The following is a 61,970-nucleotide window of genomic DNA, read 5'->3' as shown; positions in this document are numbered from 1 at the left end:
GTTCAGCAGCAACCTTGGAATATCTTCTTGCTGGTCTGGGTGAACGTAACAGACAGACTGGTAACACCTCTTCTCTCCTCTACAGACAGAAGTGCCACGAGAAATAGAAGAGTCTCATGTCACTTTTGAGCATATCCTCCCTAACACCATGATCAGAACAGCGTAGCTCAGCACTCTAACACAGGTTGTGCTTCCTTCTCCCAGGGAAGACACTGGGGAAAAAATAAAGAGAAACATTGGCAATAACATTGAGAAATAAGCATAAAAAACATAACAGCTTTTTTCTACTAAGGATTTCGGTTCCGGGGAATACATTTTGACTGGCTTTAACATAAAAGAGAAGATAACAAAAATGCTATTGCTTGTTTGACTAATTGTGCAGAAGACTGGTGCCTCATACAGAGAGGCTCTGTTCAGTCTCCATCTAAAACCCAAACCTACCTTCAGCAAAAAGTATTCTCACCGAACAGGAAATAATTAACAACTTGTCACTATTAACACCTAACAGGGTTGAAGAACATAGTTCTCACCTCTCAAAATTCATTTTAGTTCCTGATGACTCAGAATTCCTGAGGAATCATGAGAAATAAAAATGTACCACAAAGTTAATTCTGATGAAAATGGTAGCACATGAGTGTGACAAATAAGCTATTTATCAACGGTCATAAACTACAAAGCCACTGACATAAAGGCAGAGAAATGTATGCCACAGCATTGCATTCATTATTCAGGCTGATTATAAACACCTCCAATCGTTACGTAAATGTCATTATCCCAATTTTAAAGACTGAACTAGATTAATTGACTTGCACAAGGGTTAACAAATCAGTAGCACAGCTGAGATAAGCAATCAGGAATGTTGGCAGGTAGCCCCACACACTCAATCCACTTGACAATACATACTGTTTTTGATAATGTCAGGATAGAATTGAGAGCTATTGGCAGCCAGCAAAGAAAACTTAGGTAATAGGAAGTGGAGAGATTTTGGAGAAATCTAACACATGAAGAGTAGCACCACAATAGGCACCCAGGAGTTACCTCCCATCTCGCAGCAGGATATAGAGAAGAGACACACCTACGAAGAATGGATTGGGATACAGCTTGGGGTGTTTTGGGAGGTGTTCCTATCTCTCCCTGCATGACTAATGGAGTCTGTTTTTCTGCCTTCAAAACAGATAAAAGTAATTACTTCCCGCTTTATCAATCTTTTCAAGACTATAATCTCACTGATACAGGAAATGCTTCTTTGCATGCACCTTAAGAAGCATGCAGTCCGTATTTTATGTATTTCCACTTGCTACTCTAATACAAATAAGAATAAACGAGGTCTACTTGTTACACCATTTTACTGTCCACAGGAAACCCAGTGAGTCTTTCTAGGAAAGACCTTTATTCACATGAGACCCTGATTGTTTTTAGAAAAGCAGCTTGATTAATTGGAAAATTATTTAGAAGCTTCTAGTTGCTTCAGTTTCACCTGGGGAAGACAGAATAAGGTGTTTGATAGGCAAGCACACTGCTGCAGCACTGAATTTCAAGCCAAGTTACTAGCTTAGATATGCAGTCCAGAGGAATTAATTCTGCTTTCTGCATGATCCCTCTAAAGTCAAACACCCCTTAAACCTTTACTAGGCTAAACTTTCACATTGACAAAGCCAACATTGTCTACCAATTCCAAGTGGAGAGGCTAAAGGGAACTCTAGGGAAAAACTTCTCTTAGTTACCTATTAAATAGCTTCACGCTGACTGTTTGTGGAGGTCTGGGCAATTGCAGTTGCTACCTGCCCCAAGCCACCAGGGCTTCCAACACTTATGACAGGGATATAGGAGAGATCTCAGAATCCAGCCTTATGGAATTCTAGCTCACTCTATTTCAGGGAAACTGGCTTATTTGTATTACCTAGGCTATCATCAGAACACACCCCATCACCATAACAGCTAAAAGAGAGGGAAATTGCAACTTCAGCTACTAGTTAGCACTTGATAGCAGGGGAGCTGGTTGTTCTGGGTCCTTTACTTGCCAGAAGCCACCCAAGTCAAATGAGTAAGATAAACACCTTATTGTAATAATGGAGGAAGTTGGGTCACAAGCTTTCATAACTGCCCAAACTTTCAAAACAGTCTGATGAGCTGCAAAGGAGCAGAGTAAGATGGTTCTTTTACATTCAATTCCTCTTTGTTGTCATGTGTCATCAGTCACATTGACATCTGGAGACCGTTATGCAGCTATGGAATGATCTGAAATAGCAAGAGGCACAAGTTCAACAAGTGACATGAAAACTACAATGGCCAAATACTGTTCTTGTCACTAGCAAGGGTTAGCAAGTAAAAGAATTGTCACTGCAGGCTTTTCTTGCCAAAGTGCAGTACAGGTATGAAATACTATGTTCTTATTCCAAAGAGAATGTAGGTGGAAGAATCTAATAGCAGAAGAAAGAATTCTAACCAGTGACTTGGTATTACCATGAAACTTCTTTTTTTTTATTTCTATAAAACTAAAATCTTGATGGGAGAACTTCAAAAGTGCCTGGATCCTGATTTGATGATGAGGGTTATATGGAACCAGTTTGCTTTTCTTCAGAGGTGAGCCAACATAAGGCCAGTGCCAACACAACATGTGCTTGAAGAGACAGAATTAATGCTTGGAACAATCTATGGAAAGGGAAAAGTTAAGTATAATTCTGAAGACAGAAACATACAAAAACAGTTGGTGTGATCAGCACAACACAAATGCAGAGAAAACCAGTTTGGAATCCAAAAGCTTCAGTGTAAGATAGGATTATTTCTGAATAAAAGCCTTACATCACACCCTTCTAACTGTCAAAAACAGGAGTGAAAATAGACTAGTCTTTGCCAACTACTGGTTCATTTGCATTAGAATTCTCCATACCCCAGCATTATTAACATTCTTTTTATGTATTCAACTCCCTTGTATTTTGCAGATGCTCAGATCACAGATGCATTTGAAAACCTTCCCATTCAGAACCTTTGTTCTAGTTCTCAGAAAGCCACAAAAGGTGATGAAGATACCCTTTTCCTTTGCACAAAAGGAAATATACCTACCAAATATCCCATATTAAAAGAACAGCCTGCTCTATAGTTAAATGATCCTTTTCTTCATAGAAAAGAGCAAGGTAATTTTTCAGATAAAAGAATGACACACTCAAGAGATCTGCAACTGCATATACAATAACTTGGGTAAAATTACTGGTCCTACTTACCTCAGGCAGAAGACTTAGAGTGACTCTAGATGCCAGCAAAACCTATCCTTTCCCTAAGACATTTGCACTAGAAAAAGTAGCAGAAAGAGTTGGTCTGTTCTTGTAGGACTAACTTGTTCTCATGACTACTAACTAGCTACCCTTAGGCACCAGTTTACCTTCCCTCTTCATTCACAGACGATTTTCCTAATTCAGTGGTCAGGCAGCTATTTAAACAAAATTATAATATCAAAATATCATCCAAAATAACATCCATGCATATTGCCATACCCCACCAGACCTATGTGTCTGCCTCATTCCCCCAGGAAACTCTCTCTTCCTTAAAGACTGTGTTTCTTTTTAAACCTAACAGACACATTTTAGTTTCCTGTGTTTGCCGATTTCTTCCTCTACTGCTGGAGAGTAAACTTCCCAGCACTTCCAGTTCCAGCATTGTTCCCCACTAACCTTCAAAGATTTCCAGTAAGCATGGCTGATGCTGAATCATGCTTTCACTTCCTGTTTTGTCTCTAAGTATTCGCCTGTTGTGAGATAGCAGGTTAGTTACTCAGAAAACATTCCAGTAAACCTGGTCAGCAACATACGTATTTATAAGTCTATTATTGAACAACTCCTAATCATAGGAAAAAAGGACTTGGTGATACCTCAGGAGGTCATACATTCCTCTCCCCCAAGGCAGGACCAATTTTATTCATGTCATGTCTAGCAGACATCTACCAAAACTGTTCTTAAGGTTTGCTAGTGTTAGAAACCCATACAGCAACCTAAGGCTATATATTTTAGTGTTACTCATAACTATTATATTAATAAGCTTTTTCTAGTGCAAAACTTGATACATTCTGAGCTGCCATTACCTTTTGCTCTATTCACCAGAGGCGTGGAAAAAATATATATATTCTGTTAATTCCAGCAGCCTTTTACACAGAAACTTATGTTTCTGCTCAGTCATCTTTTCTTTAGATTGAAACACCTCTATTGTTTAAACAGTCCTTACATAGCATGATATCTACATCTCTGATATTCTCATTGCTGTCTTCTGGACATTTTACAATTTACTGATGTTTTCTTGCAGAACAGCACTTGAAATTGCAACTATTACACTGTCTGATGAACTACCACTGCATCAGAAAAGAAAGTTACTTTACAAGACTTGCAGGGATAATTCCATTTGTACAACATAGCATGATGTTAGCCTGTTCTGCAGTGGCATGACATTGTTGACTCATTTACCTGAGGATTTGTTTTAATTCAGTGATGTTTGTCTGAAGCACTGCTGCTTGTTTTTGTCTTCCCCCATTTGCATTTTTGCATTTTATTATTTCTCCTGAGACAGTAAATTTTCCAACCAATTGTTATCTGTTTTTTCTGGACTACTCTAATTGTCCTCATCCTTACAGATTTCAGTGTCCCCATATTTATGGTCCCATTCAATTTCCCATTATTTACTCAAAGCAGAGTAAATTATAAAGGTTTTCCTCACATCTTTTGCAAGTTTAATACTAAAGCAAATGTTTTTTTTTTAAAAAAAATGATTTTCTAAAAGACTTAAGATGTGAAAGTATTTGAAATACATGAGAAATTCCAAAGTCAATAGTTCCCCTTTTTGAACACTTGGAGCAACAGCTTCTAGCCAGTTTGACTTGTCACATAGAACTTTCTTGGGTACAAAAATTGTCAGTTAAAGTGACCACAGCAGAATATGTTCACATGGGCAGAGTAAATGCAATGCTATCAGCCTGTTAATACGGCTGCAACTGCTTCCCCTTACACAGAGCTTGTGTGTGTGAGTGAATGCAGAACACAAACACTATAATCATATATGTAACCCTGCACACGTTTGCTTGGTATCAATTCTAATTCTTTACTCGTTTTGGAGTTTCTCTGTGGCTTCTAGTATTGGAATTCCTACAGTCTGCAGTCACCTCTCAGGGCTTATTAAATATTTCAGAGGCTCAAGCAACGCTGTAGACTGTTCTTTGTGATGTGGGACTCTGCCACTTCAGGACAGAAGCAGCGGGTGTCTGTCTGCCCCCAGGGCAGGGATACCCAAACAAGGCTGTGACACAGGTAGCGGCAGAAGGTGCAATTGCTGCTGCTTCTATCGCACCACTACATCCTGCTCCAAAACCTGCGCAGGGGTGGGCAGGGAGCACTAAATCCCAGAAACCGGGCACCAGCTGCTCTACCAATGGCAGCAGTGCCCTCTAGCGTTTATGAGATGGTGCAAAGTTCTTAATTGACCTTTTTAATTAAGCTCCAAGGTTCACGGGTTCAAGTACAAAAGGTGAACTTTTCAACTCAGCTCAGTAATGCTACTTACACAACCGCTCTGACAGCAGACTGGCCATCAGCTAGATGGAACTTACTTTTGTGGCTTTCCCAGACAGTTCCCTGCAAGGAATTTTTAGGTCAGCCCAGTTTAGAACATGCAAAAGATTGTTATTCCTTTACACGTTGTCTGTAAAGATTGAGAGTACAGAAGAAATAGTATCTCCTCATCATACTTCATGTCTACAAATTAATTCAGGAAAACGGCATGTTTTGCCACGGCACCTAAGAGATACGGAAGGATGCAGTAACAGTTTGTATTGTAGTAGGTTTTACAACAGAGTATTGTCTGCAACGGTATTCCCTAACAATAGCAGCTGTATATCCCCAAACCGCTATAAAATACGAGAATCTCTGGAAACGTGGAGTGGGGCATATTTCCTGGCATAAATCAGGTATCGGAAAACTTATGCTGGCCTGAGTGTTTGCTTATCATCTTTCATCAAAGTGGTATCTTACCACACACTTGAACTACTCCACATACCATGAAGTCACTAGCAACCAATAAACTCCTAGTAGGTTTTGTATAATTGCTGGCACTCCTATTTTGGAGCAAAAAATCTGTCCCACAGTTTACGACTTTTTTCATACGGGTTTGTTATATATTTTGTTTCTCAGAATATAATCATATGACCCACTGAAGTAATGTAATTTAAAAAAAACTATGATCTTTAATGACATGAAGACCCTTAACAGCATAAGGGTCTTAAATGTAAGTCTGTTTACCTTTCTGTGTGTTAGTAGTCGGTCACGTCTGCAATGTTTTTGTGGGATCCTCTTGGAAACTGTCAGCCTCTCTAATCCTTAGAATTGGTGGGAAGATCCTGTTGTGGAAAAAGAGGGTCTGCCTCTTTCCAAGGAGGGATAGGTCTACATAAATCAGATGCTAGCAGGAAAAATAAGAGGGGAAAAAAGCTAACAAGGACAGGGGGTCAAAGTTAGAATTATAAGAAAGAGCAATGCAGGAGGTTCAGGCAATATTAATGAGTCTATGAAAGACTTATGAAGTTAAGAGCTGGTCTCCAGAGAAGCTTTGCCCTACTGGATGAGTAGACCAGAGAATGGAAGAAGCCTCAAGTTTCAGAGACTTTTACCCTGTTGAGCTTTCTTCTCTCAGATTGACAGGTCTGAAGGATAGGTTTTGAGGAGAACACATCATACTCCCTTTGGAACAACACTCTCATAATCTGTAAAGTGGAGAAGGAGGAAAAAAGTTAGGCTTTGCCCAGGGACGAACCACAGTAACAGGTACAAAAAAATCCCAGATATCTTATGCTGCATGCTGTTCAGTGCTGTATTAGATGCATTTCCAAGGTGCTCACCACAACTGGCCTCCAGTGTATAAAACACTTCCTACTCCTGAGCTTACTACGTTGTGAAGATGTATCTCTACATATCATGAAAAGACACAAGTGTTCTCACAGGGTTAAGGTAAAAGGAAGACCAGGTTGAGGTATTTAGAATCATCCACAGCTGGTATGCCTCAACTATGGCAGTGCAGCCAGCTGTAACAGGGGAATGGCAGTTGCCTTTCTTTTGGTACCTCATTTGCCCTTGGGATACACCTTGACATTGAAAAAGATCCTAACTCTTGCAAATCATCATGGATCACTCTGGGACAAGTTCCCAGGCTAAACTGGGCATCAACACCAGGCGGCAGTAGAAGCTGCAGCCTGGTACTTTCAAGCCAGCAAACACACAAGATTTAATGCCAAGTCAAATTCTGTTCCATTGTACAGCACCCCAGATACAGCAGACAATGTGGTTTTCATGCCCATCATGGGAAGATATCTTGCAAAAGATCATATGGAGGCAAATACATCAGTTTATTAATTCACAAGGTCATGCCTCATTATATTCTGTGTGTGCACAGAAGTGTGTCAGTACATGAGTCTCTATAGAAATACCTTATCTCACCAAGCAACGTGCAGAATTGAAAGCCTCATGTTACTCATATCCAAACTGCTATTTTCTCCACATTTTAAAACACATTCTCCTAATACAGATAGTTACATGATATTAAATCACAAGAGCATAATCTCTTTTGTAGATAAGAGTTTAAGCTTTATTTTAATACATGTCCATAAAATTGAGAAATACTCTCTACTAACCTTCACCTATGGCAAGACAGCATGTATAAATACTCCCTACTTTGGCAATTATATTAGCAGTGTGAAGCTGCAGAGGGATCAAGATTAAATTGTACGGGGTTTTGCGTACAAAGTAATAGGAATCAAAATTCATAGCTAAAAAGCTTTTGGTGAACTTTAGGGTCTTGTCCTCTTACTTCTCTTAGATTTGTTTCCTTTCATAAAATACATCAGCAAAGTGATGCACATTCTGTCAAACGTCACACTGAAACCAAAATTTCAGATTTCAACGTAAGTGACCAGAGATCAAGCTACTTGGATATAATTAACATGATAGTTAATTATACAGGTATGACTACAAGGTCACAAGTCAGACACCAAACGTCACATAAGCCTAGGAAAAGCAGTATTTGATGTTCACATATGTCGTCATCTTCAATTCCCAGCAGCTGAAGAGTCTATACCTGACCACTCATGCAAGCAAAGCTCCTAAATAATGCATGGCACCACTATGAATTAGTTCTTAATGCACATGCTTTCCATCAGGATCACGAGTCTTTTGATTTCAGCCAGCAATAGTGCAGGTAGCCATTCTGAAAAGGGTAGGACTAATAATGAAAGTTGCTGGCTTTCTGACATGGAAAAGGTGGGGAAGTCGGAGGACAGATCCAAGTAATTTTCAGATGTCTACCCAGTTATATAACTTTTCAAAGAGCCCAGACAATTATTTTATGGTCTGGTCTTCCTCCACAGAGCCGAATTTCCATATTGCAAAGCATTAAAGCCTCTCAAACAATACCAAGAAAAACAGGGCTCTCATCCGAGTAAGAGGAATAAGGCTCATAAATCCCCTTGATATAATTGCAGAGCATGTCCAGTGAAGAACTCAGCCAAACACAACTCATAAGATTATCTATCTCCACTAGAATACATTGTAAAATTATGAATATTTGTGCTTTATCTGGCTTACACCCAAATGCATTACAGTTGACGTTTCCTCCAACAATATGAGAATGTCATGCTAATCCCACCCCAATCCTGTTGCCATCATCTTTTGCTGCTCACTAGAGTGATCCTATATGGCAGAAGATGATGTCAACTGCCAAGATTCATCAGCCTGAGCAAGCGGATGTGAGACAGGAAGAGCAAAGGCAAAGGAATACTCCTCTCACTAAACACAGAACTGCAGGTCAGGGAGCCAGTCTGTGTTCCAACTCAGCCATTACATGACAAGGATAAAACACAAGTATCTCTGTGCTGCAGACTCCCTGTATACAAAATGGAGGAAACTCCTTCCTCACAGGAGTGTGATGAAATCCACTGGAGACTTTTGCCTTTTTAGCTGGAAAGACATAATTCAGGCATTACATTACTAAGTTGACAAAGTATTTCAAAAGGGCACATTTAGGTTTAGCACGGAATTTCTTTCTTAATTTCTTTAAAAAAAAAAAAGTTGAAAATGGTTCAGATAGAGAGGCTTCTCTACAAACATGCTACTGCAATATAGCTGCAAAAGAAAGCTAAACTGTCTGCTTTTGCTAGCATTACTGCTTGCCATTCAAAATGTAAACAAAACAGCAAAGCATTAGAAATACTATATATTAATATAAGTTAAACTATTCAGAACCAACATGAGAACAGAAAGGTTTTGAAGTTCTTAGCAGTTGTGCTGCTAACCTTAACTGCACATTTTCCATCCAGTGTGCACCACAAATTTTAATTGATGATGCTGGTTGAAGTGCAAGGCCCTGACAGAATAATTTGGAATCTAAGGGAAAGGAGGATCCAGCTGCCACATCGTAAAACAGGCCCAAGAGTTTTAATTTATGTTTTTAGTAGAGAATGAGAAGTAAGCCCTGTTAATTTAAGCTCTACAACTTGATGAGGAACTTCAACTTTTACGAGGATCAGACATGAGGTCAGAAGACTGCCTGGCTCCCATCTAGTATTTCTGGTTACGTTACTCTTTGCACATAGAGCTGTGACAAGCTTCAAAGAACAAGAATGATCCTTTTGCTTATGAAAGTTTAACCCTCAATTCTGATAAGCTGTTCCTTGAAGTCTATCTGTAATTGCTCCATTTCCTGTCGCTATGTCTGATGCTATTGCTTGATTAAAACAAGCCATGGGAGGAGGAACACATAACTGCTCAACAGAATAATTTTTAAATTCTAGCATCGCTTTTTAGAACTGCCACTGACACCAGCCTGGCCAATGCGTCTCACTCAGTGTCCTCCACACTGAATGTTTTTTAGCTTTCCTTTTTAGCCCTCCTCTTTGGCCTTCCTTTATAATTAAGTAATACCTCATACCATGGGCAATTCTTTTCACATTACTTGACAGCATGAACTTGGAACAAACTCTAACAAGCTTTTCAGAATGCAGTGGGTTAAACACACATCTGATGCAAGAAGCAGATAAAATACAGAATTGTTCAATTAAGTGATGCAGTCATCCTTGGAAAAGCTCCCAGATCTCTCATTAGTGCAAACTGGTGTCCATCACTCCCAGAGCTGTCATTCCTGGAATAGTTATTGTTCATTCAAGACCTCAGATCCCCACTAGGCAAAGAACAGCAGCTGTTTAACAGTTAAACAGCTCCTATGCTCTACAAGAAATCTTGGAGGAGCCTGGAGGGGCCAGAAGGAAGGTAGAACTGGTGCTCTTAAGTAGGGCTCAATGTCTCACCTTTGAACTTTGTCTTCCGAAGCCCTTCTGAAGAAGATATGGCGAGGTGAAAGATGCCACTTGAAGGTTTTTATTCCCAGGCTTTCTCCACTCGATAATGCAAGTGAATGCATTCATGATTTATGGTCTCAAACTATAAATCATACTTGAAACAAAATAAACTAAGCAGACAAACCATATCCTGCCCTTCCTGTTGCAGTTGGAGAGATAGGGGTGATCTGTCTCGACCTAGGTGATGGAAATGAAATATATAAATACATTCACAAGATCCACACTTTCACAGAGAAGGGTCCACAGCCAAGAGTTTACTGGTAAACACAGGCATAGAACTATTAATGCCACAAGAGTAGAGATGTTTATATTAATATATAAGACTTTTCTTGTTTGTGACTGGTAAAATTTTTGATTGGTCTGGGGGTTAGAATGTCTTAGAAACATTTCTGGTAGTTTTCGGTACATATATGCACCTACAGGCTAAGGGAAGTGTAACAAACATGCATGTTTCTCTGTATTACCGATGAAGTACAGCCCATGTCACAGGTGGTACAGATGCTGATCTTCTCTAAGGGGGACTCCTGCAGTTGGTTCTGAAAATATAAAGAGGTCCCTAGTTATCCGGTTTCTGATGTACTGAAGGACAATTGCAACAACTTTAACTAAAACTCCAATTCAACAGCCTGGCTTCAAGGTAAGTAACCTCTTAGATAGATGCTCAGTAATATTTCTAATTTCACATCATGGGTTTGTAAAACTTGTGTAGGTCTGCAGACCATCTTACAGCAAAGCATGCATGCTGGTTCACAGCAAAAACCACCCCACAAACCCAAAAAACCAAGAAAGCATATTCCAAACACACTTTTTTTTGATGTAAGGAGGCAGCTGAAATAACCTTCCATGAAGTGAACTGTAAACTATACCTAGACCACTTCATCCGCTATTTAATGTCCTCTGGGTACTAACATGGTTTTCTCAGCACCTTCAATGTACAAGAGAACACACAAAAAAAAAAAGCCCCAAACCAAACTTGCAGTTAAAAAGCTTGAGTAATTTTAAATGTCAGATGTTGTCTACCACTCACTCTAAATCTTGTCTTGTTCCTCCCATTGGGTTAAGCACCAGCTTCAGGGAGCCAAAGATCAAACATGATTATTCCCATTGGACCTTATTTCAAGTTTTTTTTTTAAATAGCACATAAAGTAAATCACTAAAAGAAGATAAAGAACTATGGTGAAAAAAAAAAATCAATAAAAGTTTAGATAAATATATGCAGTTACATATTATTACAGTATGACTCACTCTATCAAGCACCAACCAGTGTAGAAAACGATCTGCTGCTGCCTACTTGCTCTTCACTCCATATGAATCCTTATTTTGCAGAGACAAAACCTAAGTATTAGAATTCTATAGATCTCAAAATATGTTTGCTTTTGTAAACAAGGACTTGGAATTTATGTGACAGTTCTATCAGACACAAGAATAGTACATATAATAGCAATACTCATTTCCATAGCAGAAAGGTACTTCACTACACTGCTAGATAGAAGTGGACAGAATCTGATCTTAGCATGAATACCTTGTTAAAATATCTTCATTAGAAACTCCATTTCCCAAATCCTACTTAAAGCAGAGGAGGAAAGCTGAAAAGAGCAAACACTTGGGATTAGAGCTGTGATGAGGTATGTCAAAATGTTGAAAGGGAGTTCAGAAATATTGAGGGGGGGGCAGGGGGGAAGTGCAGGGAATTACTGAGGCTTTTCATGCTCTCCATCTGTTATTCTCTAAATAAGAATTGGATTTAAAAGTTGTCTAAAAGACGCTGCTCTGGTTAATACTGTCTGGCTTCAACCTCTCCACCTCCACCATCTCAAGTTTTTAGATAAAAAAATTAGCAAAGAAAATACCTATAAAAGGTATAAAAAGTTAGGAAAAACTTGTTTTGTTTGTAAGCCTTTACAGGAAAAATCACAACATCTGCAATGGTCTCTGAAGATATATGAAGGGGGGTTTAACATGTACTAGGAACACATATTGCAGCCAAATTCTGCACGGGTTTCTTTGTCATGTCCTTTCTTTACAATGACCAACCAGCTGCATTATGTTTTATACCACCAGATGGAGCTGCACTGTTTGGACTTCTGTATACAATTTTCGTGAGAACTCAGCATTTTACCATCTTGACTATATCTGCTACATCAAATAAACTTCTCATTTTCCACTTCCAGCTCAACAGATGATTACCTCTCAGGGTCAAACACATCTCACTGCACTAATCTAGAGCAAATGGCTTATGAATAATTAAAGAAGGAAAAAAATATTCCCTTTGTTCTATTTTATGACAAAATTGACTTGGTTTAAGCCTGGAATTACTTGAATGAGTGTTTTGCAGGGCCTGTGTTTCTAAAGGGTGAGTTTTTTAGCAGCCAACCCTCTAAGCAATGAGAAGCTCGTCCAGCTTTTATTCACATATCTATGGCTTCTGTTTTCTCCATGTAAGTGACATACTGGGTAATTTTACAAATACAGTCTGTGTTACTATCCCACACACACTTTCAAAATACTCCTTGGAGACTTTTTAGTATTGACATTTCAAGAAAAAGCCGGAGTACACGTTTTCAGAATTGTTCAACTTCGCCTTCCTTTAACGAACATACTTTGAATGGGCCCAGATTATCGGAGGGGAAGTGCTCTGGAACACCAGCTCCTGGTCTGGGATCCCACAATTTGTAAATATTTGACAAGAGTTTAGGGAATTGCCACGGGAGGTGTGAGCTCAAGCTTTCCTGCTTCCACTCAATTGATTTAACCCGTGAAGTGCTGCATGAGGAAACTTCACCCTGGTCTGCGTTTCAACACTTAAACACGCACGGGTTACAAACTAGCAGGCAAAGCACAGATCCAAATGTGAGGCCCTGTGGTCAGAAGGCCAGAAATCTGCCACTCACGTACAGCTCTGAAGGGAAACGGGAACTGCAGATTGTCTGCACAGCAGTTCCTGGAGAGGTGGTTTAACACAAGCAGTAAAACCTGGAACAACATCCAGCCGCGGCAGAATCAAGGCCTTCGTTTTCCCAGTCCAAATGACTGATAGAGCAGGCCCATGTATTTTGATTTACCAGCAGATCAGGTTTCACAAGGACGGTAAGAAAAGAAAAAGTTTAAGAAAAGACCAGGAGGAGACAGAGCAGGAATTTTTTTAACTCATCAGGTACACTGGACCAAAGTAATAATATTTACATCAGCAAATAACACTGCCAGAAAAAAAGCACATCTGACAGGATACAAGCAGCTGCCATTCAGGATACAAGATGCTTACTCCCATCACTGAGCATACAGGGAATTTTCATGTGACAGGGCCATTCAGAGCAGGTGTGACAAAGGAATAGGCTAAAGGTCCCTGCTCTGGAACAATGGAACTAAAATCTATCATTTATTCTTTCCAAACCTTCTCCAGCTCTTCTTCCTCCCTTTCTCGTACAACCCTAAACCAGAAAACACCCTCAACTTCCCACATACTTCAGAATTATTACACATTGGAATGTAATATAGATAGAAAGTGACCAATTCAACTCAGATCTATTGAGTAGCCTGACGTTTAAAGCAGAAGCAGACTTTCTACAGATTATATGAAAGAAAAACAGAGCACCACTATACAAAAGTAGCCAACTGCGGTGAGAACTTGTCCATTAGTCGGTTCTTTTATTCTTTCCCCTCAAATCTGAATTCATGGTTACACCTACACTAAAAATATTTTTAATCATAATACCACACAGGATCCTGATCTGTTTTAGACCAAGTTACACAGAACATCGCAAGGATGACAGGTTTTATTATTCTTTATTTACTCTGCCACTTCCCAGAAGCCAGATCATTCTATTTTTAGTTCTTGTAGGGCATGATTCAATCAGTCATTTTAAGTACGTCACAGCTGATTTAAAACATACACTCCAAAGCACTTAATGGTCAAAACTTAGAATGCCCAACTCGGATCTTTTCTTCTACTAGCTGTAGAGCCTCAGATCTTTTAAAATACATTTACTTCACTAAGAAGTTAAAGGCCACAAGGGGCACAGAAAACATTATAATTAGAAGTCTTGACTGTAGGTACCGAGATTGAGAAATCTGTTCTCTTTTCCTTCACTTAACTTGTTCCCCCAGCTCCATGAGAGGATTCCAATCCCGTGGAAGTCCATTCTATTACCACGGCACATTATCCAAGCCAGCACCAGACAACTGTAACTCCTTTTCTCACCTCCACACCCACTCATCCAAATACCTCAGATCCATCGGTCTTGTCCACCTTCGTCATCTAACATGCTTCATAAACACGTAAAGTTTTACTCCATCCTCTTTTGCAAAGACACCACTCCTCATCCCTTCATATATTTAATACATACTCAGGAGCCCATGAGTAAGAAACTGCAAGCGCTGCCACTAAGACCAAGCAGAAACAAACCGTTCTCACATGTTATTATTCTCAGTTTATGAAACCTTGCTCTAGAAATTTGCCAGCAGCTAGATGAAGCTGCTCTTTTGGAACGACGTCCCACAATTATCTTTAAGTCAGAATCTTCTCAAGGCCTACAGGAGGAGCTACTATGTTACTATGATTGCTATAGGTAAGATTACATAAGCCATTTTGATTTGGGTACTGATCAAAGCCCACCCTAAAATTAAAGGCATTCAAAACTCAAAGACTTGGCCCAAAGTTAAAGATGCAAGAGTTCAGCGCTTCCCACTTTGCATATCCATTTTTCTTCAGTTACAGCTCTCTGAATAACTAAACATGCACAGACAGATATTTAAATAATATAGTTTAAAGCTTCATATTTAGCAGAAGCACTGTCTGTAATATAAAGTATTTGCAACTGTTTCCATTTCAGATAAATAGCACTACACATTAGCATCCTGACACAAGAAGTTACTATCTTGGCAGGTATTTTATTGCCAGAAAAGGCATTCTCAGCACAGGCAGGAAGCACCAATTCAACATATGGAGAGAGATTAAGGAAGGTAACACAGATCATCTCTGCATTGATTTTATAGACTAGACAAAGTCACATACGAAACATCTGTTGGAATAAAAATATACCACGTGAGTGGAAAAAACAGCTATACCATTTGGAATTGGAAAAGACTAAATTTGAATTCCCAACTTTAAGCATTTCCAGCCATGAGTTACTTACCAGTATTCTGCAGTCCAAAAACCCAAAACTCACAGTTAATGGCTGCTAGTTAAGTAATGCCACCATCATATTTTCCATACTCAGAGCTCTTAAAAACTTCTCCATTGAGGCTAAGAATTTCCATGTTTGGTATGAAACCAAGCCATGACACTGGAATTTCTCTTAGTCGATGTGAAATGAGAGAAAATCCACTTTTGTTTAGGTCAGAACAAGAGAAGTGACTTTATCCACTAAAAATACAAAACAAAACCCTCAAGTGGACCAATACCAAGTTGTTAAGCCAATTGCCTTTCAACACCTCTTGTTTCAGGAATTTGCTTCTGTGGGTATAAAATCCTTTTTTTTTGTCCCCCTAGATATAATTCTGCCTTGTGGAGACTTTGTTCTTACTGAGCTAAACTAAAATGACAACTACTTACCCTTCTCAATACCTACAGTAAGGACAGCTAACAATGACAACAGAGCTTATTTGGCCAGATCCTCAAATGGCAACAACACAAGATGTTCCACTCAATTCTTTTCCTATTAAAGGACACAAAAGTTTTAAAAGAGGTTACTAAACATTTTGCTCTGATTTCCTACTTCAGGTGTTACATTCTTTTATATTACACAAAGCATTTTTGTGATGTATACCACATGAATCATACTAGCTACTTTCATTTGGAGTTTGAGCTAGGAGAGCTACCAGCAGTTTTTCCATTAAGCTCTTGAGTAGCTCTAGCAATCAAACCACAAAATGTACATCCTAAAATAGTTATGAACGGAGGAAGCAAAAGCCCTGCAGCCACTAAGCTCCACAAACTTGCTATTCAGTGTTAGCATATATTGCACATTTACACATTTGTTTTCAGATACTGCTGACCACACTTTCCAATAATAAAAATCATGAGGGTTTTAGTTCGTCTTGCAATTGTTTTCAGCTTCAAAACAAAACCTGCATCCCTTCACGTGAATACACACTTTTTAAACACACTGCATACTCTGACCAATTAACCATTAAAAATCAAAGCCATTTTAAAATATCGAACCATGTTTTGGGGCAGCATCCACTTCTCTCATATGTTTATTTCACAACTCAAATCCTGCCAGAAGCCATTTTGTAGGTTGAACAATAAGCTGCAAAACAGATCAGTCAAAACTCATGTCAAACTGCTTTATTACATCTTAAATAACATTACATTTTAATATAGTATCTATCTTGCATCCAGCTTTCTTGAAGTACACTGACTTTAAAATTAAATACAAAAGGTGAAGAGGGATACAGGGCGTGGAGAAAGCTCTACAGAGTAGTTTCATGAAAGAGTAAGAGGGAATTCATCTTTTATGCCAAATCCAGGCCTAACGCACAATTACAGCACATTTTTGTACAGAATGTTGCAGAAAACAAAATGGAGAAAAGCTACTACTGCTGCTAGGAAGGAGCATTTCTGGATACAGTGAGAAGATAGGAAAGTTTAACAGAACAATCTGCTGTCCAAACACTGCTGCTTTTAACATTTTATTTGAAAAGAAAGCCAGGAAAACCTGCTCATTACAAAAATGACTCTGATCAGATGCAAAGGACTCATCCTACAAGAGGAACTGGCTGTGAGGAACTGATTTATAAAGAAGATGGTCTAGGTTCCCTCCTCCCACACCCCAGAATCTTTGACAGCAATTGTTTGAACAGGCTGTTTCTTTAAAAAAAAAAAAGTGACTTATCACGCTACTCCAAAACGTGCATAGCTTTGTACTTGAGTTCTTCATAGATTTATGCACAGAGTAGCAACAATAAATGAATACAGCGACAATGGTTACAGTTCTTAAACAGGTTATTTCTTCAAAGAAAAAACATCTAAGGACTTAGTCCAATATGCACTTTTTAGCATTTCTACAGCATGCGATTCTAAGAGTAAACCCACCCAATATGGCAAACAATCAAAAAAGGTTTTTTTTTTTTTGTTTAACTTAGAAAGTTCAAGATCATTATTTTCAAAACATTGATTTGTACATCATTTCATACACAAAGAATTGACTCAATACCCAAGTGTAGGATAGGTCTCTTTTGAAAACAGAGATTCCTGGTTGTTGAGACTCATAGGATAGTGTTAGGATATATAAACTGCCCTTTCAAGTGGACAAAACCAAAACAGATTAAAAAAATCAGTGTGGTGAAAAGGGGGAGGGGGGGCAGGAGGGACCAAGGATTGCATTTGTTATCCAAAAAAGGTGAAAGGATTCTTTAAACAAGCATTCATTACCTTTTACAGCATGTGCTTGGTTACCTTACTGCTTAACATTATCCTATATATGCCAAGTTTTGTGCAACAATTATCAGTGATACTAGAAAATAAAATAAAAAAAATTAGGGACTAAATTTACAGCGTTAACAACCCCCAGATGCTCTGGGCTAGGACTCCCTTGTTTTGCTCAATTAAATACATAAAGAAATGTATTTAAAAAGGAAACTTGAAAAAAATCCTGCTACAAACATGACTTTAAAATTTGCAAGTGTGTGAGATAAAGTCCTTAACTTCAACTTGGAAACTACAGTGAAAGCTAACTGTTTCACAATTATGCTCAAGTTTATTTTCTGGTCATGCTTTTATGATAGTGTTTCATTTTTAAATTCTCAAGAAAAAAAAAATGGTCCCAAAAGGAATGCACAATTTCATTTTGCTTACAACACAGAAATTCTTCTTGGAAAGGTAATTGTGCTCTTCATTTCAGCAACAGGAGACGGAAAAGATCTTGCCCTTTGAAGTTGGGGAGGATGGGGGTCCAAGTTAGTATGGTTGGATTGGATATGCTATCATTTTTAATTTTCAACCGTTGGAAACTTCTTCCAGTCATGGAGTCCGCCGCTCTTCTGACACACAGAAAGATTTATTAAGAGTTGCACTTTGATAAACTGTCATCAAGTTTCAAGCTTTGCTCTCGCTACCCACTGACGCATTTAGCCATTATCTCACCATTTTCAAGAACGCCATTTATTTACCAACCCAGATGCAAAAGACTACACAGTCTTCCCTACCAGAAAATAAAATATGCCAAAAATAGTTCGTCACAAAAATGTCATTGCATACATTAAACAAATAGTCGTCTTAAAAAACCAAAACTGATCTTTTTCTCAGTGACCTTCTAATGTGAACTATAAGCTTGCAGCATCAGTAAAACAGCACTGTTAGGACCTGGAAAAAAACATTCTGAATACCAAACAATGACAGCCTTAATTAAGTGGATACCTACCTACTTCAGTTCCAGATCTTGAGGAAGCTGTCCCATGATCCTGTTGCCACTGCCATACCATCATCAGTCACACCTAAGCAACTGACACGGTTATCATGACCAGCAAGGACACCTATAAATAAGAACATGCAAAAAACATATTACATTACTATGACGAGTTCATACTTCAGTTCGCATAACACTGAGGCAAACATTCGGATTAGTTAACTTATACACTCAAAAACCCTGAACAAACATGGTTGGAATTTTTAAATGCTTTTCGTTTTATAGGCACAAACTTAGACATAACTGGGTGGGTGCACAAGGTGGTAATTCAGTAAATGCATTACTCCAAAATTTTCCTTGTATACTCTCCACGTTATGACCTTTACTAGTTACTCCTGAGTTGTGAAATCAAAGCCCCAAAAATTCTGCTGACAATGTCATAGCAATAAATATAGTATAACCATGCTCTTAGTATTTCCTCTCCATAGTGATAAAGATCAGTTAGATTTTACAAAATTTTTTTATGTGTAAAATCAGAAGTTAAGCTGAATTTAGTTATGAACACTAAAGCATTTTTCATCTAATTTTATCTTACTACATTTACACGCACTTATAAGACAAACTCCTACATACAATCTATTTGTCAATATGGAGACCTGCTACAATTCATTCTAGTACCATAAGAAAAAAAAAGAACTGAGACACTAAAAAGAAGCTAACATTTTCCTCTATCCCCTTTAATTTAACAGTTTCAAGGGGGTAAAAAGAAAACCTGATTATGTTCAAGCTCTTTCCAGTCCACAGCATTGAGCTAAGATATTATTGATAGACTTAAAATTAATTTTTCTACATCAATATAACTGCTCATATTAATCTTTTCATTAATATTTTGGGCTTTTCCGCTCCATTTACTATTCTTCAATACAGAACATGAATTAGTCAGTTTTAGTTCTCAGACAAACTAATATGTTTAAAGTAGTATTTGTAACTGTTACATGAGTGTAAAAATTACTACTTCATACACAAGGATTCTTGATGTTTGAAGAAGTAACATTTCAGATATACTTTTATAAAAGCAGTAATGCTGTGTAACACCATTAATCTCCAGATCCTGTTAAATCCATACAGGTGCCTAAGCCTTAGCACAGAACTATGCACTTCTGCAGCAGAAGCCAAATTGCAAGTGTTGAAGTAGATGTACAATCTTCAGAAATTCAGTGTGATACAGAAGCCAGCTGCCAGAGCTAACAGAAGTACCTAGGAGTTACCTAGAATTTACTGTGGAAATAGCAATAATATACCAAAATTCAGTCTACCATCAACATTTCTAAGTGCTGCAATGTGGTAAAACAAAGAGAGCGCCAAGAAGTCTTATACAATTTGAACTGAATACATAACCACAAAGGTGTTTAATACAGAATCAGTTATGACAGAAGTGTCAACTCTGCTCAGCAATCTTAAGTCTTTGAGCATTTCAATAAGCAGAATACTTGACAAAGTAATTGTTTAAATCAGTTCTAAAACTTGTCAATAAAAAAAAAGTTACACTTCATGAGTACATGGACCATAAACCCAGATCAGTATAAAGAACTGTTTCTTATTTCTACAGGTAACAAAGATCACAACCTCCTTCTGTTCTTTTTTTTAATGATAGTCTTTCAAAGGAAAAACACAGGAAAACACACATAATTGTTTTTGCAGCACTTAAATACAGCCAACTGTAAACTAACCTAGACACTAATCAAGAGAAATTTCTCAGTTCATCTTCCTACAGGCTTATATACATATTTATGGTCTCAATAATCAAATACAAGAATCTTGAGTTGTAAATCTCAACATACAGACAAGCCTGATTCATAAAATACATTTCAGTACTGAAATAATTGCATTTGGCACCATTAACTCACAAATAGAACCAAATACTATTTTACAATATACGAACCAAGTGTCCACAGTTTCAACTTCTCAGCATTGATAAAAACTGTCATGAATTTTGTAAGAAACAAAGAATAAAATATGAGTGGTAAAAGAAAGTTGCTAGAAACAGAAATTAACAAATCCAATAGAAACTATTTTGGTATAGTCCAGGATTATATGTTTGTGTGTATTTTTTTTCTACCTGCAGTATATCCTCCCCTCACAGCAGTGAGCCAAGTTGCACCAAATAGTGTACTTGCAACTAATCCTTTCAACTGCGTATGGTAGAATATTCTGCTTGGCTGGTGTTTTTTGTTTTTTTTAAAAACCCACCTAGGATGATTTTAAAAGCCTAGACCACTTCATTTGGTAACAGAGTAGATCCTTGTTCTCCTCCCCTGTTCTAATGAGAATAACAAAACATTTGCAGCCTCATTTATTAGAAAAAAGGAGAAAAGGTATAAAAGTTTTCATTTTAAAGAACTGGAATTAAATTATCTTAATCTTTGGAAGATAAATTACATATTAATTTCCTCAAACGATAATCCCCACAGTGTTCCTTGTTTTGCTGGTTGTCTCTACAGCTACTGCTACAAATATCAGGAAAAAAATATTTTATATAATTAGCAACATTTACGATGAATTGCTTTGAACAGTTCACAGAAACAATGCCATAAAGTCTACAAAAGATAGCTCTCCACCCCTAAAACCTTGTTTTTAATGGCAATCTTCGTGTTCTCAAGTATCCACTGTTCACTTCTATCCCTTAGCAGTATTCCAATGTATTTGCTAACCTCCTTAAGCTACTTTCATCATTGGTCATTCTAAAACAGGTTATCACAGAGTTTTAAAGTTGAGACAGGGAATGCTAACCAGTCTGGGCATGTGACTCAACTGACACATTCAGTATGTCACACTGTGTTTATAATTTTTAAAACCAAGAACGTTTACCTGCTCTATCAGCTTTCAGTGTGTCCCACACATTGCAGTTGAAGTCATCATAACCAGCTAGGAGGAGACGTCCACTCTTGGAAAATGCTACAGAGGTGATGCCACAGATGATATTATCGTGTGAATAAACCATAAGTTCCTGATCAGCCCGAAGATCAAAAAGCCTGCACGTAGCATCATCTGAGCCTGTGGCAAATGCATTGCCATTTGGGAAGAACTTTAAGGTGGGGAAGGGAAGAAAAAAAACACATTAATTTCAGACTTGATTCCTCTGTCTCATTGAATATATCATTTTGTACAGACCAAGTGGAAAAAGAAAGCAGCAAAGAAGAGTATACACCTCTCTGCTATTGGGATATAGGCAAAAACAGTGAAGTAATTAAGACCATGCAAAGAAACACTATTTTAACAGCCACTGTTTCCATTTACCACAATGGATCTGAAGTTGTACAAATCTCAGGTACTTTCCCCAGCTACAAAAACTATTAATTAAAGAAAATATCCATAATACTACATCATACAGTACATGCTTAAGAGCTAAGACCAGAGAAATATAAAAATGTACATTTAAATCCCTCTGTTGAAGTTGATACATACACAGATGGCATTGATGTCCGACTCATGGCCAGTGAAGGTTTGCCGACACATTCCTTCTCTAACATCCCACAGTTTGGCAGAGGCATCACAGGCACCAGAAACAAAACACCGGGCATCAGGAGCAAGAGACAAACTCATGACATCTCCAGTGTGCCCAGTAAATGTAGTTGTCTGCTGACCAGTTTCTATGTCCCAGAGAGCGCTTGAAAGAACAGTTAAAAAGGCAAAAAATCAAGATATTTGTGCTCCATTAGAAGATCTAGACAGCAATTCTTGTCTAAACCTGTTCATTTATATCACTGCTAAAAAGTAAAACTCCATGAGGTATTAACAAAAAATATACTGAGTGTAGAAGAAAATAAACATTCTTTGTTGAAATCTTTGGCTATGTTACAGGATAATTGTGCACAGATTTTAAAAGCCATCTCAATTTTTAAATATTGGGGGTTTTAAGTTGAAAAACAGTGCAAGAAACTAAGGACTAACACTCATGTCTGTTTATACACAAAGCTCTTGTGACATGTCAATGACTATTGTCTAGTACTACAAGCTTGATTTAAAGCAGCAGTGCTAAAGCTACAGCAAAAGCTGAGTCAGCATTTCTCATTTTTATAAACTCACTGAGGATGTGTAACTTTGTAAATTATGTCTGTCATCTTAAAGCTGCATCACTTTCCCAAGACAGCAAAATCACTGCTACAGTGATAATCAGAGTATAAGAGGATGAAAGAACACTATCACCTCCTCAACAACAGGTCTAAACTTTTAAAGAACATTAAAGATTTTTAATTTCTGTAATTTCTCAGTAAAACAGACCCATCAGTAGCAGATGACAAATAACAGATGACTGTACTTTGATACTGTGCTTCAAAGCTTGGCTGAACTGAAGTGATGTCAAGGACAACCTGTTACCCAGACAACTGTAGAGTTACTACAATAAGTCCTGAAGCAGCTGTATTCTCTTATAAAGAGCATAATTTTTAACAAATCCTGTTTGTTTTTGTTTTGGGTTTTTTTTGTTTTAAAAAACCACCAACACATATTTAGAAACATTTTTGTATAAAACCAAACATACAAATTCAATAGCTACACAGAATCAGTGGACTAATAGATGGGCAATCAAAGAGATTGATGCTGTGTAGGAGAGGTATTCATTAGTCAACCTTTGCTATAAGAACTGCTGCTTGGGACAGCTGTAATGCTTTTAAGAATTAGATATAATAGAAAAATCTATGAAAAAAGATTGAGGTCTTTTTCATTCAGAAGCTGGTATTTAGTAAGACATACACCTACATTCTCCTCAAAAAAAACATCTATTGTCACTGTAGAATATTTTCTAAGAGCTCTTCTGAACAACATCATAAACTAAATTCTGTATTACAAAAGTCCAAATATGATTTTTAAAGTACTAAATACTGAATACTAAACAAGTTTGAGAAAAGTCATTAGTCTAATATACTTATTTCTGAAAGCCAAATAGTTATATTAAAAATATTTCACATACTGTCTTAACATAGAGAATTAAGTCAGGGTCTTCAGAACATGGGCATAAAAAAAACCCAGCCAAAGCTAACAAACTTGAAAGACTAAGTTTTCCATTACTAGTAAAAATGTGACATATGAACAATAATTAATCTCATTTAGTGACTATCAGGTTTACAACGAATAAAGTTTCCTTCAGTAATGGAGTATAGCTGTGAAAAGTCATTACTAACAATCATGTCTAAATTTTACTGCTTACCAAGTGGTGTCGCCAGAGCTGGTAACGATTTGATTATCGTCCAAGAAACGACAGCACGACAAGTATCCTGAAAACAAAATAAAAAGTTGATGAATAAGACCAGAGATTACTCTTTTACATTGCATACTGGCTTGCTTCTATGTTGCTTCCTCCTCTCCTGAAGGTACAGCAAGAACTACCATATAAGCCTAAAATACAACGCAGACAATTTTTCTATAGGAACCTCCAATGTTTTGGACAAAATGTAGTTTGGCTCTTTACAGACCATGCCCAGTTCAACCACAGTGAAACGCTGGTATCACAGCAGGCCGACCTAAACAAAGATGTCTAACACAGAAGGAAATCAACTTCATCAGCTTAACCAAAGAGGGTAGACACTGTTTTGGAAATACTTTGCCAATTTTTCTTTTGGTAGAGAATGGGGAGAGGAGGAGGAAGAGAAAGAGGGAGTACTGAGGTAAAAGTGTGGAATCCGTTGGCCAAGCTGGAGAGAAGTATAGGTAACCCTGCACTGTACACACTGAACTTTCTAAGTGAATCTGTATGTCACTGCACCCAGGAGCAACAAATGCTTATGGCTTCAACTGTATCATACAACTATTGAGAAAAAATAAACTACGTTCTTGATCAGTACAAAGAAAAGAACTTACGCATTGGATGTTTCCTAACAGTGGCAAAGAATTTCATCTAAATGCTCTGAAGCATCTTTGTACGGAAGTACCACAAGCCAAGCTATCAACGTAACCACACCAATTACAAAAATTAGTCTATCCTGCCAGCAACTTCTATTTCACAAAGCACAAACATCTTCTGAAAATCCAAACTATAGCAAAATACGAAAACCTGTAGACATCAGCTTCCAGCTATAGGCTTTGTTCAATCCCGCAACAGAAAAGCAGCTCATTGAAACTGTTCCTTCACAAAGATTCTACATGAACTGGTCAGGTCTCAGATGTACTCCTTTGATGTCCCTTGCATTACAGCAAAATTCTGCCTCTCCTGTTATGTAAAAACCAATGTTTTCCCAATGACAGTTTATAACCATAAAGACCATTAAGCAGCTAGAACACTATAGAAATAATGCTCTGTTTATTGCTAAAATATTTTTCTGTATTTCAATACACACACATGGCCACGTACTGAAAACCTGTGTCCTGAAGGGTGGGCAGGAGGTGGGGGAAGAAGAGAAGTCTACCTTGTTAGAAATCACTTTACTGGTCACAACACAACCACTATCCGAAGGTCAAATCACACTGCATTCTCACACCCTTAACTACACCCAGAAGGAACACAATTCCTCTAAACTACTGTCGTGGTTTAGCCCCAGCCGGCAACTAAGCACCACGCAGCCGCTCGCTCACTCCCCCTCCCGCAGTGGGACGGGGAAGAGAATTGGGAACAAAACTCGTGGGTTGAGATAAACACGGTTTAATAGGACAGAAAGAAAGAAGGAAACAATGATGATAATACCAACACAGGAATGTACAAGAACAAGTGATGCCCAATACAGCAATTGCTCACCACCCCGTGATCGACAGCCCGTCCCCGAGCAGCGATTTCCGCCCCCCGGCCAACTCCAGTTTATGTTCTGGGCATGACGTCGTATGGTAGGGAATATCTCTTTGGCCAGTCTGGGTCACTGTCCCGGCTGTGTCCCCTCCCAGCTCCCTGTGCACCCCCAGCCTGCTCGCTGGCAGGCCAGCACAAGAAGCTGGACTGTCCTTGACTGCTCAGCAACAACCCAAAACATCAGCACATTATCAACAGTTTCTCATCCCAAATCCAAAACACAGTCTCGCACTAGCTTCTGTGAAGAAAACCAGCTCTATCCTGGCTGAAACCAGGACAACTACATAAATCATGCTTTGTAAGACAAACAGCTGAAAGAAAATTAAATAGCATTATGAGTACTTTAATTCTTATTTAACATTTTCTGTATAAAAACTTACTGATATATAACTATTTATTTCAGAGTAATCTTATTTTCCGTCAATGAACAGTCTTTATAACATTTTCTTTACTCTGTATAGTTAGAGGCTTGATCAGGGAGAAAACCAGCAATACACAGAGCCCACCTGATATTTTCTCTAAAGAACTGTTCGAGGTTTTCTCTGGAGCCAAGCTGACAGCCTCTAGAGTAATCCACCTTTGTTTTGCTATGTTTTGAATTACAGTCTTTGCGGAAACAAAGAGACCATAAAGACAACATGCAGCTTCAGAGCTGCAGCTTTAGGAGAAATGCCTAATTACAGTCCATGCCCTTTCTCAGATTGTTGGAGATATTACCGATGCCACAAGAATGCGTAAGACTACCGATGTGGGTGACAGGCTCAGTAGTATGCTAGTACTTTACAAGATACCAGAGTGCCTACTAAGTATCTAGTGTTTTAATTTTCAATGGAGTTCAAGAAACCACACATCCAGCTTTCCTCTGAAAAATTTAAAATCCCATTCACAAAAAAATAAAAATACAGTCTGCCCATTATCAGACAAGATACAAAAGCAGTCACATTTTCTAGGTTACTACTGCTTAGAAAGGCGCTCATATCCTTTAACTGTACATTCTTTAGGAAGCGAGAGTACGTTCAGCCACTGAATCTGCTTTTAAAGGTAGTTTGTGACACTGGGTCTCTTGGTTTCTTCAGAAAGAACAATTTTCAACTCACCCCCAACACTTAAAATACTAGCTTTTAAGCACCATGAGGGACCTTCTTGCTTCTCTCAACTCTTAACACCTCTGTTTCTACAATCCTTCTTACCCAATGAGACAAATTTTGCTTCATCTGTCACTAAGAGAACTTTGCAGCTACAGTTTACATCCTAATTCACCAGGCAAAGCCTACAAGTCTAACCATCTCCTCTCGTCAATCAGAAGACAGTCCACCTTAGAAACAGAAACTGAAGGCAAAAATAAGCTACTGCATTTCAGGGAGAAAGGAGAGATGGAGAAACAGAAGGAGGAAGCAATAAGAACTCAAAACTCTGCAACTAAAGAATAGATCCATCAGAAGGCAGCTGTCTTATAAAAAGTTAAAACACATTCTCGTTACGCTACTTTTGTTCAAAGAGTACTATCCTTTAAAAAAGTTTTTAAAAAGGAGGGAGAAAAAGCCATTTAAAAACAGGTAACTTAGATCATTCAGAACAGGCACTCACCTGTGTGACCAGCTAGTTCACGGCTGACACGTACATTCCCTTCACGAGTTTTCAAGTTATAAATGGAACAGATGTTATCAAGACCACCACAAGCCACATAATTTCCAGAAGGAGCATATGCACAAGTCATGACCCAAGATGAACGCAGGGGAATAGCATGCACCTGAAACCAATACATTAGTGTATTTCATCTGCAAAACAACTGATTCAATAATTTACCATCTGCATTTTTTCACCCGTTATCTCAAGACATGCATCACCTTTTTGTCAAAAGGACAAGAAGAAAATAGCAAAAAGTCTTTGTTTGTTTGAGTATGAAACTACTTTGAGGGTAACTTGCATATATAGCTCATCAGACCAAGTAATGGCATAATTAAGACCTCAGATTTGCCTGAGTCTAGTTTAATCAGCAAGTTTGGTAAAAACTAAAATATGTGCTCTGATTACTATTGGTTTATTACAGGTTCAGGAAAATACTGACTTCCAAGTACAGACAGCAAAACTGCCAATTCCAGGCTTAGATGCTATGCTATGAATGAACAAGTAAGGAAATCGCTACTTTCACTGCCATTTAAATCCTTCTTTGGAAACCCACTGCAAGCAATTGAACTTCATATTTAAATAACTACTCCATGTTTCCTTGTCATTCTGTGCTCAAGGAACTTTATTTAAAAAAATTATTGAAGCTAAACCAGTTCTGTCTTGTTAACTCGTTGCATTCATCCTTCAAATTTGTTCATGCCATCTTTTAAGAAAGGGATCATATCCTTATATATATTGTGACATTTCATGCGATATTATCAATCTTCCTGTATTTCTTAGGTAAACAGTAAAGATTACTGTCTCTTCCTCTTCTGCTACAGCAATGAATGAACCTGCAGCAATCAGCAGTTAAAAAAACTCAATACCCTGCACTAAAAGCACAACAAGCTCATTTTTGTAAGTCTTCTACCAAACATCTTTTTCTTTTTTTTTTTTTACTTCTTTTGGGGCAGGGTGGTGGTGTTTGGATTTTTTTCTTGTTGGTGGTGTTTTGTGGGTTGGTTTTTTTAACCCAATTGCTATTTCAGTGAATCAATACTGCTAAGAGGCACGGGGGGAGTGAATCCATTAGTTTCACAACTGCGATTCACCAATAACCCCAGCTTTAGGAGCTGCTGCTGCTGTTGTTTGTTTCTGCTTCTCCCTCCTCTGTAGCATGCCCTTTGCCCAAGTGCATTGGCAAAATTGTTTTTAAGGCAATGATGAACTAAGACAGGAAACTTCTCCCAAGTAACTAGAGATAGGATGAGAGGAAATGGCCTCAAGTTGCGCCCGGGGAGGTTTAGATTGGATATTAGGAAAAATTTCTTCACTGAGAGAGAGAGGTCAGGCATTGGAACAGGCTGCCCCAGGGAGGTGGTGGAGTCACCATCACTGAAAGTGTTCAAAAAAACGTGTAGATGTGGCACTTCAGGACATGGTTTAGTGGGCATGGTGGTGTTGGGTTGATGGTTGGACTTGATGATCTTAAAGGTCTTTTCCAACCTTAATGATTCTGTGATTCTGTGTATTTGAAATCAAGTCAGTTCCATGCTCCTGTGCACAACAGACTTAAGCAGCTCTGTCAACCTAACTCAAAGGGGCAACATGTGACTTGTTGCTAGCCCTGATAACAGTAACCATAACCAGTAAATACTAATCACTGTCATATGAAGGTGAAAGTAATCCTGAACTGCATCATGTGATTGCAGCCAGAAAGTGATGACCCATTATATATGTCAGGTCTTTAAATACTTAACTGCCGACAACAAATTACCATGGGAATGCTTAAATCTCTGACCACTCTGGTGCAACATGCTGATTACTTCTTGCTCTTTGCTGACCAATTTCTCTGCAGCACCAAAACAAATGAAAACATTCTCTAGAATTAAGTATTTCATTGTTTTCCATTTGTGGTGCACATTTCCATATACAATGCACATAAGGCACTGCTATATTCTTTAAATGCACATTTTATTGTTTTGGAGAATTCAAAATTTGACCTTGGGACTATGACAGTAATGCAGCCAAAATGATGATAGGTAACATTTCCTTCCTTTGTATTTACAATTGAATTACACAGCAACATATCAGTTAGTCTTACCTTGTTTGTAGTATAGCTGTCCCAAATAATAAGTTTGCCATCCTGGGAGGCACTAACTAGAAGCCTAGAGAAGAAACAGGAGGTAAACATAATCATTGCAAGAAGACAAGAAGGAACATCTTTGTGATGGCATTTTTCTCCACTATCAAAGCCAAGGTTCTTGAAACCATTTAAATACAGTGCAGCATTACCCAATTCAGTTATTAGCACCATAAAAATAATTTTGCAAGTACTCAATTTCAATGCTAAATATTATGGAAATGTGTGATGGAACACCTGTATGTTAACACATTCTGACTTCAGAAAAAAAAAAACCTGCAGCCAACATCTCAATTTTGAAAAAGGAAGGAGAAAAATTGCATGGAATCAGTGCATCTCTGTTCCACACACAGGCTTCATTGAGTTTGGGAATCTATACTATCAACATGTTTTCCTTTTCCCTATTTTTGAAACACAAATTTAAATTCTAAGACAACCAAAAATGCTGAATGAATGTCAGCACTGAAATACAATGGAAATGAAAATGAAACACAGCAGAGAAATTACTAATGGAAGGGGTAGCATTATGAAGATTTTTTAAATTCTAAATCAGCACCACCTCAACCCCCCACCCAACAATCATGTTTGAAACATGATGCACCTAATTCATTGTTCAGAGCTCTCTTACCCGTTTTTAATATGTTTAAAGATAGATCAAGTATACTGACATGAAAAATCTGTATAGTCTCCACATTTTCTAAGACATTTTGGATAAAATACTCCAATATGGTATTCAAATTTGTTCTGTGCATCTTCTGACAATTTCCAAGCTAAACAATACAGTGCAATCATTGAAGTACTCCAGTCTCTTTGCATCTTTGCTTTTTTTTTTTTCTCTAGGTTAGAGAGCTGTCTTGAAACACTTTTGCCAAACAAGAACTTGAATCCCCATTTTTTAAATAAGCTGTATGCCCAAGAGATGCCTGAAGCAATGAATTCTACATACCTGTGAGATATTAGCTTCTTTCACAGGCATAGAAAAGCAAGGTGCAAAACACTAAAGGTTAACTCAAAGTAACAATTGTGGTTTTTTATTTTGAAGTACTAAGCAATTCAGGAACTAAAAGTGTAACACATCATGAATTATCTTTCATCTTCATGATGCATACTATCTTCTTTGTTAAGCACTTGGCCATTTCGCTTTAGCGTATTTACTGTATGCATATGCACAGGAATTCATGCAGTTCTTTCATAAGGCAAAGCTTGTTCACACAAATTTGGCAAGAAGGTAACTTTAACATCAAGCTTCCTTTGAAAATCTCTAGAAAGAGGCTAGCTGTAACTTACAAACTCCTTAGTCGTAACTTAAAAATTCCTAAGTGGAATTATTTTTTAATCTGTTCCTGTAAGGAAGCAGCAACATACTCTTAACTGAAGTTTTAAAATTTGCTGCTATTAGTGTGCCTTAAAATTCTTGTAAAGAAAAGAGAATGAAAGTAGCTACCACTAGTATAATTTTGTTTCTCTCTAACCGAACATCAGGAGCTAACAGGAAGCATTTAGGGAAAAAAGACAACTGATAATGAAATCTACTCTATCTCCACAGTTCCTCAGCATTCGTGTGGTACCACAACTATGTTTTTCAGGCATGTAGACAAAGACTGGTATTTTGGCACCAAATTTAGATTTGAATAACAACAACATGGACATTAGGAGGAAAAAAGTGATATTAAGTGTTTCTGAATTCTCTTGGTTGTCCAAGTTCGCCTGGAATTAGTGGTTCCTAGTGCTAGGAACAAGAAGAAAAAAAAAAAGAGTCCCATGCACTCAGCTTTCCAAAGAACAGTGAAGCCACATGATCCAGTTTTGTATCACTAGCACCCACCTGGAATCAGTCCCCCAGTGCATTGCATAAATTTTAGCCAGGTGTCCTCGGAGTGTTCTTCTAGTGCGCATTTGAATTCTTCCCACTGGGTCAATATTGGCTGTGATCTGAAATAGGCATGGTGTCATACACTGAATTTTTCACTTCATAGTTCCAAAAGTAACACATCATACACAATTACATTTAAATAAGCATTCCGGTGCAGACAAAAGCCCCACATTTTGAATATTGACTGAGTTGTTAAAAACTGCCTAATCAAAAGCTACATCATTTTATGCAGTACGTCTTTTTGAAATGAAGAAAGCAGCCTCTATCACATTTATAAAGACTCTCAGAAATTACTTTGTTTACGTCACATCTTCTTAGACTTACAGGATTTCAGACCTTTGAACTGGGTTTTCTACTCCTGTATAGACAAATGTGGTAGTCTAACATTTTTTTTCCAGAAGGGTGAGTGCGGGGACATCTATCAGGCTTTAAATATGTCTCCATTTTTAAAGGAGGAATTAATAAGTCTCAGATCCAAATGGCTTTCCCTTCCAAGTATAGGATGATTAAATTCATAGTATTCCTGATTTATTTAACTTCTTGAAGATAAAAGTAGTCTCTGGAAATAAGTGAATAGCAAAGTAAGGAAGTAATCAGTTTAGCTGTCCTTACACTGTCAAATTTAATACAAGTCAGTCCTCTCCAGACCAGAGAAGTACCAGTTAAAAAAAAACAACCAAACAAATCAGTACAACACATTTCCAGTACTGTAAGTAGTACACATCACAACAAATCCAAGAGTTTGTAAGTTTATTTTATGAATAGTATCTTCATACTTCTCATGTCTCCATGGTACAAAATTCTTCAGCAAGTGCATTTCAGCAAAGATCTCTGCTTCTTTTCAAAGGCTATCAACATAGCTTAGGACTCAGATGAACAGATAAGAATGTTTCCCTAACACAAAACTCTTTTCATGGTGGATCTCTCTCATATTAACTAATACTGAAGCTTTTTTTTCCCTTTTCCATACTTTCACCCTGGAAAATACTCAACGTTGTGCTTTACATACAATGAGATCACAAGATATGCACACTCAAATAAGTATTGGTATTACCTTTTTTACTTGATGTTAGCGACATTTTAAATTAATAAACTGACATCAATCACTTCTGTACCAACCAGCTCAAATCAGATACACAGGATTAACAGTCAACGTTCAAGAAAACGGACTGAAGTAGGTGACAAAAGTAAGCTGATTCATGATCTAGCTAGGAAAAAAAAAAAGAAAAGCTTGCCACCTCTTCCAATGCCATAACAATCTGTTTCAGTCTAAATTCCTAGCAGATTTTTAGAAAACACCCACCATATGTCCATGAGATGTGCTATGGAGTACAGATTTCCCTTTCCCCAAGTTAACGTTGACTGAAGTCAAGACAATAGGATCTGCTGTTCAGAAGCAGCTCAGACAGTGCAGCATCGTGTGGAAATGCATAAGTAGGTTAACCTCAGCAGGACTTACGGTTCTGAATATCATTGTAATGCAACTGTACTACTACCATATCTGTAGCAGAACATTGGGGCTCCCCTGCATTATTTTCCACTGAGGAGTAGAGATGTGCTGAGTCACTACTTGAAGAAACTACTGCTCAAGGCTACCACTCATAACCAGGACAAATGTAAACAATGTACTTATTTCTCAAAGAAAGAACCTAAAGGCAAATTTTAAAAAATTGATTACGGAACCAAAAGAGATTCACTTGCACTTACCTTCTTACACCACATTTTCTTTTTGTAAAGGAGTCAAAATTTTCATAATTCATGTATTCATGTTAAACTCTTAAATGCTTACCTGAGCCAGGGTGGCATCTGCACATGCTTTCCTAGCATCCTGCAAGAGAAGAAAATTAGAGAAATCAGAAGTTCTGTACACTTCTTTATATATCTATTTGTCAAGTTGACCAAGCACCCTCAAAAAACAAGGTTCAGAAAGCATTTCTGTTTGTCATCCAGAAAGGCCCATCCTAACTGCAGGATGAACATAACATGCTGTCTGCTGTCAAAACACATTGAGCATATTGAGCATTTAACTTCAAAATTTTCTTCTTCTTTTGAGAGAAAGGTAACATGATTTTCACCACAAAGACAGTCAAGCAATGGAACTGCTTGTCCAGACAGGCTGTGCAATCTACATCCTTGGAGGTTTTCAAGAACTAACTGGACAAAGCCCTGAATAACCTTATAGTTGACCTTATTTTAAGCAGGAGGTTGCTTGACATTGGTTATTGTCCGGCTCAGAAAAACTTCAGTAAATGTTCATTTTGATCTAATCCATTTTGTGCATTATTTGTGTAACTATTACTTCCTAAGCATTATTAAAGACCAAAAAGTAATTTCCTAAAGCAGTTACATGTGCTTGCCCTTTCTAAATATCCACAACATTAACATTGACATTGTGAAAATATTTAACTGAATGCATCATATCTGTTAATCTCTGTTCTCTTCAAGACGCACAACCAACCATTCCTCTGTACCATGGCTTCAATACCCACTGATAAAATACATACTCTGATTTGGTTTTTCAGTTGCTCAGCCTCCTGGCGTAACTGGTCAAGCTCACTCATTTTCCTGTGCTAAAGGTGTGCTTCGCTGCCACCTCCGAAACAACCAGAAATCTGAAAGACAGGTGATAATAATGGGAATTAGTAGATGTCATAGCTTGAAATTAGTTGAGTAGACAAGTCCTTTCAATCATCTCAACACTTAAAAAAAAGGCAGACTGGTTTATAAGTACTGGAATATAGATGAAAAATATGTCTCTGAAATCTCTTCAGAATAAGGTGTTACCACACAAACGTGCTCAGCTTTTTTCCCAGCAACAGCAAATAAAATATAATTGGGACATTCCTTTCCTCCAGGCCGCCTTTTTTTTTTCTTTTTTTTTTTCTTTTTTTTTTTTTTTGCATTTTTTTATTAGTGTTTTTCTGATTCAGTTTTGTATAAACTCAAATTTCCCTGAGAGTGAACCAATAGATAACACTAAAATTAGACATGAAAGTTAGAACTTCTCTGTAAGTCTTAAGAATAGAGTAAGAAATCCTCCTATCAAGGAGTAAACACCTTAAGTACTTAAGAGACTGACACAAGCACTTGCAAGATGCTGTAAAACAACCTATTATGAACACTGTTACACAGCAGTTATGAGAAATGTTGTTCTGATATCTGGATAAAAGGAGATCACTCACAAATGCTGTTCAGGTTTTTACTTGTTAATTGCTAAAATGCCTCCTTGAAACTTCCAGAGTGGATTCTAACATTAACATGTTGTCAGAATAAAATTAGTATTTTTTCAATGTTAGGTTGAGCAGAAGAGTTTGAGAACCCACTGCCAACAGACATTTTCCCCCTTCAAGACTCCATTTTCCTAGCATCAATAAGCATCAAATTACTAACATATATCCCTCTGTCTGCTGTACTCTGTAGCCAGCAAGATAGAGGCTCAATAAAACATGACCATCACTGAACACCCTCAACTTATTGCCTACAGAGTTCCTTACCTATTGGACTGTTTTCCACTATAATAAGCATATAGACATTTTCCATTAAGTCTACAAGTTATCTTTAAAAGTCACTGTTCCAGAAAGATATTGTTGGCATTTTCACTAGCATTCCATACCTAAAAGTCAACTGTTATTAAACTTATTGTTTTAAAATCACTGCAGTTTTATACCAATATAAGATACTGAAGAAACATGCTGATGAATTTATCTTTTATTACAGAACAAGATAATTGGTTCCATTTTCAAATGCTACACAGAGCACCTGAAGTTTATAAATAAACACTGGTAGTGTGTTTCTAGAACATGGCCAGAATTTCTTATTGGCCAGAATTGACCCTCTACTATTAAACAAAGCAAATGCTTTGCTAGCAGCTTTACATATTATTCTGTTAAGATTTAATCAGCTTATTTATCTTCGCAAGCATGTGGGTTTTGTTTTTTTCCTAAAGCCCTTCGCAAGGAGAAAGATGAGGATAACTTCCAAATTTTTATCCAGTCACAGAGGACACACTGTGAAGGCAAATTAAAGCAGTAGAGCAACATCATTGTTGAAAGAAGATACGTAAGTTTCAAAAGGGTTATTAAGATTTCAGCATTTTCTGAATATTGCTATCCCACATAACCGGACTTATCTCAGAGCTCTCTTCACAGTAGCTAGTATTCCATACAAAAGGGAACAAATATCAGATCTTGCCATACCATCATTTACAAATTTATACTCTTCCCTGAAACCCAAAATATTTTAGAAAACGAATTTTAGTTAGCTTCTGTCTCAAAACCTCCATTCACACAACTTCAAAGCCCTTTCACTTTATTGTAAAAGGAGGTCTAGGTCTCTTCTTTCTCTCTTCCGGTTCCAGGGTTATCTTTAAGCCCCTTTAAAATTGCTTGCTCAGCACAGTCCAAAATCCACTTAAGACAAAACCCATCAAGAGTGTCTTATTATCCTATAACCACCTTTTCTTTTGAATGCTCTTTTGTTTCTCAAGATATTTTGTTAATTCAAGACAAAACACTCTGTGGTTGGGCCTCTCTACGGTTTTTAGCATGCAGTCATCACCGTCTACAGCCCCTGTGTAGTTCACACACATTGTGAAATAGTATGCACTACTCTTGTCATAAAGGAATTAAGAAACTCTAAAGACTGTTCTTAAGAATAAACTGCATTTTTTTCAGGTCTTTTAGCTTTTTGATATCCAGTTCTATTTCTGTCATTCTCTAAGTTAATATATAAGCCCATTTCCCACTAAGCAAATATCAACCTCTCCAGGTAGAGTACAAAGAATTTAGAGATAGTATCGTTCCTATTTCAGAGAAAGAAATTATCATCCAAAACTTAAGCGTTCTGCTCAAGGTCACAGCAACTCAATCACAGGATTAAGATAAAGATTTAGGACACCAGAATTCCAGCTGCAGACTTACAACTACATTGAAGATTTACATGCAGCTTTATTTAAAAATATAATAGGGTGAATAATCTAATGTCAGTCAAAGCAGATACATTCTGCTTCAACATACAGTTTAAAATAGTGCCAATTTATTTCAGCCAGAATTTGTTCACTATGCAACAGAATTCTCTCACATTTAAATGAAACAAAACTTCTTTGTATGGAACAGGAAGAGGCCTAAGGAGATGAACACTAATCCCGGGAAAAAATAGTCATATTGAAAAAGTTCACAGAAACTGAACCCTGTAATTTCACTCTGGGTTTTTTGTATACACTGAGTTTAAAACACATCATACAAGCTTATTTCATGCTTGTGCCTTATTGCTTAATATAGCATGCACTGAAAGGTACTGCTGCAAATGACAAAGCCAGATGAAGCAGCCCACCAGTGTCCAGTGTCTTCTGCAGTAACATTGATATAGCCATGTAAGAAGCTGAAAGGACATAAATCACATTCCCAGGTTGATGGGATATCATAGCTTAACTGGCATGTACATGTCTGTCTTCACACAAATAAAACCTCCCTTACATTTTGAAAGGCCTAGCAGAGTAACTGTATGTACACTTTTGTGAACAAGACAGGTTCTATTCCCAACTCTCACGTCAAATTCAAGACAGTACTCTGCCTCAGCACTCTGTCTCCATTGTCTCCCAAGTCCCACTTTACACAGAGTAGAATAAGCCAAACTCCTTCACAATCTGTAGGAATTAACACGCTAGCAGAACTCAACCTTCAGAGTCATTTCATAAATGCACTTTAACATATCACACAGTTAGTCAGAGATGTACACACATAACCTGCCCTACCTACTCTCCAGTTAAGCTCCTGAAATGCTTTATTTGTGAACTCCATAACAAGACACTCACTAATGTTTTAAGGAAAGCTTCCTTTTAATGAACAACTTCAAAATGGTTTACCAACACCACAGAAACCTTTGCACCTACCTGCAGGATACAGTCTCCATTACCACAGGCAGCAAGGAGTTCAAGCAACTTAACAGCTACTATTGTTAAAGCAGCTTCTATAGATCTTGACCTTCAGTCACTTGCTAGGTAGGACTCATGTTTTAATATTCACTGCATGACAGTTAGTAACTGAATGCACTTCATGTCTTTCCCATCTGTAATATCATGTATGCATATGGTAAGTTCATATCTTGAAGTTAGATGCACTTTTAGGAGTTACAAGTTAGCCCCCGTGCATTCCAAGCAACTCCAAACTCTGAACTGCATTTCTGAGAGCATCCATAGGAAATGTTTAAACCAGATTTCCACATCCCCTTTGTAGTCTTTGTTGTTTCAACATCAACAGGAAGTTCTAATTTCCTGCCAAGATGACTGAACTCACTAACATTCAGGAAACAAAAATCCTAATGAAGCCAAGGGCATTAAAATATAGGAGTTCTCTGAAGCAGACTGTAAAATATATGGGACAACCAACAACAACTAACTTGGCCATTCCTCTATTTCTTTTACACTATGTCTTAGGCAATTAAATTTATGGCAGAAATGAGATCCATTGGGGAAAAAAGGGCTCCATCCTTTTGTGCATTTTTCAGTTATACTGTAAATCAGCAGAACTTACTAGTATCGATCATTAAAAAAAACCAACACCTTTAACGAGCAAGAACAACAGGTAAGGTCAGGAAAACATATGGGAAAACAAAAAATTTTATCTGTTCTTACTTTTGATACATGGGAAATTTTTATACAGATTTATTCATATTACAGACACAGAAGTAACAAGCAGAGACTGTTCAATAGATGATCTATGCTCATTGCAAATTAGCACAATTGAATACAATGAAATAATATATTTTCATTTCTTGGAATGTTCTAAAGGCATTTAACCCCATTTTAAAAGAAGGCCTCTAGGAGAAACTGTAAGCTTAATGTGGGTGATGCTTCTATTTGTGGGGTTTTGAAAAAATTTACTGAATTTCTAAATCAAGCAAACCTCATGCAAAAAGTCACTACCTAAGTTCCACACTCCTTTTTTCCAAATTATCACCATAGCTGTGAAGAAATAGGTAGCAGCCAAACTCATGCTTACCTCACTTTCTTTTGAGTATGTTACTGTGTTCTTGAAGGCAGGCTTCTCAAGAATAACACATTCACTTTGCTGAACTCACTTCAAGTCCAGAGGCTGAAGTGCTTAAGTGTCTCTGCTCTAAGCCTAATTCCCCCTAATCTTGTTGACAAGTATACCTTGCAGATAATTCTCTTCTTGCTAGGGACAACAATATGCATACTTGCAAGGTAGTTTACTGTTCTTCGCTACTCCACATGACCCAAGTCTATAATCTCTTCTTACAAGTTACCCACGGAAGAGTCGTTTTGTTCCTGTTTCCTACATAGAAAAATCAAGTATTGACATCACCTAAATTGTTACTTTCCAAATATGATAAAACTTCACAATTCAACTATGTCAAAAGGATTTATCATGTCACTCATCTCTAAGTAACAACTTCTGGGTTTGTTTTTCTCTAAGCTACATGAGCTATATTCCTATGTAAGAGGAAAGTTATGTATGTCCAGGCAGTCAATTATACGTTGAACAACTCTGCATAGAATCTTTGAACTGAATAGAAAGCCTTATGAAATCTACAACACTTCCACATATTTCCTGCAAATGGAGATATACTTAGGATCACAGTATAATAATTCTAACTTAGTGGTAAAGCTCATCACTCAGAAAACAGTGACAGAATAATTCAAAGAACTCAAATTCACTCATTTCATTGTTACAACTTTAATGTCCTTTCCAGAGCGCAAGCTGTCTATTTAATTAAGTCGAGTTACTGAAACCAAGGTATCATTAATACCATCACTTTTATATGTAGACTGATGCTTGCCTACATTATAAGAGAAATGGGAAGAGCTGAATACAACTCATCCAAACGTATATTTTTGGGTTAAATATGATTCCTCTCAAACTACCTGGTAACAGCAATGAGGCAATGCTTACTGAACACTTTGTTACTTCATTTTCTCACACCATTCCTATAAAAAAAAAAAAAAAGAATAAAAAATGATGGAGTCTTCTATCCCCTCCTAAATAGCCTGTCCTGTGAATAATCTCTACAGATTAAAAGAGGAGAACACAGATTTGAAATCAGAGCTATCATTAAATAAAATATTTACAACTTCTGTCCCTTGATGTCCAAACATTGTTTGCTACAAGGTATTCTTACTACACATTACTACTACCAAAAAGTAAAGTAATCCCACCAAGCTATCATTGATGCAAAGTCCAGTAACACAAAGGGTTTAAATTTACATTGCTAGAGTATTACTCAAGTAGATTCATTTGATAAGAAGGTTAGCCAAATCACCTTTCCCCAAATGAACAAGTTGTCTGATATTTGTTCCCTCAACATCTTTCCTGCTAATACACATCACTCCAATGTGTATGGAACAACCAGAAGACAAGCAAACCACACCATTTGCAAAAACAGAGCCAAAACTTTACAGACTTAATAGTCGGTTCATGTTATGACTGCCAGACAGTCTCATAGCAGGTCATCTGATTAAATGAAGCTGTCCTAATCTATTAGATACCATAAATCCTATTAGCGACATGCACAGCAGCTTGTACATTTTCACAATGACAAAGGAATTATACACAAACCACTGTTAGTTCCAATGTTTTGACATCATATTGGCTTTGAAAAGCTGAGAGGCTTTTTTGTTATTTAATCAGAAATATATATTGATTCCTATTTGACTTTTATTCAATAGGAAACACAGTAAGATAGATCAGAATTGCTTGTGGAACAAGTTTGAGGTGTTCTCTCTCCCATTTACATAACCTAAAATTAGAAGACAAAAAAATTCAGGGATGCCTTCTGACCCTGAAGTACACAAACCTCCAGATACGGTGATCACCGAAAAAAAAAAATGTATAGATAATATCAGAAGTTAGAAATCATAGAAAAGGTATACAGGAACACAATATAAGAAATATGCAGAATCACACAAGCTTCTTTGATACAAACTTTACTTGAAGGGAAAAAAAACCCTGTACAACATGCACTGAATAGCTCAGACATTGGCTTAATACCTAGCACCGGTTAAAACAAAGCAAAAGGTTATATAGAAAACAGGAGAGAAACTACTGAAAATATCATAAGGCCACTGAGTAAAAGCAATGATTTGTCTACACTGGGAATACTGTGTTCAGTTTCAGTCTCTGCTCCTCCAAAAAAGAACTCTGGAGGTGTCTAGGGCTGGACAAGGTAACTAATTAGAAAACACTTCAGAAAACAGGTTTAGAGAAGAGACAGGGCCTAGCTTGCTGCTTGCTTTTTGAAAAATAGGTAAGTATCTAGTGATTGAAAGCAACAAACTAACTGAGGAAATGCTTTGTACATAACACATGGCTAACTAGTAATGGTCCTCATAGACTAAGGGGCTTCACAAGAGGCAGAAATATTTGAAGTTATAGTCCGAGGTAATGAAGGTTCACTGTTCCAAGAATATTAGCAATAATTACAATTATACAGAATATAGACTCTGAAACTTTTAGGTTCCGTTTAAATAATACTGACACATTGAAAAGAACATTCTGACAAGAGCCAATTTGCTCAAAAGAAATTTGGTCTTCTTTTGTCAAACATGGAGGATAAGTAATTTTTCATTCATGAGGGAATAACTATTCTCATCATTTTATTTATTACAGTTCCCTGCCCCACTGAGATGAAACAGTTTCATCTATGGTCTCCCTCTGCTTTGCCAGTTCCAGCTCTGAAAGAAGGCAGGCACTAACATCTATTATTTAGCAGGTCTCCTGGCCATTTTAAAATCCTTCCTGTTGACATAAGAATACATATGCTAAAGTAGAAAACAGGTACTGTAGGCTTGCACAGATTAACAGCTAAAAACCTGAAGTTAGCCACTTTTAAAAAATAGTATGAGTTTCGCAAGCACTAGAGGAAAGAAATTACCTTATTTCTCTACTTACATTTTCTCTCACTACAGTAGAAAGCCAACTTCTGCTGTCAAACATGTAAATTCTGGAAAAAAACAGACAAACAGAATTAGTACAATTATCAGGAAATAACACCTATTTCTTAACAAATCTAGCAGAAATTAAAATACTATGAAAGCACAGACTATTTTCTGTCAGCCAGCTTGTCTTCATGAAGGAAATGGGCATTGCTTTAATAATACTAACATAACCAAAAGACTTGCTCATGTCAAGAAGTTTTTAACATTCTTTTTCCAAGAACACTCTTGCAATCCTCAGATCATTAATTCTCCTCCCCAGTGATGTAGAAGTCCATATTAGTAGGCTGTTTAAGATTGTAACAAAACCTTGTCTCACACGTACAAGACTCTAATGTTCACTTCACTAGAAAGTGGCCCCCCAAATCTGCATTTTCAAAGCATTGAAATTATTTCTGCTCAATACTGTTCCTGAGGTATGCTTAATTTCTAAGCAGTTAAATATCAAGATATCTATTTTATCAAAAGAAGTTACATAAACCTCCTACTAACGAGTTCAAGTGAGAGCACAACACTCTTCTAGAAGAGTTATGACTTCTAATAACTAAAGATATTAAGAAGTAAAAAAGTAAAAATTGACACATTAAGTAACTCACACACTTGCAGTCCGGAAGACTGTAATGATTTAACACACAAACTGGCTTTGTAGCAAGGTGAAAAAGTTTCTTGTAAGAAATTTTGGAACAATTTTTTCCTCTGGCAGCACAAATAATTATAGTTCATCACAAGATTTGAAACATTGACAACCACTTACACATTCAAAACATCTGCAACCTAGCTCTATCACACAGCAAGACATCGGTGATGTCAATGGACATCTGAGTGTACATCTTCAGAGCCACTGCATCAGGACAGTGGATTATTATTCTAAGCACAAAGCAAGAATGTACTGAAGCAAAATAATCTTAAATCAGAAAGCCAGTCTACAATTTCATATACTTTACACTGAAATTCTTACATGTAATGCGTCTTTCTGATTTTACAGTTCACTATTAGCTGGAAAACGTACAAACCACTTCAGTGTCTGGTATGGAGGTTAAGCTACTCAGGATATGGGTCATCCTCATCCAAGCTCATTTATAGATGAACAGTTTAATACTGTGATTAGGAAATCATCACAGTGTAAGCAGTTTTGTTTGTTACTGCCAGAACAACACACTTTTAGACATAAAACAGTAACTCACACTTAGAGGCCAAACTACATCCCCCCCAAAGACACAAACACATGACGTGACCACTTGAAGTTCTGAAAAAAGATCAGCTACATTAGACTTTTAGAATTTTTGACAGAAAAATTTGCCCACTCTGCAGAGATAATGAAATCTAATGAAATTCTGAAAGAATTACCTGAAATGTAACAAGTAAAATTATGCTGGAACACTAACAGCACACAGAATACACAATAGCAAAGGCCAAAACACACACCATTATTGTCCTGTGCTGCACCCTCATTAATGCAGGAGAGGTGTTGCAGATTTCATATGCCTTCTGCAAAAAAGAAAAAACAAAAACAAAACAAAAAAGCTACTTTAACCAGCCTGCAAGAAGAGTAAGGGAGCATAACAGCAAACTTTTCCACAAAGTTTAGTTTATTTTTCAAACCAGGTTAAGTTTTCAGTTAGGTATGCTGAAAGCATCCTGTGATGCCTGCAGAATGCAATCCTGGCAACTGAGATATTTTCAAGTCTACGTTGAAGATGGAGATCATTTAAGAACAAAAGTAGACTTGAGGACAAGATCTGCATTGCCACAAGCTTCCATTTTTAGCTAAAATGTAGCCTGGTAAAAGCAACATGAAAATTACAGGCCAACTCATTCATCACACCACAGTACTGGGTTCAGCAAAGAAAGAGTTTTTGTAACAAGCTTCATACACTCTGCCTTAATCAGCCCTTATAACCCTGCTTGGCTGAGAGCTTGAGGTTCTCAACATCAAGAACTGGGGTTTCAAAACAGGAGAGAACAAAAAGTACCACAGAACACTTTAATGGTTTAACCAGTCAAACCATGCTTACACAAAAGCACCTGGAGGTCAGCCAGCCCTACACATGGTTGGTGTACTCAGTGTCCCTACATTCCCACAGCCTTCTGCTCCATGTAAAGCAGCACTGCAGTTTGCACTAAAAAACAATAGAGTAACTCCAGAAGGCAAAAGCATCAACGTTTCTGGGTAAAGCTTCCCTACTACAGGCACTCACTAACTGCTGTCAGCCTAGAATTCTTTTCTCTTTAAAGATATTGAAGTAGTTACACTGAGGTGACAACCCAGCCTAAAAATTTATCTCAGCTCCAACATCCACCAGAATACAAGTCTTCACATGAAGAAGACTCTTCTGCAGAAGAGACTACAACATTTTTCACAAGGTTGGGGAAAGCAAGGAAGAAAACAGGGAAGAAAGGAAGAAAAGGGACTAGGGAAAGCATTTAGTAGTACTTTAACGTTATGGCAAATCTGAACAACCCTCTGTAGTTAAACAACTTCCTAAGAAGATGACACATAGTCAGTGTAGTCCTGTCCAAAGCCATTAGCTGCATAAACTCATTCTTCTTCTTGACCTATGGATTCAAACTTAAAACCCCAAAAATTCCAGATGTTAATTCCACCTGCACCCCTTCTTATGCTTTACACATACATTGACTAAATGCCAAAGGCCAATATTTGAACTGCAGCAAAAGCATTCCAGCTTCTTAAAACACATCAAGTCATACATAACCTGATGTGAGGCCAGGCACAGCATGGCATATCAGACAAGACACCTGCCCACCAAGGGCTTGGCTCAGCCTCTGGGGCAAGGATTGATCAGGCTTCATAAGCAGCTGCCCTTGCTGTAGCAACATGGACAGATCACAGGCAACACCAATTCCTCTTTAGCAGGGAGATCTCCAGCACAGCTGTAGGAGGGGTCCCACCCCAAACCAGTCCCCAAGCGAGGCACACCAGTTCATGTTTTGGGGGTCCTGGCTGACTGCAAGCTGAACATGAGCCAACAATGCTCCCTCATGGCAAAGACAACAGCATCCAGCTCTGCATTGGCAAAAGCATTGCCAGCAGGTCAAGGGAGGTGATTCTTTCCCTCTACTCAGCACAGGTGAGACCACATCTGGAATACTGTCTCCGATTCCAGGCTCCCCAGTTCAAGAAGAACATGGAGCTACTGGAAAGAGTCCAGCAAAGGGCCATAAAGATGATTAACGGACTGGAGCATCTCTCATATGATGGGAGGCTGAGAGATGTTTCAGTTGAAGAAGGCTCAGAGGGGGATTTTATCAATGTGTGCAGTCTTATGTATAGACATGTATCTTGAGTGGCTTTATCAACATAGTTTAAAACAGATCTCAAACAATACTAGTAAAAAACTGGTTTCCATGACCATTACACCACCTGAATTTTTAAAATTTCTTGCATAACACATCCTCTTTCAAGAGTGGCACAGAAGGTTGTTTTATCCAAGGCATTCAACCAGAAATTATTTCACTGGAGAGAAAAAAAAAAACCCACAAACCTACTACCAAATATCAATATTATTAAGGTAAAACAACAGTTTCAAACGAAGTTACTTTGCTGCTCTGGTATATCTTCCTGCCAACAACAAGGACCCATCTGAACGGGATGCATCCCACACCCATCAAGGACAGCTGTATATAGGCAAGCAGTCACTTAGTTTAGCAGACATGCTCCTGTTCAGGTACCCAACACTTATCACCACTATAATGTATCCAACATGGTAGAGATAACGTCTGTGAAACTGGGAATCGCAAGTTAGTTTATTATTTCTTACAGTCTACATAGCTGATTATTATCACAGAACAGTACCTTGATGCCCATGAGATTACACGACCTTTCCAAATCACTGCCAATGACATGAAATTCCAATTACACCACTAGGCAACAGTAATTAGAAGTCTGAAATCTAAAGCCATGCTTCAAGACTACTATGTATACAAAAAAAAAAAAACCCACAAGAAAACACAACAACAAAAACCCCAACCAAAAAACAAACCCCAACTATCCTCAGTTTGATGTCTTGATCCTAACTATTAACATAAACAGTTCTATCAGACAGCTGGAAACTTGAAGAACATTTTGATATCTGCATGTGTACATGCTCTCCAAGAGTTAATTCTAGTTCAGACTTTTCTTGTTGAGTACATATCAGTATTCCAGAAAGCTTAGTCTTTTCTGTCACCTCCTGCAAGAGCAGCTTTGAAGGACAGCCTATGGAAGTATAAAATAATAATTACAAATTCATAAATCAAAATGTGTTCAAGTGAATGGATACAACTCCTTCTCATTTATTTGATGTCTTCTTTCTGGGAATCGTTTGCTGAGTCTATAATTTCAAAGCACATAAGCTTTGAAAAGTAAGCAATACCTTACTAACAGGTCTACAAAAGAGATTACCCTAGTAGGGACAATGCTAGATTGTACAACTTCTTTGAAAACTTGCTGAAAACACTCCTGTAGTCAAAGCCTAACATGGCTGGACCATTTCTGTGGGAGGTATTCACTTCTTGTGTTGAAAAAATGCCAAGTTTCCAGCTGAAGCAGTCATTGTACTCAGTAGACATTTTTCCATATATTAGTATGAAGTACACACGGAACAAGCAAGTATCAGGTCAGTAAGTGTTAATGCTCACTATGCAACAGTTACATTAGCTGGTTAAAAAGCTAACAAATTTCCATTTTCAATATAGTGTGCAAGTACAAAATAATAATTACAGAAGCTAAAAATACCTGTAACTGAACGAACTGATTTCACAAATGCCTCATTATTACATATAGCTCAGTTCTTGAACTACAGTAGGTCCCATTTTAACTAGGCAGCTCTCTACAAGGGTCACTGATGTTAATACTTAAGAGATTTTGTGCATTAAAACACTCTGCATAATACCTGGTAATGCAAGATTCTTAAAAAAAATCAGTTTTGTTGTGTTTGCTCTGTTTGAAGACAGGTTTTTCTGGTAAATTAAATCCTTCACCTGTTTCCCATGCACCAGATTTTGAGGAAAACACATTCAAGCTCCACTCATATATATATGTATAACAGTATAAAGTTGCAGCCCTACTAGGAGCTATGATCTTCTTTCATATCACAAGTGACATGTCCTTTATTTCTAGTAGTAGAAATCTGGCATTTCCTCATTTTCCTCATGAGGAAGTTTGTGCACTTTTTCTACTCCACTTGGCATATCTAGAAGACTGCATTAGAAAAAAAAATTCTCATAGCTGCATAGAACATGGGAGAACTGCTGACTAAAGAATAAAGGTCAGTTCTAGGGCCTTTCCAAAGTTCTGCCTACATTCTTCCATCCTTTAGCCTTATTCACACAAAACAGTACATACAACAGGAAAATCCAGGCATAAGAGATCTACATGAAATAATTCCTGACCAGTCAACATGGCCTTCCAAACTGCCTTCAACTAAGCAGTGAGGACAGCAGTTTTAGCACTTCAGACACCCACCAACAAACAAAACACACCCATCCACCATAAATAGCTGCTAGTACTCAGAAAAATAATTTTTTAAAAAGCTGTTATTTCAGAAAATCCAGGGGAAAAGCCAGATATTAACAAATCTGGAAACCCTGCAAGACCTTGAAAAACCCGAATTCAATAAGGTAGTTTCACATTCAAAGTCACCAACTTCAATTACTGTCTCAGAGAAACAGTGCACTTGTGTCTCCTCCAAAAATGTTATAGAATAATTCACAAAAAAAGGTTAACTTCTGTGTGCAAATTCCTCAATATGCCAGAGGTTATTACCACACAGTAAAGCAATACAACATCTACTGATGCATAACCCATCAGTTTTTGCTTGCATGCCTAGATTTTCTAAGACCTGAGGACTCGCCACTCCCTATATTTAACAAGTATTTGAAAAGAAACTTTTTTGATAGTTTACCACTTTCTCAAAATAGAATACTAATCAGCAGACAACACTGCTAAGATTAAGGCAGGCACACATGCTTGCAGTAAACAGCTCTATAGCGAAGTAACCCATCTCCTTCTGCCACCAACAGTGAACAAACTCAAGCTGTCTTCATGGAAGACAGCATCCCTATGTTGCCAAAATACTCACATTTCCTGATGCTAATCCCATGACCTACATTTTTTAAAAAAATCATACTGATGCAATATTTAAGCATAAAAATCTGGACTGTAACAGGTCACTTCATTAATCCTTTCTAAATGCATCTGCAAGCTATGTGCATATTTAAAAAAAAAAAAATCTTAATTCCAGGTACAGCAGAGAATTTATGTTAAAAAAATAAAAGAACAGATTATTATGAGTTTAACAGTATAACAAGTTTGGCCTAAAGCCAAATGCTTAAAAAAAAAAAATCACACTTTTTTTTAAAAGGTGGTCTTAGATCTTTTAAATAGTTCACAAATATTAATAACTGTTGCTACTTTAGCCACCCAAGTCAAAAGATTTCCTAACTACACCTCTTTTTTGCCTTAATTCAGAAATTCACATTTCAGAAATTCACAATTCAGAAAGAAATCCACATTTAAGAACATTCAGACACTTCCTGATAAATGGCAGGCATAAGAAGCTAACTTATTTTAAGAACAAAAATTACTGATAATTAATATCAGTTTTCAACTTTTACTTATTAAGAATGTCAAAAGCCAATATTCTAGGTTTTATTCCTTAGTTTAGAATTATCTATATGCAATTACTCCTGAAGAGCAACACATCTTTGATGAACTGCATCAATTTTATCAAACTGGCCAGTGATGTTTTTGACTATCTTTTTTCCTGATCTTACAATTAAAAAAAACACACCAAAAACACCCCACAGTAAGTCAGGAAAACTTAGATCCTGCTTGTGCATAAATTCCTAGCTCTGTTTATCAGAAAAATAAGTCACTGAAGACTGTCACTTAATCAAGTATCCCCTTAGCCAAAACCAAGCAATTTTCTTGTCACATACTAGACATCTTCCTTCAGACTGAAAAACAAAACCCAGGCAGCATTAAGGGATAATACAGTACTATTAATTAACCAACAGAGAAATGACTAAGCACTTATTACTAGATGTTTCTATCTGCAGAGCCTTACAGTAACTGAACAGTTCTTTCTTACTTCAACTGTCGCCTTTCATCGCGCCCTTCAAATCTTATATCATTAATCTCCAGTTTTTACTGGCATTTCCACTTCATTTGCCAACTGACCAGAATCTGTTTACCTAAACAGGGCAGAGCACATGCACGACAGTATTAAAGTAGGACTGCAATATCCCTAACACCACCAACACACACCATATTTCTCACTACTTAAAATTTGTATTATTGTCATAAACAGAGAGGTAGCAACAAATGTAAGAATATGTAACCAAATATTGATGAATCCAAACACCTTCTTGTTAGCTTAGTAACACACGACTAACTATTCATGAGCTACAGAAACAACTAGGTCTTAACTCAGCTAAAAAAAACCCACACACCACCACCACTTTGCACTTTAACTGCTAGAGACAAATCAAAAAGGTTTTAGTTACTTTCTCAGGCTTACTTATATGAATCACAACTAGGCTTTGTGCCATTTGTCCAGATACCATTGATCCTTCCATTTTTTTAAATTTTGTTTTGCTTTTTTTTAAAAAAATCACACTATTTATATCCCCTTGGAATTGTGCTAAAGTTGCTTTTTGTAATTTTTTTGAGGAAATACATTTTTTGACATAAGCCTTTTCGCATCAGGAATGCTTAAGAGCTTTACTTAAGAGGAAAAAAACATGCATAGCAGGAGCTATCTGGAAAGCTGCTAATAATGAGAACAGTTTTATAGTTTGGATTTAGAAGTGTTAAGGAGGCAAAAGAGGAGAAAAACAAGGGTAAAACTGTAGTACAAATCAGATATAGGAAGGCTGCCTGGCACATGAAGTGTTGTCATCAATGTGTTTGCATAGAAGTTAAATAAAATAATGAAAAGAAAACCAAATCAAAATCAAGAAATCCATTATTTCTTCTCCAGAGAGTAATGCCACAGTGTCAGGATATTATCTTTTCAGAAAATGTGTAATCTCTCATCTAGACCAGCTGAATCTATAGGCAGCAGTTCAGAATGCAAGCTATAAACAGCACATTTTCTCCTAGAAGCTAGAAATGGAAGCACACTATTGTAGACCAGTTTACACATCATCCTAGTGTGACTAATCAGTGACAGAATCATAACATAGCAAATGAAAACACATTACACACCTAAATATGTATACTTGTTTCTTTTTAGTAAAAGTCAACATTAGAAACACATTTATTCAGGTGTCAAAACAAGTTTGTAATCCACAATTTAAGAACATGCCCATAGTAAGTTGCAATCCTGTTAAGAAACATAATTCTTGTCAATTCTCATGAAGTTTCCAACGATTGTTTTTTAAAAGTCACAGTTTTCCAGCAGGTCTTCAGAACATTTTCTGTGATTTAAATATGTTCAAGTCATCCTCGTGAAGACTGATGTATTTCTCTATCATGACGAGGTTCTGCTCAAGCTCTCCCCAAATGGTTCACAGTAGATGCTGAGGAGAGCACAGCATGTGAACTGGATCATGTTGCACTGAATTCACAAGCAAATGAACCACTAGATGCCAAGCCTGGCGCAGAGATAGGTGATTACACCATCGTTACCAAAATCCTGAAGATTACAATAAATTCCATCAGGTGGATCAACGGCCACTGATGGAGGGTTAAAGTGTAAGAAAAGAACAAGTATTTTCCAAAAGCCTGAATGATACTTGTCTCAGTTCTGTTTACCAACACATCTGTATTGGCATGATCTTCTCAAGCTGGTTCAAAATCATGTATTATTTCAGATATTACCATTACAGTGACATCAATAGGTACATTAAGATCTTCACTACAATATTTATTATATTGGAGGAGGAAATGGGCTATGTGATCACTTATTTACAATACAAATAACAAAAAACCAAACAAAAATAGCAAAATGAGACACAAAAAATACTAATTAAAAGAATCAGTAAGACTGTTGTACATGCATAAGCACAGAAAATTAGTAAAACTTCCTATTATTGTATTTTGTATTTCCATAAATTTCAGCTCAACTATTTTATCAACAGAAGCTGAATCATCCATTTCATTCTACATATGCCAGCTAGTAAAGAGTCAACTGAGTCAAAGGAGAATCAGCTGCTTCCCATTTACACCTTTTTTAAAAATACAACTAACTTTCAGAATGCTACATTTAGCAATACTTTTTACATCCTTCAAAGTCAAACCATCTAAAATTAGAAGAAACAGCCAATCAAATCAACATTCTTGCAATAAGGGAGGGATTTACAGATGTAAGGTGGTCTTTCATGGACAATTTCGGTTCTGAAAAGCATTCCCCCTCATCCATACATGTAGGCACAGATTTTAACTGAGATACGTTCTTACATATCTCACTGCACTAAGGCCCTCAAAACACTAATGAAAAAACACATTATGTTTCCAGAAGCAGCAAGATAATTTATATTCTATCAAATCTGAATCCTGCTTTACCATACAGATCAGGAGTTCCACCCAAAATGCCTTTCATTGTTAAAATTAAATCCTGAAAGAGTACTTCAGTAACATGGATTTTTTGTGCTCTGACTTAGAACGACTCTGAGAAAATAAGCAAGCTTTATTATAAATAATAACAACAATAACAACAATATAGAAGCAACAAAGGTACCCCATCTTAGACACAGGCTGGACAAGACTTGATAACTGTCTTCTGACCATCACATCCTGCCTCCACAAAAATATAGTAAAGACATTTGAACAAACCATCTGCTCTCTTCATGCCTCTGCTACACAGACTGTACAAAACAGCGTCAGAGGTCATCTAAATAAAATATTCATGCTTTACAACTGTGTTAAAGATCTTATCCAAGCTTCAGCTAATTAATAAAATTAATACATTTAGTTAACTGAAATAAGAATTTAGATGTTCAAACAGCACACTGTTCTTCAGGAAGAGTTTAACTTCTAACAGTGCTCTGTTAAACTACACCATGAATTAACTGCTTTCCAGTACCAGTCTGAAGATAGAACGTATTTCAGCGGACCTTAAAAATCAACAAAACATATTATATGCATATAGCAGATAAAAGAACTCAGTAGAGATTAAAATATTGCATGACTTCTCTAATCTTTTTACCCAAAATAGACTGAGCAATACTTTGTTCTGAAGCCCTGAAACCAATCTAACCCAGCTTTGGTCAATGTGCAAGCAGTTCCATTAGTTTTGATAACAATGATTTATAACCCCTAGTAGCTCATTGATTTCTCCCAGCAATTGCTGCATTTTAATATGTACTGTTGATACAAAATAAGTTAAGGTACAGAAGAAGAGGAAAAGGAAAAGCAAGGCTGACAGACTTAAAAGTGGCGTAACACAGGAGACCTTGAAGCCATTAGACTGAGAAGTGGCATTTGGGCACAGACAATGCAACAACGCTTAATGCTGATACGAAAAGTAAACTTGAAACACAACCCAGGGGCAGAAAGCACAAAGGTACAGCAGGAAATATTTGCTTTCACCCTTGGACATTCTTCTTTCTATAGTACTGCATTAAACCTCTTAAAACTTTTGGCATTAGTCTTTATGTAGCAGTTGTATTCCTCTAGATAGTATGTATCTGGTTATGTGATCAAGGAAAAGAGGAAAATATAAAAAAAGGAAAACAAGTAAAGTACTACTACGGTTGGGAGCCAGGGTGGGAATTAACTAAGACAGACAAAACTGAAAACATCAGAAGATAATCCCAGATATTTTAGGGAAAAAAATATGCGCAAAGTGAAGTCAAAACAGCAAAATCTGGTTTACAAAGCCAGCAGTAAGGCTATCTGGAATCTTTAACTCTTAAGGTTCTGCATTTATTTCCTTGACCCTCTGCACACTCTCTTTATTCAAGGACTGCTTCTTGTTTGCTTGGAGACCCTAAACAGCATTGCTGTGCAAAATACTGGAGTTTGAGAGAAGAGTGGTTTTGGACTGCTTCTTGTTTGCTTGGAGACCCTAAAGAGCATTGCTGTGCAAAATACTGGGGTTTGAGAGAAGAGTGGTTTCGAGTTTGTTCTTAAAACAAAGCACACTAACTGCAGTAGAAAATGTATCAACTTGGTCCTTTAAAAACAGAAGGGGAGAGAGCTTTGAAGACAGGCCGCTTTCACCTTATACAGAATATTAAGGATTCTGACTTGGGAAAAACACAGTTGTTGTTGTTTCCAACTCCAGCTTCCACCTCAGTTTGCTTTCAGAAGTTCCTCCATCTTCTGTAAGAGCCAAGCTGCTCATTAACTAGAAGTGGAACTATCACAGTTTTGCAGCACAGTGCATGGTAATAAACTATTTGCCCATCTTGGTTTCCTTAACATGCTATGTTGTGAACTGGCAAGGCAGCTGCTGAAGAGCAGATGTCTATGCCACCTTTTGTGACAAAGGGGAGCAATAACTGGCTTCCCCAGAGTGAACCCTCCCGAGTTTAATTCACAACAGCAATGGTATGGAACAAAAAAACCTACTACACGATAAGTTAGACTAAGAAATCAAAACTAAATGAATTACATACCATGGAGAATTCAAGATTTATCCAGGTAAACAGGTAGTCACTGATAGCTAGGTGGCAGAGCTTAACATCCCATCTTATCTCAAGAAAACCTGTTCAAATGCTTTATATTTAATGCCCAAGGTACCAAACAAAAAGTGGGATTTCTAATGCCTGATTTAGTAAGAGTCTCTAGACAAGTTAAAGGGAAGTAAGAAGAGTCAGACTAGAAACAAACATGAAGATTACTGGACATCTTATGACCTCTAACGACTTGTCTAAGATTTCCAAAATGTCTGGAAGAACTTCATTCTGTTTTTTCTATTCTGAGTTTATAGTGCTTTTAAGATTTTTCTCCTTTTCTTCAAGATACTGTACTCCATTCAGTTATAAAGATAGATATTTTTATTTTTTAAATCATTACACAATTGAAACCCGGATATCCTGAATTTGTAGTATGTCAAATTCAAGACTAATGAGATTTTGAATAATCAGATACCAAAGTACTCACACCTGTGAACTACTGTGCCCAGATATTAAAGCCCCAAATGCAGGTTCTGCACAAGTTCTGCTTCCTCCCTCATATATCAGCAATGGATATTTTTGTAGGACAAACCAAAGTATCTCCTGAAATGCTGAAGCTTCACCTATTGTCTATAGGCACAAGAATAAAGAAAGGAAGGAAGTTGAACTAACCAATTTGACTTCACTGTCCAAATTTTCCATGATATTAGAGTTTTCATACATGAAAACACACTTCCCCAACTTCTCAAGCATCTATTAAAGACACACTACTTTGTTAAGATTTAAAATCTGTAACATTGTTCCTGTTCAATATTATTTCATTTTCTTTACATAGTATGCAGTCTTTTAAGCAAAGCACTGTATATTAACTTCTACAGTTGAGTTTTCAGGCACTAGCCAGATGATATCTGTTAACTTGTAGTGAAATCCAGGACTTAGTAACCTGAAGCACAATTAAATTGCCATAAGCATCAAGCAGACCATTCCTGATATTTGTACAGACAACACCTTTGTTAAACAGACAGCAGTGTATCTTCAGTATTTTCCCACTTCACAAAGAACGTTCAACAACAATATCAAACATATGTTCCAAAGAGAGCTCTTCAATTAGTACAGTATAATCTTATTTTAAGTACCAAAGGTTTCAGCAGACTATCCCATCTACTTTGTTTTTCCAGACACACAGAAAAAATTACCACCACTACCCTCCAAACACATTTGTTAGGCTATCTGAAGAAAACAGTTTTGGGAATTAAAGAGGAAAAATCCAAAAGGACCATAAACAGATTTCTTCTTTGCGTTTGAAGCATGCATAGGCCTGCTTTGTTAAGCATTATTATTTCATTTACTGGAACAAAATATATACTAAGTTTTGTAGTATGAAGTTATAAATCCTGGTATTTTATATACTGAAATATAAGTTTACCTTTTTAAATGTTGAGATTCAATCATTGCTATGTTCAACACATACCTTGAACCACTTGGCGTTAACGAAGATGTATCAGCTCAACAATTCAAATAAACTTAAATGGAACAGAACTTTACATATATAGCAAAACCGGACTTACTGCACTATTTCACCACAAAGATCTCACTAGAAAATATTAGTACTGCACACATATCAAACTAAGTAGTAAGTTTGTGGACTTCTGGTCAATGTTGTTTACAGAGTGAACATTTTTGCCTGGCCTTACAATAGGCTGAAGATAACTAAGCATTAACTTTCAACATCTCTGCATCAACAAAAAAAAGGTACATTCATACCATCTTCTGAATGCTCTTAACTTGGAGCTTTAACCCACCTCCTACACCTCAATTGTTTTGGTAAATCCCTCAAACACCCACAAAAGTCCAAATGGTTGGACTGAATACAAAGTGTTCCGATTTTAAAAGGGAATATACCAGGGCAGTTTAATTTCTCTAATTCCAGAAGAAAGCCACGTTGCCCACCAGTTACAAAAGGGCAGCAACACCTCAGGCAGTAGCTTGCAAGGCAGAACATCTGGACAGATACAAGCATACCACAATCTCAAAAAATGTTTCTAAGCTCAACAGCCTGCTCAGTAACTCTCAGCAAAAGTAGTCCAGTAAAACATACTCTGTGTTACCACAAATGTCCCAATGCAAAACTCCTTACAGTAAAGCATACACCATTAATACTGGGCATGTATATTTTAGTTTCCACAGAAGTTAAACTGCAATTTTGAAGTGCACGATTAAAAATTCTTCTGTCAGGGCAGTGTTGGAAATTTGTTTCAATATTTTAAAAAATAAAACAAAACCCACTCAGCTTTTCCAATAACTTCATGGTTTGCAAATAATTTTAAATAACCTCTTTATTGAGGTTATTTTTTATATTTATTGACAGATCTCAAAAAATCCTAAAATGTCAGGATGAACAAAGCACATGTTACTAAACAGACTTTTAAGATTGTTCCCTAAATCTAGTCCAAGATACACAAGGCCAGAAAAGCAGGAAGAAAATGAAGATGTATAGAATTATACTCTGCCATAGTTGAGCAGTAACTCTTTTTTTCTTACAAAGAAAAGAAAATAACTGGCATCTGCTGTTGTAATTAAGCCTACTGTAACAGAAGAAAAAAAAAAAGCCACAGAAGTAAGGCACTGCTTTCCTGTCAGTGATGTCAACTTTGTGGGTGTTTGCCTTTCTGAAAGTCATATAGAAAGCTTTGCAAAATTTCTTATTTAGTTCCCCATACTCAGTACAGTTTGATTCTGTAATAAGGATGAGCAAAATCGTCACCAATAACTGAACTGGTAAAATATTCACAACTACTTTGATAGAAGGGCATGCAGAAATAAGTATTTTGGTTTTACTTCCCCCTGGCTTTGGAGGAGGGGTGGGGGGAAGGGAAGCTGAAAATAGTGACAAAAATCTTTACATATTTTTTAATATAGGACCACATTACATAAAGCTACAAAAATTTATCTAATCCATCTAATTACAGATAATTAATATTTTCTTTTTTGGGAGTGTTGGCAGGCATTACTGCAGTTTTCAAGACAACATCAAAAATATTCTTGTCTAAGAAAACACGACAAACATAACTGGCAAGAAATTTAGGCAAACTTTCCTGTTTCTCAGACCAGTGTAGGAACACACACACAAAAAGTATTTCGCTATCTACAATTCAATTAATCCTTGTAACCTATAGAAGGTATTTCTTTTCTACACATAGAGCCTTTAGAAATTGCAGTGATTTGACAGGCTGAAATTCTACTTAATCCAACAAAAAAACCATACTTTTAATGAAGCAGCTTCATGCAAACTACTTGGAGGAATGAACTACATTTCACATTAAAATGGCAACTAAATCTTTAATCACTCTCCCTTCATTTTATTATCTGCTACTATTTTTTCCTCTCATCAAGTTCTAAATACTATGTATGAAAGTAATTTGAAGATTTAGCCTATCTTGACCACCTTCAATTACACAGCTACCTTCTATCTTGTCTCCTTTAAACTCCCTCATATCACCTTCTTCAGGTCTTCAGCCTCATTTTCACTTAGGATTCACATTAAGATTCCAAAACAGACACAGCACAGGAAGACCTAATTTTAAGCCTTCAGTCCCACCAAATTAAAAAATAGCTACAGCTTTTCTCTTCATAAGCCTGTGACAAGTGACAAAAATACCTTGTTTTCAACAATTCCTAAGCCAAAAACATTTAGAAAAATAATTTTAAAACAAGTCTACCAAAGTATTCAAGTCAGTAAGGAATCTCAGAGATCTTGATATTAACCTACAGATTCTGCTTGCCCACAAGCCAAAGAGGGCTCAGGCTCATGAGCAAGTTTCCAACATTAGCTGACCCACAGGAGTCATCCATATGCGCTTTTTAAGCCTACATTGAGTTCAAGATATTGGGAATAATTTGTTGCTCCATGAAAAAGGGCTATGCTTATTCGAATAACCTTGCATTTATCTTAAGAGTGCAGGCATGGATAATTACCACAGAATAGCTGACAGAGGGTAACCTATTCATTAATCCAAAGCCAGGTCTTCTGAACACCTGCAACATCTTCTAAAGCATTCCTATTTCAAATCTGCTATAGTTCTTTGTATTGGATTTCAACAAGACCTAAATCTGGCAACATCTAAGCAACTGAAGTATTTGCTTTGTAACTGCTTTCTCAAGCAGTTATTCCTGTGTCCTGTCATTCCCTTCTCCCCCCACAATGAATTAAAATGTCAAATAACCAGGTCAATGTGTAATATTTTGTATTATGTATCCTTGTTTTCTGCCACTTTAAAATTTTGCGAACCAAACAACTGAATGTTCAGGGCACCACTGAATATCCTGGACAGAATTTAAAGTTATGATTTCCAAGACTCCCTACAAATTACACTTCCATGATGTCCCCAAAAATTTTTTTTTTGGCTTATGCATCCGAATTGTTATGTATGCATGTAATTACAGCATCCCCAGTAACCCTGTGCATAAGATATACATAGCAAGCGACACCATATCTTAGGTGTTTCCAGATGGCATGCATGAATACTGTCATGTCATTACTCTCTGGCTGGGTTCAAGAAAGAAGATTCCTGGTTGTCTTAAGATTATACTGGGAAAGGCAAACTTTGTCCCCTGTACTTAATACATTGAAGGTCCCAACTGCAGTCTTTCAGACAAGCAGAAATATTCCATTATATATCAAAAGATTAACAAATCCTAACACATTCTATACCATTGTAATAAATGCAATGGACACAAGCATTTGATACAAATGGATAGTCTCTTAAGAGACTATCCATTTGTAGAGAATACATTTTAGAAGGTCAGCTGTTAACAAAATAGGCCAAGAACAGCTGATCTTTATGTTCCAAAAAATATTTTTTAAATATGTATTTTTATTCAAAGGCTAACTACCTCCTTTCTCTCTACTTAGAGCTCTTCTAGTGCTTTAATAAAAATGCACGATTTTGCTTCAAAATCTACTTTGGAGTGTCCATATTTTTGTACTAGGAAGCCTTTCACAGTAATTTGCATTCATTATTTTGGCATCTGAAGCAAAGGTACTGTTCATAGCCAGCTCAAAGCTTTTAAAAACCTCTTAATGTTCTGCTGAACTACCAGTTGGCTCAAGTATCTATGGATTCTGCATACATTTGTTTGGTGAAAAACAAATCCATGCACACAAAATCCCCAGCATACTAGACACCCTGTGAAGAAATAATAAATTGAGATACTATGTTAAACAGAAACATAGGGACTTGGGGGTATTTTTGTTTTTTATCATGACCTTGGGTAATACTAGTTCCAACATTATCAGTGGGGAGAAAAAAAAACATTTTGAATGGAATATGTATTCTTTTCATTTTCAATCTGCACTTCGAGCAATCAGGAGACTCCTTTAGAAAAAGTTTCCACTTTATCTTCAATCACATGCTTAAGAAACATTTCATTAACACAAGCTAGTTGCTTTCAAGTTTATAGATTCCCCCCCCAACATAACCAGTGAAATACTGTAAATAAATAAATATATATACACCCAAAATACTCACATGAACATAGGCATTAGAGACTCCAAAGACAGCTCACCTAAGCATAATTCAACCATTTGAATGCACGATTTCTCATTTCAACTTGCTAGTAGCACACTAGCTTTAAACGCAATTCTTGAAACAATATGGTATGCCATATGGCTAAAACTGGATATTAAAATTGAGAATATCAATTACCAATCCACTAATGCCGAGAGCCAAAATCCACAGACAGTAAGAATTTAATCCAATTCAGTGACTAAAACATGAGCTGAGCCCGACATCCACAAGACAGCTCTATCACTAGTTTCACAGAAAGCAAGCAACTCCAATTTTTTATTGCAGTAACTACAAAACTAGCTACATGTAACACTTCCTTAACATTCGTAACTGCAGCCGTAGGCATCAAACGAATCTGCAAAGGCAACACGAGTTACATATGGCTTGGCATCTCGTTTCACACTGATTGAGAAATCATAACTCAGTAACTATTTAAGAAGAAACAGTTATAGTTTTCTTCCACATAACCAAACTGAAGCCACCAAAGCACCAGGAAGTTACTACACGCTGAGCCAACATCTTGCTTAATTTCAGGAAAAGGCATCCTACAAACACAACAGATAGATATTTCTACTGTAATTAAAGGATCCTGAAAGTAATTGCATTAATTGATGGATTTTCTTATTCTAAGTATATTAGTTTAGTTGTTCTAGTTTTACAAGTTTTAATAGCTGTCGAGTGTTTATTCTTGGATGATATTTAAAAATAACGCTACACAAAATTCTACATACTTCCCAATTATACAAAACTTTATTGGTTACTTACATAAGAGGAATTCTCATTAAGTCTAAATACAACTTTTTCATATTTCCATGGGGTATGGAAGTGATTTTAAAACTGTTCCACTAGGATTTACTGTGGAATTCTAACTTTACACTTTGCCGAAGATTTTATGGTAGGATGCTTGCTACGTACTGACCTAGCAGCTGCAAGGACTAAACAAGGATAAATGCAATTTATCATACTCAATACAGAATCTCACTTCACCCTACTCCTTTCTGATCCTGCACTGAAAGGCCAAAGTAAAAGTACCAAAAAAACTGCACAACTAGTTTCAAGTTCAACAGCACATTAAAAGCATCATCAAATGCAACTAACAGTTTACTGGACAAGTATTGTTGATTAAAAAATTGTTCTTGACATACTAGAGGAGTAAAACCATTCAGCTAATTTCAGCGCTTTTTTGTCTTTGATTTAAAAGAAAAAAAGGCAAAAAAAAAAAAGCAAAACCAAAAAACCAAACTAACACCACAAGCCTCAACTGGAAATTAGCTCTTCTGCTTCCTAGCTTCCTTCTGTTTGAACTACATCTGCACTATTACAGTGAACTAACAACTGATTATACATTAAATCATAGATAAACAGTACAAAAAAGGTTGATACTATAAAAGGTTTGGAGGTCATTTGAATACAGGAGACATAACAAGCATTTCTTATTTTTCTTGTTCAGTAGTGTATTATTCTAAGCCTGAGTCCAGTCTATCGACTATTAACCAAGCTATTTTTGTTTAGGCTACCAAAGTTAAGAAGCTTGGCACTATAGTGAAATATCATAAAAGTTACAAACTGAAAGTCCATTTTTCTTAAAAGATACTAAAAACTACACATAAAAGGCTTTAGAAATCTGCAGTGTCATTTTAAAATGCAATACTTCACAGACACAGACTCTCTTTTAGTATCCCCAAAACCTTTCTTATTCTTTCCCATAAAAAGAACAGTTACCTAGAGTATGACAGTAATTCCGGGTCAAAAGCAGTTTTGAAAGCCTCCTCAAATTGTTAGAATTCTGAAACAGATGGGAGTCTCTCTTGTATTACAGAAAGATAGCTGTCTGCATGGGTCTGAGGATTACCTGGCGAGTAGAGAACCAGCAACAGTACAACAGCCCAAGCAGACTCTGCATACCTGTGCCCCAGGTTTAAAATACTGTTTTTCAGCAACAGGCTTAATAAAAACCAAAAGCATTTTGATGGTATTATGCGGGCAGTGCAAGGTAAAAGAAAATCATGTCACCCCTTCATCCAGTAAGAGCCTATGTGAACATTTCAATAAAACTATTTACTCCTCCCACCTAGTTCCTATCTGGAGAAGCTCACAAAAATTAAGAAAAAAAACCCACAGATTTCTTGCAACAATCTTCCAAATGCTCCTCCTACCCCCATCCCAAAAAATGAGAAAGCAACGAGAACGAGAAAGTAAATCTAAAATACAATTATGAAATAAGATCTAGTTTGGCAAAGCTGTGGTGAGGAGGAGTTGAAAAATGAGAGCTGCCTTGCTGCAAACGCCATCTTGTTGCAGCTATTGGGCCCAGGCACAGAAAGATCCATTCATTCACAGCAAAAAGAAAATCAAACACACACCCTGGCTAATCTGCAGCCACCAAAACAACTACACTATTATCAGCCCTTCTCCTTCTCCTTTCCTAAGGCACACAAGGGAAAAAAATTAACTCTGATATTTTACATTTAGAACAAATTTGGGTCTTAATATAATATCTTCGTTTTCTCACATGTATTTCACATACACATCGACAGCATTTTGTCTTGATTCACATGCTTGTGTTTAGCAGATCAGCTTAAAATATGGGATAAATCTCTCACGATTAGGTGCGGATATTTTACAGCAGCAAAATGTTTAATTTTTCAGTCCTAAATCACCTCTCCAAGTTGAGCCAACTATTTTCAAAAGATGTTTCAATAATCACCTAAGCCTTACATTTATAGTCCTTTCCTCCTATTTTCTACTGTGGAGACAATACATAATAACGTGGCAGTCGGCATCCTAGAGAGGATGTCTTATTAAAAATAACAAATCCTAACCATGACTTTGTTGGAGAATAATGAAATATCACATCCGTTAAAATTTCAGCTCACCTTCAGGAATGATAAATTGACATCTTACAACCACCTCTATATAATTCTGATTTCCTTCTGGACAAGCTTTTTTTTTTTTTTAATAAAACGTGTCGTCTCTTTCATATTTACATACAAGACTTTACACCTCTTAATTTCCTACAAAGCTGTAGAATTAAAAATCCTACACCTTAAATACCCCTTGAATGGATAAAAAAAATAATACTGAAATCCTTTCAACAATAAGCTGGGAATTGAAATAATATTTTTCGCAACATTTCCGAAGAGAAAACTCCGTTTTTCTATTGTAGCAAACACCCTCCATGATCTTCATTATTGCTGCTACGGGCACACAAAAATATGCAGCACCGAAATACATGGGGGAACAAGAAATATGCTGTCTAAATCCACCCTCGGTTCCGATTTTAAAGAGAACAAAACCTTCTCTACCCCTCCCGCCCCCAGTATACACAGCATGAACCCAATCTGCGAGCCCTTCGCTGGATTGGGGGCTGCTGGAAGCAGTCTTACCCTGTTTGTCTCACCCCCGTCTCCTCTTAATCAGTTTTCCACCATTACAGCAGACACATCATAGCTTTTTCTTGAATCTCTCGCCCAATATTCCCTCGGCCGGCTGGATCGCTCGGGAAACTCGCCTTTTGTATCTTAACGCGTACACGAAAAGACCTCAAACCGTCTAACAGAGACCACTACAGCGTAATTACAATTAAAAATGGAACCCCGCAAGATCCAAGGTCTCCTCCCTTTTCGCCTTAAAGCCCTCAAGAGAGAATCAGTCCCACCCCCACCTTTTTCTCCTCCTCCTCCAGCTACAAACACACTTCTTTTTTAGGGGAAGCTGGAGCACCGAGGAGGTGGGGAAGCGCGGGGGAGGGGGGCTATTTCCAA

General features: G+C 37.2%; 1 protein-coding gene across 1 annotated transcript; it reads right to left on the bottom strand.

Moving 5' to 3' along the window:
• Window positions 1–16,649: 16,649 nt before the first annotated feature.
• GNB1 (guanine nucleotide binding protein (G protein), beta polypeptide 1) lies at window positions 16,650–42,563 on the bottom strand. The gene is made up of 12 exons (XM_010289399.1): window positions 42,500–42,563; window positions 41,031–41,082; window positions 33,627–33,734; window positions 32,912–32,950; window positions 31,075–31,181; window positions 29,211–29,274; window positions 27,086–27,248; window positions 23,930–23,996; window positions 22,189–22,390; window positions 21,592–21,808; window positions 18,743–18,850; window positions 16,650–18,358 (listed from the first exon to the last, which is right to left on the bottom strand). Exons 3-11 carry the CDS (start codon window positions 33,681–33,683, stop codon window positions 18,744–18,746), a joined length of 1,023 nt encoding a protein of 340 aa, XP_010287701.1. The 5' UTR covers window positions 33,684–33,734; window positions 41,031–41,082; window positions 42,500–42,563; the 3' UTR covers window positions 16,650–18,358; window position 18,743.
• Window positions 42,564–61,970: the final 19,407 nt, after the last annotated feature.

This window comes from Phaethon lepturus, unplaced genomic scaffold (genome assembly GCF_000687285.1).
Source record: "Phaethon lepturus isolate BGI_N335 unplaced genomic scaffold, ASM68728v1 scaffold2446, whole genome shotgun sequence".
Lineage (NCBI taxonomy): Eukaryota > Metazoa > Chordata > Aves > Phaethontiformes > Phaethontidae > Phaethon > Phaethon lepturus.
This window is presented reverse-complemented; position numbering and strand designations above follow the sequence as displayed.

Excerpts from the sequence above, each read along its gene's own strand:
- GNB1 (XM_010289399.1), bottom strand. The coding sequence starts at position 33,683 with ATGAGTGAGCTTGACCAGTTACGCCAGGAGGCTGAGCAACTGAAAAAC. Across the intron at positions 31,182-32,911 it reads CAGATGCCACCCTGGCTCAG|ATCACAGCCAATATTGACCC; the intron begins GTAAGCATTTAA and ends TGCCTATTTCAG. Across the intron at positions 23,997-27,085 it reads TGAACTAGCTGGTCACACAG|GATACTTGTCGTGCTGTCGT; the intron begins GTGAGTGCCTGT and ends TTTTGTTTTCAG.